General features: G+C 36.8%; 3 protein-coding genes across 4 annotated transcripts; 2 read left to right on the top strand and 1 right to left on the bottom strand.

Annotated features, from left to right (window-relative positions):
- The first annotated feature begins 3,142 nt into the window (after positions 1–3,142).
- Positions 3,143–18,834, top strand: LOC132119092 (kelch domain-containing protein 8A-like). The gene is made up of 6 exons (XM_059528840.1): positions 3,143–3,321; positions 12,550–12,962; positions 13,678–13,842; positions 14,630–14,848; positions 18,357–18,458; positions 18,546–18,834. The coding sequence occupies exons 2-6, from the start codon at positions 12,587–12,589 to the stop codon at positions 18,746–18,748; spliced, it is 1,065 nt and encodes a 354-aa protein (XP_059384823.1). The 5' UTR covers positions 3,143–3,321; positions 12,550–12,586; the 3' UTR covers positions 18,749–18,834.
- A 15,510-nt stretch (positions 18,835–34,344) lies between these two features.
- LOC132119660 (solute carrier family 41 member 1) lies at positions 34,345–58,017 on the top strand. 2 transcript variants are annotated; one of them, XM_059529814.1, is made up of 12 exons: positions 34,345–34,541; positions 35,753–35,915; positions 35,992–36,458; positions 40,795–40,902; positions 48,260–48,331; positions 49,239–49,383; positions 53,107–53,253; positions 54,719–54,866; positions 55,005–55,084; positions 55,188–55,322; positions 55,449–55,597; positions 56,604–58,017. In XM_059529814.1, the coding sequence occupies exons 3-12, from the start codon at positions 36,000–36,002 to the stop codon at positions 56,787–56,789; spliced, it is 1,629 nt and encodes a 542-aa protein (XP_059385797.1). In that variant the 5' UTR covers positions 34,345–34,541; positions 35,753–35,915; positions 35,992–35,999; the 3' UTR covers positions 56,790–58,017. The 2 variants fall into 2 exon arrangements, with proteins under 2 accessions (XP_059385797.1, XP_059385796.1); XM_059529813.1 differs by having other exon boundaries at positions 35,753–36,458.
- A 4,110-nt stretch (positions 58,018–62,127) lies between these two features.
- LOC132119661 (EF-hand and coiled-coil domain-containing protein 1-like) lies at positions 62,128–70,065 on the bottom strand. The gene is made up of 9 exons (XM_059529815.1): positions 69,929–70,065; positions 69,254–69,823; positions 67,430–67,949; positions 65,492–65,598; positions 64,417–64,552; positions 64,214–64,331; positions 64,028–64,126; positions 62,389–62,458; positions 62,128–62,307 (listed from the first exon to the last, which is right to left on the bottom strand). Exons 2-9 carry the CDS (start codon positions 69,819–69,821, stop codon positions 62,153–62,155), a joined length of 1,773 nt encoding a protein of 590 aa, XP_059385798.1. The 5' UTR covers positions 69,822–69,823; positions 69,929–70,065; the 3' UTR covers positions 62,128–62,152.
- Positions 70,066–72,089: the final 2,024 nt, after the last annotated feature.

The following is a 72,089-nucleotide window of genomic DNA, read 5'->3' as shown; positions in this document are numbered from 1 at the left end:
TTAAATATGAATTACCCTTAAACATTTTATCATACACAACATATGTGCTATTTCTAGAGATATTTAATGATAATAATGTCAGTGTTAGAAACTAATCAATTTTTTCATTTTAAATAGTAGAATTTATTTTATTTTGAATTATATATATTTTCTAAAGTTAAATGAAAACAATGTAACGATGTGGTAAATATTTTGCAGTGTGATATGACAAAAATCTATGATTAAATTAATTAATTTTAGGCAATACTGAACTGGAAAATATCAAATAAATTCTAATGTATTCTATGTTTAGAAGGCATAATTACATAATTAATCCAAATTAATTACTGCCCTTAAATATTTTACCATACCCACAACATATGTCAAGTCAAGTCAAGTCACCTTTATTTATATAGCGCTTTAAACAAAATACATTGCGTTAAAGCAACTGAACAACATTCATTAGGAAAACAGTGTGTCAATAATGCAAAATGATAGTTAAAGGCAGTTCATCATTGAATTCAGTGATGTCATCTCTGTTCAGTTAAATAGTGTCTGTGCATTTATTTGCAATCAAGTCAACGATATCGCTGTAGATGAAGTGACCCCAACTAAGCAAGCCAGAGGCTACAGCACCAAGGAACCAAAACTCCATCGGTGACAGAATGGAGAAAAAAACCTTGGGAGAAACCAGGCTCAGTTGGGGGGCCAGTTCTCCTCTGACCAGACGAAATCAGTAGTTCAATTCCAGGCTGCAGCAAAGTCAGATTGTGCAGAAGAATCATCTGTTTCCTGTGGTCTTGTCCTGGTGCTCCGCTGAGACAAGGTCTTTACAGGGGATCTGTATCTGGGGCTCTAGTTGTCCTGGTCTCCGCTGTCTTTCAGGGCTGTAAAGGTCCTTTCTAGGTGCTGATCCACCATCTGGTCTGGATACGTACTGGATCCGGGTGACTGCAGTGACCCTCTGATCTGGATACAGACTGGATCTGGTGGCTACGGTGACCTCGGAATAAGAGAGAAACAGACTAATATTAGCGTAGATGCCTTTCTTCTAATGGTGTAGCAAGTACATAGGGTGTTATGGGAAGTGTTCCCGGTTCTGGTTTACCTAATTAATGCAGCCTAAAAATCCTTTAACGGATTTGGATATTAAAAGCATATTAGTATGTTATGTGTAAGCCAGGTTAAAGAGATGGGTCTTTAATCTAGATTTAAACTGCAAGAGTGTGTCTGCCTCCCGAACAATGTTAGGTAGGTTATTCCAGAGTTTGGGTGCCAAATAGGAAAAGGATCTGCCGCCGGCAGTTGATTTTGATATTCTAGGTATTATCAAATTGCCTGAGTTTTGAGAACGTAGCGGACGTAGAGGATTATAATGTAAAAGGAGCTCATTCAAATACTGAGGTGCTAAACCATTCAGGGCTTTATAAGTAATAAGCAATATTTTAAAATCTATACGATGTTTGATAGGGAGCCAGTGCAGAAGAACTCTTGCTGCTGCATTTTGACTAGCTGTAGTTTGTTTACTAAGCGTGCAGAAGAACCACCCAATAAAGCATTACAATAATCTAACCTTGAGGTCATAAATGCATGGATGAAAATTTCTGCATTTGACATTGAGAGCATAGGCCGTAATTTAGATATATTTTTGAGATGGAAAAAATGCAGTTTTACAAATGCTAGAAAAATTTTAGTTTATTACAAGCAAGTTTTTAGGTCCTATAATTAACACCTAAATTTATATCGACTATGCATTCCAATAGTTTTTCAAATTGGTGTGTTTCACCGGGCCGTGAAGAAATATAGAGCTGAGTATCATCAGCATAACAGTGAAAGCTAACACCATGTTTCCTGATGAGATCTCCCAAGGGTAACATATAAAGTGTGAAGAGTAGCGGCCCTAGTACTGAGCCTTGAGGTACTCCATACTGCACTTGTGATCGATATGATACATCTTCATTCACTGCTAACTGATGGTGGTCATATAAATACGATTTAAACCATGCTAATGCACTTCCATTAATGCCAACAAAGTATTCAAGTCTATGCAAAAGAATGTTGTGGTCAATTGTGTCAAACGCAGCACTAAGATCCAATAAAACTAATAGAGAGATACACCCACGATCATGGGTGTATCTCATGGGTATATGTGCTATATAATATAAAAAATATATTTTTTGTGTGTGTGTGTGTTTGCTACCTAATAAGTATATCTAATTAAATTCATTTTCATTTATTTTTTATACATTATAATATATATAATTAAAATGTTACATTATATATATATATATATATATATATATATATATATTATGAATTTGATTAAATTGTCAATAAATGACAATATTTACATCTATATTTCATATAACTATATAAATATATATATTTTAAATGTTATATGAAAACATGTAATGATGTGCTGGAAATTTGTGGTGTGATATGACAAAATTAAAGTCTATTTTGATGGCTGTGTTCATTTCAGGCAATTAATTTTAGGCAATATTGAGCTGAAAAATATCTAATCAATTATGTATTCAATGGTTTGAGTGCACAATTGCATAATTAGTATAAATTAATTATGTAAATAAAAATAAAATGTATGCATTTAGCAGACGCTTTTATCCAAAGCGGCTTACAGTGCATTCAGGCTAACATTTTTGTACCCTAGGAATCAAACCCATAACCTTGTGCTGCTAACGCAATGCTCTACCACTTGAGCCACAGGAACATACATTACATACATACATACATACATACATACATATTTCTTTAGTAAATAGATACAAATCATCTTCCTATCATTCCATCTCATCTTCTTATGGGGCGTGGCCAATTTGGTTCAAAGTCACGCTCTTGAATCGAAAGGGATCCAGTTCTTAAATTAGAAATTTTCTTTCACTTTTATGGTGATAACGATAAACAACACAAACCCCAAGAAAAATGACTCCTGCAACTTCTCATTTCATCACAGGGAGCGACATTTGAGTAGACGTTACAATGAGATGGCCTTATGTAGGTTATCAGATGCACTGGAGCCCCCTTGAGTATGTCTGAAATTAATGTCAGAATGACGGATATGGTGAAGAGCTGCGATGAATATTTCATGCATGACCCATATGAGGGAAAGAGAGAGGGAGAGAGCGGGAGGTATTGCTGAGAGACGCTGTGCGCGGTTCGGCGGAGCCTGAGCTGCTGCTGCTGATGCTGATGCTGGGAGGCTGACTGACATACATAGAGGGAGGGACTATTCCACGCGAGGATTATTATTGCTCTGCTTCGCGCTTTATCCATAAGGGAAGCACCCGAGGAGAATCGGAAGAAACCGAAGCCCAGACCCGAAAAGTAAGTGATTCATTTCTAAAACGCTGTCCTTTGATGCTTTGATGCGATGCATGTATAGCAAGATGATCAGTGTCTTCAACTGTTTACACATGACAGCCTTGAAACATTTCACTCACACTTTATATCGCGGTAATACTGTGTATTTAATGTACATGCATGACAATTCCAACTTCTTTCTGTGATTATTTTGTGAAACTGCTTGGTATCCATTCTGTCTGTTTTTCTGCCATTAATGCAGCTTAAACTGTTTACAGAAATTCAAACTTTATTCTGTGGACAACGTGTTATGGTTTTTAAACTTTAGGCTCTTTAGAGAAATGTATAGGATAAAAGTTTGAAAATCTGACGTTGACTTTTACTTTGTTTGAATGTTCCCGTTGTGATTGCATCATCGTTATAGTTGCATACTAAATCGCCATTGGTCTTCTTTCATGCATTTATTTGCATGAAGCATTTTTTTAAATAAATCTAATGTGAAATGTTTATTTCTGTGCCACAATTGACAACAAACATAATTGAAAAAAAAATATTTTGCATACTTATGCACTATTTTCTGCAGTTGTTTAGTATGAATTGTGTAAGTAGTGAATTGACAGTGAAAATTACAAACAGAAAAAGTTCAGTTTAAATTCCTGGATAATGCACTTAATTCAGTTCCATTTATTTGTATAGTGCTTAACACATCTTCACAAAGCAGCTTCACAGAAAATGTTTGTTTCTACATTACAATTAAAGGATTTGTTCACTTCCAGAGTAAAACATTCCTGATAATTTACTCACCCCTGTGTCATCCAAGATGTTCATGTCTTTCTGTCTTCAGTCACAAAGACATTAAGGTTTTTGAGGATTTTTCTTTATATAATGGACTTTGGACTAATGGTGGCCAACGGGCCGAAGGTCTGAACTGCAGATTCAGTGCAGCTTCAAAGGGCACATAATCTAGAGAAACAATCTGTCATTTATTTATATATATATATTTATATATATATATATATATATATATATATATATATATATATATATATTAACCACAAATGCACATCTTGCACTAGCTCCACGATGTGCGTCCAAATTCAAGCATGACGCAATCACGCGAGGTTAGCTCTTCATATTTTATCTCATTTTCTCATCCATTTTCGAAATCGTCTGGCATTGTTTTTTTTATTTTATTAAATTTTTTGCATTTCTGGAAAGGGCATTTGACTTTCTTTGCACATTTCCTTTGTAAACACTTGGTCGGTTCTTCCACCTAAGTCACGCGTGACCTTTCCAACATGACTTCACTAATCCGTGAAGTTGAGCTAGTGCTAGATGAGCATTTGTGGTTAAAATTTTATTGATTCCACAATTACATATTATTCACACAATAACAATAATATTTAATCATGTAATCAAAAACTTAATTAATCAGAAAATAAAGTTTGTAATGTTGCACACTTCATGCACTGGCGCAGCTTTAGTTGCATGTGTATTGGAGAGGAAGAGGTTATTAGACTCCGATACTAAATGAAAAAATAGCTTTATGAAGTTCATACACTACACAGCTGAGTACTTATTAGATAGTACATAGAGTATAAGTGCATAGTTTATAATGCATAATTTGAGACACAATTTACAGTATGTTCTAGTCTAAATGCAATACTCAGTTCAGTTGTGTCGCTTCACTCCTCTATCATGGCTTCATGGGATAGTAAGTTTCGATTAGATTTGCACTTCTGAATCTTGCCAGAAGCAGTAGGTCATCCTTCTACTGTTTTACTATTTAGGAGGGAAGCATGCATGATGACTTTTCAAACTGACAGGCCCAACCCAGACTTTTTGTGCTAATGATGTATTTATTAAATAAACATGTTTTGAAAACGTGAGTAGAATTGTATTTATAAATTAGCATAATGTTACTTAATTTTACTTAATGTGTCATTTTGCTTAATGCTTCTACATCTACAGAAATCTAAAATAAAGCAAGAACATATTTTTTAATTGAAATGGTGCTATCAAAATAAGGATGTTCTGTTGGAGCGTTCCCTGTAAGGTGGGTATTCTGACCACATTTGAAGTTTTTTTTTTTTTTTTTTTTTTTTTGCATACTCTTATACTCTTTGCACACAATTCATAAAAGATGTGCACAATTATACCAAGAACGTGCATTTCGAAAGTAAATAGGATTCATGTTAATTTTATGTTGACCATAAGGTAACTTTTGACAGCTTACATAACTGAATAAGATGTAGTAGGTCAAATTTAAAATATAGCAGTACTAGTACTTTTGCTTAAGATAACTCACCCTTTGGTAAAGATGTCACACCTTCATCCCAGATGACAAGACTTTACGTATGGATTGCATCTGCCTACCTTAAAGGTCACAGCCTTTTCGAGCAGTCAGTCAACCTTCTCATTTGAATGCAGCAGATAATTTGTATTAAAGGTTAGCATACTTTGACTCGCAGCTCTCTCGCAGTGCATTTTCAAAAAGGGGAATATTTGCTATACAAGCTTTCCCCCAAAGGCTCAGACTAGCCAATTTCTGAAGACTGTTTTAGCCTGCTTTAAACAGCGACTGCATAATGTCCACCCGCTCCAAATATTAACTGTCTGCAGCAGTGACAGCCTGCCAAGTTTGCCAAGTCGAGCTTCAGTGATTTCTCGCCGTACTGGTGTCTTTAAACACCGCAGGGGAATAGCTGGTCTGCTGATTAAGGATCCGAGGCCTTGGACTAATTCATATTGTGGGAAGGTATTTCCATAGCAATTAGCTATGAGACCTTTTGGCTCTCGCTTTAGAGAAATACATCCCCAGCTCCCAGTTGTAATCTTCCTGCCGAATCCTCATTCGGACCAGTCACATATGCATTATTATCCCACTGCATTTATATTCAAATGGCACGTCGAAGCCCTTCGTAATTGAATCTAATCCACTCGGTTTGATCAAAGGCCTTTTACAGGAGTCATAGTTTAATTTGTTGAATCAATAGAGCAGCTATGGTTTTGTCCATGGCTGACCTAGATGTTGCTGGGTTTTATTTAGTCTGCTTTTTTGGGAAAGCGTGTTGCAGGGAGTTTTGAATATAAAATCATCAAGGAAAGACAAATGCATTTTATGTAATCCTCCAGGAAATGGCAACGGAGGAATTGCATTATGCTCTGGATGGTGCGCTCATGCGCTGAATTCAGGGTTGCTATGGAAATGTTAGGCTCTGCTACAGTTGACATTGGCCAGACAATGAGCACTAAGAATTAAGAATGCAGCAGATGAATAAAGTAGAGGTCAGATATAGTATTCTCCCATTTAGCTCTGTTATATCATGATCCTTTGATTCTATGTGTAGGTAGGAGCAAAATAATATTGCAGGATGATACATTTCATACCAGGATTTTATTTATTTATGTATATTTGCTGGATATTTTATGAAAAAGGTTTATATGGTAATATTTCTTTTCTTTTCATTTGGAAAGTGAAAGGACTCACATTATGTAATGTTTGAATTTACAGATTTTTTAAATTGAGGTTTCTATAATATCACTTTATAATAGTGATGTCATTCTGACAAATTTATGATGCACTTTCTAAAATAAAGTCTAATAAAGTATGACAAATTGGACAGGTTCCACACTACACAACACACTACTACACTAATATAATCAAATGCATAGTTCCAACTCCAAGTTCCAGTTAAGGATGAAACCGTTACTGGTTTAATGGTAAGCGACAATAAAAAGTGCAGACAGTAAATATTATTATTTCATATTTTATTTATCATTAAAAGTATACTTGATTATCATAGTTGGGAAAACTTTGAAAAGGTCTCATGCAGACAACATGCAACAATGGTTTGGTTTTGAGTGAAAACATGACAGAAGGCTGAAAGTATGTCTGAATGAATTTCAGCAAGTTTTGATGGGATTTACTTTTCATTTTCCCTCCATGTTATCCCTAATAAAGTATTGTTTATCAGTGCAATAATGCTTTGTTTACAGAGGTAACCAGAAACAGCTCTATTTCTATTTCGACGTAAAACTTGATAAAATGATTTCAGAGTGTGATTAAGTACTATTTGAACATTTCCAGCATGTTTTAACAATACCCTGAAATGTTCATACCGTTCCATCTCTAATCCCATTTTAATATGGTAAAAATGGTGTTATTCCTATGAGTTACAAGCACTCACATAACTTTAGCCAATGTTGTTTGAGCGTTCCATGTGAGGTGGGAATTTTTACCACATTTGAAGGCACATTATTTTTGCCATACTTCACTTAGCTTTGATAGCATTTCTTTCCACTGAAAGCTGTGCAGATACACTGTATGTGGGCTACTGCAGTATATGCACTCAGTGGTGGCATCAGTGGTTCCATGAAGAACCTTTAACATCCATGAAATCTTCCCATTGTGGAAAAATTCCACAAATTATTACAAATGTACTTTACACTACAAAAGAAATGTTTCTTCTAAAAACTGTTAAGGTTCGTTGAGGAAGGTAAAATGGATCTTATGTGGCATGGCATCACTTTGAAAACCCCTTCTTGGAATTTTTATTTTTAAGAGTGTAGCAATTTTTCCAACCGCTGACACATTTCTGTCCTGGCACGGTGTGGTATATTGTCAAAACGCTCTGCCTTATTTGCTAATAATTTGATGTGCAAATGTAAATTTAAATGAAGAGAATCTCCTGCAGAACTATAACCTCCCAGGATCATTTTTTTCTGATTAAGAACCGCACTTTTGTGGACTTTAGAGATGGCGCTGTTTGAATTCAGGGAGGCTAATTAAATAGAAGGCGATAAACGCTTACCTGCTGGGGCCTTATGGATTCACCGGAGGAGAGAATGACAAGAGGACATTAAATGGATCATTTGCGTAAAGTCTATTGAATCATACTCGCAACTAATAGCTAAGGTTTAGGATACAATGAGGCCCAGGATTAAGCCTAAGTTATGTATTGGGGATGGGAGACTAACTAATTAAAAGTTTAAATAGGATCCACACTGATTGTAAATGACTTCAGTGGCGGCTCGTAGGCATACTGTTGATCTCAAGCTGTTCGAGCTGTTAATTAACCAAAAGCAGATGAGGTTGCAGAGTAAATCATTACAGATTGCAATTAATGCAATTTGCAAGGCATGCTAAGAGTGCGCAATCTCGCTTAGTTAACAAGAGAACCTCAGCTCGGGTCAAAGGTTTAAATCTCCGTGATTTTTGTTTGTTTGTTAATGCATTATTAAAAGTGAAGAAGGCTTCGGCACAGAACCCCAAGTTCCTACATCTTGAGATCGTCTCATTGTTTCTATGGCAACCCATCTCTGCATACTGAGTCAAGGGGGTGGGGGAGAGGAAAACGAGACATGAGAGATGTGTCTTTCCTTGAGCTTTCATTTAAGTTTTTGTCTTCTCTTGGATGAGTCGTATGACAGCTTGGCCTGTAAATGATGGTAGAGATAGTCGAAACCCCAGGTGAAAGACTGCGATTGGAAAACAAAGGCAGGGGGTTGGAGGGAAAAAAACCCTTCTCATCTCAGCTCGCCTTTGACAGTCAATTTACATCTGAGAGTATCTCCCCAAGTTACAGCTCGCCCAGCTCAGCTTCGTGTCTCTTTGTAATTGTTACCCCTTAATATTTATTTCAATCTGAACCGATCATCTACACTACAAATGCTTTTCATAGTACAATGTTTTTGTAGCTGACTGAGCATCTAACAGCTAACTGGAAACGTCCATTTTTTTTCAAATTGGAAAGGGATTTTATTGTAGATTAGCATGGCCTGTCATTTTTCAGATTGTTCTTCAAAGGCTTTCAGGGGGATTGAATTTGTAAAAGCATAAAAAGGCTGGTTGGCCATGAGTGGGTTGCTGGTAAGTCTAGTTAAAAAGCCTTTAGATCCTTATCTATTAGTGTGTTTTTTCTTTTATTGTGATGAGTTTACTTTGCCGGTCAACTTCATGTGTTTCGTAAAAAAATGTTTTCCAGTTGTAAAGATCTGTGGGAAGGGCATATAATAGATTGAACTTTTTCCTATAATTTTTTTTTTTAATTACACATAATTTTATACATTTTAAAATAAATGTATAATTTTCATATTTAAAAATAAAAGGTGAAAATTTAAAAAGTCTAAAAAAAATTTTAATTTATATATATATATATATATATATATATATTATATATATATATATATATATATATATATATATATATATATATATATATATATATATATATATATATATATATATATGTGTGTATGTATGTATGTTTGTTTTTGGAGAATACTATTTAAGACTTTTACTCAGCTAAGATGCATTAAATTGGTCATAAGTGACAATTAAGATGTATAATGTTACATTTATTTCAAATAAACACTGTTCTTTTAAACTCAAACAGTTCTTAAGAAATGTGTCACAGTTTCGACAAAAATACTAAGCGAACAGTGATTTTTAAAAATGCTAAATGATTCTTGTGCAGCAAATCAGCATATTAGAATGACCACGTGATATTGAAGACTGGAGTAATTATACTGAAAAATCAGGCATAAATTACATTTCATAATATATTTAAACAGTTACTTTAAATGTTATCAATATTTCTGTATTTTCGTTCAAATAAATGCAGCCTTGGTGACACAAGAGACTGTGTTGGGTTTGTAGAGCTTGAGGGATTTGTCATAAATGATGTTTCTCAATCTCAATCTTTTACAAATCGATTGCTACTCATCGTTCATGTTTGATGTTTAATATACTTGAGGAACGGGATTTTGGTACTGTGAGCACCCTGTGTTTAAAGAAAATGAGAAAGTCTGACAGAGTGATATTCTGAACTTGTGTGAGAGCATGAGAGAGAGACACACTGAAAGATCAGCTCGTTTTAAACTGTGATTGGACTTGATGAAGTGTTCACCCCTCTCAGGGGTCTCTATGTAGTTAACACAATCGCTAGAGGCCCAGAGCTCTCAACCTGTAATAACCCAGTTTAATCGTTATTAAAGTACTATCTGATGGCTTGCAATGAGAGCAGAGCAGCCAAACACTTCTAGTTGGTGATCAAGGGACTCATCATCCACCTGACCGGCTGTAAATGGCATTGAGATGGAAACATTTCTGAATGAAGATCCTGTGTGTGTCCTGTGGGATTTTCACACTTTCTGATGACTAGCATTATAGACTAATTACAGTAGCAGAACTGTACTAACTTTGCCACAGTTTCAGTTATGTGGCAGCAGCTCAAGTGATTTAATAATAACGTAGTTTTAGCAGTTCAGTGTGTTCCTACTTTTTTTTAGCAGCACAGAGACACAGCGATGAGCTTCAGTGGTTTCATCCATGTGTGAACACCTTTCATTTGTTGAGCAGGAAAATCTCAATTGAATCAGCTGGTCCGTCCAGTTTTTGCAAATGAATGGTTTTCAAAATGAAAAAAAGTTTCAGGTTTCAAAAATTCAAATATTCGGGTCCCTTTTATTTTAGGTTTTGTTTAACCACATCAACTCTGGGGACCCACCGGTGGGTCCAATATTGCATATGCCTAATTCTCAAAAAATCAAAATAACAGCTGAAGTGGTTAAAAATACTTCATTTTTGTATGATTATTATTTCATGTCATTATATTTATTACATTAGGTTGTTTTGTAGTTTTTTGTTTTAGGCTATGTATAGCGTAAAGAAATCATGAATAAATTAAAAAATACAGTAAACCACTATATTTTAAAATATTATTACTATTTAAAATAACTGTTTTCTACTTTCTTTACTATATATATATATATATATATATATATATATATATATATATATATATATATATAGATATATTAAATTAAAATAAAATTTATGCATTTAGCAGACGTTTTTATCCAAAACGACTTACAGTGCATTCAGGCTATCAATTTTTACCTATCATGTGTTCCCGGATTTATATATATATAATAAATATATAAAATATATAAAATGGTTGCCATACAAATCAATTAAAAACAGTTAAGCTAAGTTCTTATGTACATGTCAGTTACTCAGTAGAGTTTACCTACATGTGGAAAAAGGATTTCTTTCGAATTTAGAAGTGTCCTTTCACATAATGAAGCACCTTTGTTGTGTGGATTTAAAAACAAGCAGGTTGTTCAGTAATAATTGGATCTGCTTTGAAGCTAATGTGTGGTTTGTTGACATATCTCCAATACTTCTCATTTTCTCCCATCATATTCATTCTTTGGGAAAGTCTTGTGCTCAGCTAGGGTTGTAAATTAAGGTGAGCTGTTGTACGGGAAGCATGGGAACGGTTCCCCGAGGAAAGATAGAGACTGAGGGAGATATAGTGAGTTGAAGAGCATGGTTGCCTGGATACTGCTGGATGCTATAAGCCGTGGTACAACAGCTCACTTCAAGCTCATTGTGTACACAGCTGAGGAGAGAAGAACAGTTGTGTGAAATTGGCTGCGTCAATTGAATCAAGTGTTGATGCTATTCTGGGCCGTCTTCCATATCTCTGCCTCCACTTGGATGAAAATAGAAAATAAAAAAGTGTTTGCAGAACTTAAGCCGTAGACTTCACAGCCATAAATAACACAAATTCTGTCTTTCTGCATGTTTGCTGGGATACATATCTTAAAAACTGTGAGCTTTTCTTTCTTGGTCGAAGTATTTGATATGCGTTAGCTTCCTGTAATTAGTTCCCATATATTATTTGTCTTAATATGATTACACTTCTGGCCATTTAATCTGTTATGTTGCTAGTTATATCGTTTAATCTGTATTTTATACAGTAAAATTATATTTGAAAAATTGAGCATATAACAGTGAACTTGCACATTTTTTGAAGGAAAGCATGTGGCTGTTAACTGATTCATCTAATACTTTTTGCCCAGTTTGCCCTATAGCAATTTCTAAGAGTAGCTAAGAATACACAACAATCAAAATATCAAAAAAAAAAAAAATAACTACTCAAATATTAGGCTAAATGCATGTGGAAGATACAGATGGAACAGACTGGCAAAGTGAGAAAGTGACGCCTCATATATATTCAGAGATGTAATGAGATGAGTCAAGTATAATATTGCACTAATTGTAGGCAGCAGCTTGAGAATATATGGACATTGCAAATGTTGTAATCACTGATTACATTGTCATAACTGCTGTATGAATTGCACACAGTGGATAAAGCAGTGACTACTAAACATCAAAGCTATTATAGATGTGGGCTGAATGTAGAGTTTGCCGTGTAAACAACTTCCTCTGATGCTTTACAGGAGCTGTTGTGAGGGACCACAGCGATCACTCAGGGTGATGACGGTGCCCTCGGCCCATGAGTTTCATTGGCAGAGCCTGGCGTGTCTTTCCAGTGGCCGCGTGTATCACTCATTGGCTGATGTCGGGGGGCAGCTGTATATGGTGGGGGGTTGCGATGCCTCAGGTCGACCCACCAGCGCTCTTGATCTCTACTCCCCTGAGGTGGACCGCTGGCTCAGTCTTCCTCCGATGCCCACACCGAGAGCCGGTGCGGCGGTGGCTGTCTTAGGTAAGCAGCTGCTGGTGGTCGGGGGAATGGGGAAGGACCAGCGCCCCCTGAAGGCCGTGGAGGTATACAACACAGAAGAAGGCAAGTGGAGGAAGAGGTGCTCACTCAGAGAGGCGTCCATGGGGCTTTCTGTCACTGTTAAAGGTAGAAAACCTTCTTTTATAATCCATTTTATATTCGGTACAAATATAGTTTGATGCATTTGTACATTACATATACAATAATTTGTATATGTAAGTATATTAAATAAGTATATTAGATATACTATATACAAAATATATTTAACAATATATTTATCAGCTGTGTTCATGTAAATTGAAAAATAAAATCACTTTATATATGTATATAATTTGTATATAATTATATGTATATAATTTAAATTGTGCAAAATAAAGACAATTAAAGACTGAAATGAACAGTTTATGAATTCTTTGAATAGTGTAAAGTGTCTATATTACAGGTTGATGAGAAAGAACTGAAAACATTATGAAATATGTTTTCATCTGATGAAATATTATGAAGATAAATCTTGATATTACAATAATACATATGAAATGTTGTATATACACTACCAGTCAAAGGTTTGGAATAATTAAGATTTTTGTCCAAGTAAATTGATGGAAAATAATAATTGATGAAAAATACAATAAAAACAGTTATATTGTGAATTATTATTAAAACTCTCTATTTTAATATAACTTAAATTGTAATTTATTCCTGTTCCGGCAAAATGAACATAAGTGCATACGGGACTTCTTTAAAAAAAAAAAATTGACAGTGTAGGGTGAGACACTGTTTTGTTCAAGAGTTATTTGTTCAAAATAAAGACCATCATTTGACTCTCTTCACCTCTGTTCAGACGGCAGAGCTCTTGCTGTTGGGGGAATGGGAGCAGACCTCCTGCCTAGAAGTGTTCTCCAGCAGTACGACCTTCGCAAGGACATGTGGGCGCTCCTTCCGCCCATGCCCACCCCGCGCTACCATACCAGCATCTGCCTACTGGGCTCCAAAATCTACGTGGCAGGTTTGCTGAGCAGAGAGAGTCCTTGTGTATTTGTAATCTCCTTGTGCATTAAATACTTTGTGTGTATGTGTGTTCCTGACCTTGCTGTACTTTTGGGGACACAATTGCTGAAAAAAAGGTCCCATGAGGTTAGCTAAATCTGAAAAAATAAATAAATAACAGGGTTTCTGCAGGTCTTTAACAGGTTTTCAGAAGTCTTAATTGACCATTTTACAAAATAAGGCCTTAAAACGGTCTTAAATTGGTGCAGAAAGTCTTAAAGTTAATTAAAGAATCTCACTCTGCATTTTTGTCTTGTTTTTCAGTACAGAAATCTACATCAGTAAATTAAGATGCATTTACTTGAGAAAATGAAGATATTAGGTCTTGTTTTCTGAGAAACTGAACAAAATTATGTGAGTTTATACTTCAAACAAATATCTGCCAATTGAGTACAAAAACTTTTTTTTTTTAATCACTGGCAGATGTTTGTTTTTGTATTAATGTAGAATTAGCAACTATATATATATATATATATATATATATATATATATATATATATACATATATATATATATACATATATATATATATACATATATATATATATATATATATATATATATATACATATATATATATATACATATATATATATATATATATATATATATATATATATATATATATATATATATATATATATACATATATATTTATTTATATATATATATATAATGCTTTAAATAATATTTGTTGCTTCCCATGCAAATATGACCAATCACCATCAATATCTCTTTTTCATCAGGTGGACGTCAGTGTAAGCGTTTGGTGAAGGCATTTGAAGTCTTTGACATGGAAAGCCGCACCTGGTCCTCTCTACCCAGCCTGCCCTGCAAGAGATCTTATTCTGGGGTCTCATGGGACAGCGCCGGGCATCTCTGCTGGTTAGGAGGGCTCAGACAAGGAGGAATACACCAAAGTTCAAAGTTTACCAAGAATGTTAACATCTTTGATACCAACCAAGGTAAATTAGCTAGACACCCCAACAGTATGAAAGCACATCTCTCATATTTACATCCAAATGGCAATGAATTCACATAGAAAAGAACCCCTTTAAACTGAAATAAGATGCTTAAATCGTCTGTTTTCAAGCAGGTTTGGGGTTAGTAATATTTTATTTTAATAAATATTTTCATTCAGCAGGGATGAATTAAATTGATCAAAAGTAATAGTAAAGACATTTATAATGTGATAAAAGTTTTCTATTTCAAATAAATGCTATTCTTTTAAACTTTAAATTCATCAAAGAACCTGAAAACAAATGCAGCACATTTTCAATAAAAATATTAAGCAGCTCAACTGTTTTCATCATTGATAATAATATGAAATGTTTCTTGAGTAGCAAATCAGCATATTAGAATGCTTTCTGAAGGATCATGTGACACTGAAGAGTGAAGACTGGAGTAATGATGCTGAAAATTCAGCTTTGCATCCCAGGAATAAATTACTTCAATGCATTGCAAAAATAGACTTAGTGCTGAAACTCTGTGAATACTGTAACCTGTGAATATCAAATTTAATAAGCACTGCTTGTGCATGTGGCATGAAACAACCCTTAGTTTTAATCTGTGAAATCTCCAAGAAAAATAGTTTAAGATGTTGAATGCGTATCAGCAAAAATGTTTCAACACACAAATATATTAGTAATCTCTGTAATTGTTCCCTTTTTTATTAGATTTTTTTTCTTTCTCGGATTAACCCAAAAAAGGGGACGGAAAGATACAAGGTGTGACAAAACGTAAGAGCCGCTGAAATGAGTTATTGATTTCTCTTCCAGCTTCTCACGCTTTTTCTTCCACTACATCGTTTCCGCTCAAATCTGATCTTTTCTAATCAGATTCAGGAGATGGGAAAATGCGACTTTTCTTGGCCCCAAGGGCGATAAGAAAAGTTCCTATCGTAAGTGGGCAGCGAGGAGGTCATCTTGAGCAACTGAAATGTGCACGCTGCCGTATGAATCATTTCTCTCTTTTTTAATTATTAGTCAGTCAACAGGTGCTTGAGCCGCCATTCACAGAGCAGCACGAGGGATTAAGCCTCGCTATCTAATTTCCTTCTGCCCGAATCTGCCACCGGCAATAAAAGCCCTCGCATACAAGTCTCACAATCTAATATAACTAGGCGATAAGATCGTGGGATAGGAGGGGGGTGTTAAATGATGCTATTCAGAAACACATTGTCATCCCTTATCCATAGCTCATCCAGATAGATAGTTGAGCTCATCTGCTCTTTTGTCTTAATGCAAGCTGCTGCAGAGAGGGTTATATACACCAAGAAAATCCCAGTTAGTAGGCAAGATGGATGTGTTCTTTATTAAAGATCCATCTGTAAAGATCCACTGTGTACTTGCTAATTGAGCAGCGTTAGACCCAGAACAGCATGCTTTCATAACTTTAGGCCAAATGAACAGGCATCAGGACAGACCACACCACCAGTTTGAAGGGACTATGATTTTGCATCTGAAAAAAGTGATAGTGAAGTGACATTCAGCCAAGTATGGTGACCCATACTCAGAATTTGTGCTCTGCATTTAACCCATCCGAAATGCACACACACAGAGCAGTGAACACACACACACACTGTGAACACACACCCAGAGCAGTGGGCAGCCATTTATGCTGCGGCGCCCGGGGAGCAGTTGGGGGTTCGATGCCTTGCTCAAGGGCACCTAAGTCGTGGTATTGAAGGTGGAGAGAGAACTGTACATGCACTCTCCCCACCCACAATTCCTGCCGGCCCGGGACTCAAACTCACAACCTTTCGATTGGGAGTCCGACTCTCTAACCATTAGGCCACGACTTCCCGTGCTTGGCGTTAGAAAAAGCAAAAGGGCATCAGCGATTAGCAGAAAAAGCATCAGTTTTTCAGCCAACAACAGAGCGAGCATTGCCCGCCAAGGGCCAAAGTCAATATCCTGTCAAGTTCATTGCTTATTCAAGTCAGACACTTTGATCCGGATCTAAATTGCTAAATTTGCAGCAAAATATCAATAAATTATATAACTAAAATCACCAGAGAAAAACAAATTCACAAAACAAAGCCTTGTTGTCCACTGACTACATACTGTAGGCTGCTACCTTTTAAAGCAGCTTCTAAATATTGCATAAGGCCTTTGAATACCATAAAGTCAACATTGCTGTTCATTTTGGCCAAGAACCACACACTTAGACCAGAAGAGATCACCTGACTGACATGTTAAGCAAACAAACACAGTTTGTGAACTTTACATTTACATTAAATAATGTTTTTAAAAGCAATGTCAGCATGATGCTAAATGAATGATGTTAAAAATAGGATATTTTTAAAATATTTATTCCTGTATTAAAAACTGAACAGACCCACACACATATATGTATATATTCTTTTGATGCAAAGCTGAATTTCCATCAGCCAATGATTTCTGAAGACTGGAGTAATGACTGATGAAAACGGAGTTTTGCCATCACCGGAATAAATTACATTTTAAAATATATTAAAATGCAAAAGCATTGTTTTAAATTGCAATATTTCACAGTATTACAGTTTTTAATTAAATAAATGCAGCCTTAATGAGCAGAAGAGACTTATTTAAAGAAACATTAAACATTATTACTAACTGTAACAATAATAATAAAAAGAAAATGCATATTAGGGTTGCCTGATCTGTGAAAAATGCCTGCAATGGAAAAGAACATGTTGTGTTAATCTTCCATTTTGATATGGTTTTGATCTGTTATAGATACATAAGTGCTGTGAGCTTCTGCATACGTGTCTTTGCAATCAAAACCTCATCACATTTTTCAACAGTATTTCAACAAGCATGACAGAAGGAGCTGCCATCTCTCAAACAACCATCATTATTTAATGCCGTTTGTATGTTGTTGGCTGTGATTGTGCTTTTGGCCAATTAGGTTGACTGAGAAATGTAAATACTGTGCCACATTAACGTTCTGTGAAACACAGCAAGCTGCACAGCTCCAACTTCCTTTTCAAAGCAATTAAAGTGTTCTAGCTCAGTAATTTTTGTTTTTTGTTTTGGTTTTTTTTTTGGAGGAAAAGGCCCTTGAATTTATTACAGCAAGCCACTGGCTTAGTTTTTAGACAGATATTAGGTCCTGCAAATGGAAAGTCTGTCAGCTTTAATCGACAAGCTTGCAGGCTCTAATCTGCAGGAAAGTCCTTTATTTTATTATTTTTAGGAAAACCTGTCAAACAAAACCAATAAATCACATATAATCCAGTTAATTTTCTTTCACTCATTGTATTAATCTGATTTATTGTGTCAGATTTTATATTACACAGTGTTAACATTGAATAGTGTGTAATTTATTCAAAGATAAAACAGTCTCCTGCATCCCATTTTAATGTACAAACTATATGTAAGCTATTGTTAAAATGACATCTTTTAAATTGCTGCTAGTGGTGGAGAACTTACATACTTCAACTTTAGCATTTTATTATTGTTATTTGTTTGTGTCCATTTTGATTCATAGGAACTTGGTTAAAATCGGAGGACACTGTACCCTTGAAGACCAAGCGAGCAGACTTTGCCGCAGCCATAGTGCGAGGCAGAATGATCGTGGCGGGAGGTCTAGGTATTGAAGTTGCATCATGATATATTTATCTACTGCACAGTTGCTGTCACAGTTGGTGTCATCCAAACATCTGCTCTCTTCATACAGGCCATCAGCCATCAGTGCTGGACACTGTTGAAGCCTTCCATCCCGAAAAAAGAAAATGGGAGAGGCTTTCACCTATGGCCTCGCCGCGTTGCTCTGCCACCAGCATCGTGATCCGTGATCGCTTACTGGTAGTAGGAGGCGTCAATCAAGTCCCAAGCTCTGCCCACGAGATTCTATATGTAAAAGAGGAGGAGATTCTTTAACCATAAAACTTTAGGTTTACACATCAGAAAAAGTTGCCTTCCGTGATCAAGTAAAACACAAATTTTCACATTAAAGGTGCGGTCACGTTTAGCGTTGCTTTGGGAAATTTTGCAGGCAAAATCCAGTCTGTGCGATTGAGAGTTTTCACATGAGAGGCAAAAACATTCTCAATTCAGTTGTCTCTCTTGGTTGGACATGCAATTCTGCCATGCTGAGCAATAGAAATCTGCTTGGTTTGAAAGTGATTCTGTGTGAGCTGTGCTTCATACAGTACATATCTACGCTATTAACAGTTGACCTTTTTTTTTTTGCTAAATTTTGCAGACAAAATCCAGATCTGCACAATGGGGACTTTTGCATGAGGGTGAAACATTTTCCAGCACAGTTTTTCCTCTTATTTGAGTAAATTCGCCAAGCTGACCAACAGAAAACTGCTTGATTTCATGTGGCGAATTCTTGTTGTGACCAACCTGAATATGAGCGAAAACTGAGTGACGAACTTTATCGTAACCAAGCAGCTTTCTGTTGGTCAGCTTGGCGAATTCACATGACCAACTTGAACAGCGAAAATGCTGCGATGACCGTAAATTAGCGGAAACTGAAGAATGACAAGACAACGTTTACAGTGATGCTTACTATACTGCCCCTTGTGCTATTTCTGACATATTTCATACAGTGATGGATAAAATCACTTACATAATCTACTTACGTAGATAATGTTTTGAACTTAATTCCCAAGTGTCTAAGTAGGCGGTTCTTGCCCAAAATTAAATACAATGTTGACTTTATTATATTCAAAGACCTTATGCAGTCTTTGCTCATTCACATTGGTCACACAAATTCGTCAAGCTGACTAACGAAAGCTGCATGATTCATGTGGTGAATTCTCATGACCACACAGAGAACTTTATTATAATTAAGCAGGATTCTGTTGGTCAGCTCGGTGAATTCATGTGACCAACTTGAACAGCAGCAAATCTGCGCAGGGAACTCATGCGAATCTCCCAGGCCCACGAACTGGATTTCACCAGCAAAATTTTGCTAATGTGACCACACCTTAAAGCCTGAAATACACTCTACAGTACTCAAAAATGCAAATGTGAGTGCATTGCAAATGCAATAAGGGCGGCCGTAGTTTCCTTCAAACATTTGTCTTAAACCGAATTCAGGTAGCTAGCTACAAAAATGGCAACAGTTCAAATGTAAAATTTGTCATTTTTTGCACCCCAGTGCAAGATTTTCTTCAGACTGTTGCTCCGCCATGACAGTAGTTTAGCTGAAACAGAGCAATGACAGTAGAAGACAATGTTTACATTTATTGCCTACTATAGTGCCCCTTGTGGCAATGCTGACATATTTCATAATGTGATGATGCATGAAATCAAACTAGAGCTGCTGTTTATGTACTTATGTAGAGTATGTTTTGGGCTTAATGTCAGTACAACAAGGTTTTTGAATGCTAGACTGTACAAATAAATAAGATACACTATGTGACGAGGAATAACTAAAGCACATTGTATGGAACAACATGTATTTTAGTTCCACAAAGCTTGCTGTAAATGCCATTAATACAAAATGTACAGCAATGACAATCTGCCTTTTAAAGCCAACAGCACCAAACACCCGCTGAATGATCTAAGCCAACAACATATGCACAAATACAGCTTCCGAAACACAATAAATAAGTGTTTGAAATAGATGCAGATTTAGCAGTCTCCCTGTAAGTGTATTGAGATATTTTAGGGTATTTACAGGGTTGCTAAGTAATCTACTGCTGCTTTTAGCATGATCATTAAGTAATACAGCAGGTCGTATTAATAAAGTGAAGTTTTAGGATATTAATTGTGCATACCTCACTGCATTAGTTGTATAGGAGGTGTTGTGTGAACAGATTTTGTTGGTTCGTATGGTGAATATTGATAAATATTCACTCATTCTGGTCAGTTTCATCCTTGTCAAAGGTAACTTGCACTGCTGTAGCACATACTACATGCAATCCTTTTTCTAAATGTTTACAGGGTCTTCAGCGATTTACAGTAGCATCAAGTACTTTGTCTTTAAAAAAACCTCTGAAATCAGTAATTGGGAGTTTTGTGGAATTTTTTTTTAAAGACAAGCCTTTCACAATGTCCTACCCTATCTAACTTTTTCAAGAGGAAATACATCAAAACAGGACTTAAAACTACACGCAGGATTTCATGGGGTTTTTAATACTACACTAATAAGATACTGAGTGTGTTTACATGCACAATTCAGCTCATTCTCAAATCCCAGGAATGCAAGAAACACATGAGATTTTAAATTATCGGTTCACATAGTATGCACACACGAAATAAACCACCAGGATTGTGGCTTCAAAAGTTTATGAGCTGATAAAAGAAAACGTCTCAAGGTTACGTATGTAACCCTAGTTCCTTGAAGGAACGAGACGCTGCGTCGAAACGCTTTTGGGGAACGTCCCTGACGAGACCGACTCTGAATATCGTGTGCAATCAGTCCATCGGAAAGGCGTGACGTCACGGCGGGGTGACGTAGCGACCAGGAAGCTATAAAAGCACGTGCCGTGCAGCTGGCTTCAGCTTCGAGTAGGGAAGCAAGCGCCGGCAGGGGTGCCGGGAGTATGGCTCTGCGACGCAGCGTCTCGTTCCTTCAAGGAACTAGGGTTACATACGTAACCTTGAGACGTTCCTTTTCAGGAACTCGAGCTGCGTCGAAACGCTTTTGGGGAACGATGTGCCCACGCTGCCAGACTTCCAAATCCCTGCCTAGTGTGTAGTCAAAAGAGCACAGCTAAGACGAGAGAACAGAAGAGCCCGGCGTGGCTCGCATGTCAAGATCGTAAAATCGGACAAATGTGGAGGGCGTGGACCACCCCGCAGCGTTGCAGATGTCCAAGAGGGACACACCTGCTGAGAAGGCCTTGGAGGCCGCCATACTCCGAGTAGAGTGAGCCTTGGCCCCCAAAGGAGGGGGAAGACCAGAGGACTCATAGGAGACGTTGATAGCCTCGACTATCCAACGACTAAGGGTCTGCTTGGTGGCAGGAGAACCCTTGTTAGAAGGACCGTAGCAAACAAGTAATTGGTCTGATTTTCTCCACAGGGCAGCTCTGTGGACGTATGCGTCCAGTGCTCGCACTGGACACATACAGTTTAGCTTCTCTTGGTCTGGCTCCCGAAAGGGAGGAGGACAGAAGGCCTGCAGTACGATAGGTTGTGGTGTAACAGAGGGAACCTTCGGAACGTAACCCGCTCGAGGGTATAAGAATGCTTTGGCCATACCAGGGGCAAAGTCTAAGTAGGTAGGGGCCACCGAAAGGGCCTGAAGATCTCCAACTCTCTTTAGTGAGGTGATTGCCAGTAACAGGGCAGTTTTAAGTGTCAGATGTCTATCTGAGATATCTTGTATTGGCTCGAATGGAGCTTTACAAAGAGCCTCTAGAACCACAACCAAATCCCAGGGGGGAACACGGGATCGTACTGGAGGTCTCAGCCTCAGCGCACCGCGTAGGAAACGTGTAACTAGGGGGTGTCTACCCACTGACTGACCATTGAAAGGGACGTGGAAAGCAGCTATGGCCGCCACGAAAACCTTTAAGGTGGAGTGGGATAACCCCGCAGAGAGCCTGGCTTGTAAAAACTCCAGAACTGTACCAACTGGGCAGTCTGCTGGGTCAAGCTGGCGGTCTCTGCACCATGAAGTGAAGAGCTTCCACTTCAGGGCGTACAGTTTCCTCGTAGAGGGAGCTCTGGATTGGAGTAGGGTCTCAACAACCTCGGTTGAGAGACCAGCTGCTAATAGCTGTGCCCCCTCAGGGGCCACACCCACAGCTTCCACAACTCCGGGCGAGGGTGAATTATCGTGCCCTGCGCCTGTGAGAGTAGGTCTGTCCTGATCGGTATCTCCCACGGAGAGCCGTCGAGGAGCGAGACTAGATCCGAGAACCATACTCGGCCCGGCCAGAACGGGGCTACTAGTAGTAGACGGACCCCGTCCCGGCGTACTCTCGCCAGAACTCCCGGGAGCAGAGCGATAGGGGGAAAAGCGTACAGACGAAGCCTCGGCCAGGTCTGTACCATAGCGTCCAGTCCCAGAGGAGCTGGATGAACTAGAGAGAACCAGAGGGGACATTGCGATGTCTCCTGAGTCGCAAAGAGGTCCACCTGGGCTGTACCAAATACTCTCCATATGTGCTTCACCACCTCGGGGTGGTCCATTCCCCGGGCCTCGGCCCCTGTCTCGACAGTATGTCTGCTCCCACATTCAATCTCCCAGGAATATACGCTGCTCTGATCGAGAGGAGCTTGCCCTGGGACCACAGAAGGATCTGGTGTGCCAGCTTGTACAAGGGGCGCGAACGCAGACCCCCCTGGTGATTGATATAAGAGACCACTGATGTGTTGTCGGTGCGCACCAACACATGGTGACCTCTCAGGTCTGGGAGGAAATATTTCAATGCTCGATAGACCGCTAGTATCTCTAGGCAATTGATGTGCCATGTTAGATGGCGACCACTCCACAGACCGCGGGCAGGGTGGCCGCTCATGACCGCACCCCAACCGGTGAGGGACGCATCTGTCGCTAGCGTTACACGGCGACAAGGAACTCCCAGCACCGGGCCCTGATTCAAGAACCAAGGTTCCCTCCACATGTCTAAGGCACGAAGGCACCGCCGCGTGACCTTGATAACTCGACGTGGATTTCCCCTCGGGGAAAGCCCTTGGACTTGAGCCACCACTGTAGGGGTCTCATGTACAGCAGGCCAAAAGGTATCACGTTGGACGCAGCTGCCATCAGCCCTAACAATCTCTGGAATTGTTTGACAGTGAGTGACTGGCCTTCTTTGACTCTCTCGACTGATGTGAGGATCGACTCGATCCGAGCAGGAGACAAGCGTGCCTGCATCGTGGTCGAATTCCACACTACGCCTAGATAGGTGGTTCTCTGAACTGGAGAAAGTACACTCTTCTTGGCGTTTAGTCTCAAACCCAGCTCCCCCATGTGTGCGAGAGCCGCATCCGCGCGGGCAGGGTGGCCACTCATGACCGCACCCCGACCGGTGAGGGACGCATCTGTCGCTAGCGTTACACGGCGACAAGGAACTCCCAGCACCGGGCCCTGATTCAAGAACCAAGGTTTCCTCCACATGTCTAAGGCACGAACGCACCGCCGCGTGACCTTGATAACTCGAAGTGGATTTCCCCTCGGGGAAAAGCCCTTGGACTTGAGCCACCACTGTAGGGGTCTCATGTGCAGCAGGCCAAAAGGTATCACGTTGGACGCAGCTGCCATCAGCCCTAACAATCGCTGAAATTGTTTGACAGTGAGTGACTGGCCTTCTTTGACTCTCTCGACTGATGTGAGGATCGACTCGATCCGAGCAGGAGACAAGCGTGCCTGCATCGTGGTCGAATTCCACACTACGCCTAGATAGGTGGTTCTCTGAACTGGAGAAAGTACACTCTTCTTGGCGTTTAGTCTCAAACCCAGCTCCCCCAAGTGTGCGAGGACGACATCTCGATGTCGAACCGCCATCTGCTCTGATTGAGCTAGAATCAACCAATCGTCGATATAGTTCAGAATGCGGATGCCCTGCATACGGAGGGATACCAGAGCCGCATCTACACATTTCGTGAACGTGCGGGGTGAGAGTGCGAGGCCAAAGGGAAGTACTCAGTATTGGTAGGCTTTGCCCCCAAAAGCGAACCTCAGAAACTTCCTGTGTTGTGGAAGGATGGATATGGAAGTATGCGTCTTGAGATCTATTGTGACAAACCAGTCCTCGGATCTGATTTGAGCTACAATCTGTTTGACAGTGAGCATTTTGAACTTCAGTGACATTACTGAGAGGTTTAGATGACATAAGTCTAAGATCGAACGCAACTCCCCATCCTTCTTTGGAACTATGAAATACCGGCTATAAAACCCGGACTCCCTGACTAGAGGAGGGACCACCTCGATGGCCTCCTTCCTAAAAAGGGTATTCACTTTTTTGTTCCATAACCAGAGCCTGCAGGAGGCCGACTATTGTCTTTCCACTGTGCGCAGGACCCATTGAGATACATTGGCAGTAGTTTCCACGCTGCTAGCTAATGTACTAAGGGAATCAGTCTCTCGAGACTGATCTCTGGAGTAAGAGGCCCCCGAAGGGGAGGCGAGCATCCCAGCTCCGCTACGCTCACGGGCGGAAATAACTGAGTAGTGCTCGCTGGAGGCCGCTGCACCCTGAAACTCCGGCAGGGTTGGCAGACCCACCTCCCGAGGGCACTGAGGTGAGCCGGGCACCGTGTAATGAGGTGGACACCGCTCTACCCCAGTAGGGGCTGCCCTCTGTAGTCGTGACTGTTTGTACGCGGAGGGGGCTGCTCCCGCCAGCAGTCCCTCCAGTACATCTAACTTCATGAGTCAAATAACTGTCATTATATTCCTCAGAATTTAATGAAATCAAGCAATCAGACAAGTAAATACGGTCTGGATTGTGATACAATACACATTGAAGTGATATATTGAACTTCTCGAAGTTAGATAACAGTCGTTAGATTCCTCAGAATCTAATGCAATCCAAATTCCTCAGAATTTAGTGAAATCAAACAATCAGACAAGTAAACACGGTCTAGATTGTAATAAGGTACACATATAGTGATATATTGACTTCTCAGAGTCATATTCCTCAGAATTTAAAAATAATCAAACAATCAGACAAGTAAACACGGTCTAGATTGTGATAAAGTACACATTGAAGTGCTAGAACCAACTCCTGCTTATTAAATGGAGTTAAAATAACCAGACACGCGGTCGGGTATGGAAAAATTCACATCAAAACTGAAAATGATGTAATACACGCGTTGCCTCGACAGCGCGTGAATAGCTTAGTCACACAAACAATATTAATCCCCTCGGAGATTAAATAGCTGCTCACTAACGCTGCCCGTATAATGACACTGTTTGTTTTATACTGTGCTTATGCAACTTTGTTTGTGCAACTACAAGCTCGCCGACGCTCTCCGTGTCAATCTCCTCGGAGAAAGAAAGGCAGAGCGTCAAGCCCGACGCTCGGGGGGAAGAGCCGAAGCTCGGGCTTCCAAACCCCGGAATCAGGCAGACCTGGTGGAAACGTAGGAGATAAGGACGTGCCCGTCTCCATACCTTCCAGCAGATTGATCTGCGAACCCAACGAATGCCGGCGCGGCTTCGCCTCGGCGAAAGCGGAACCGGCATCGCGAGGAACGCTTGCGAAGGCTCACTTCTCGAAGAGAGCCCTGCGGGATCGCCCTTCATATGTTAGGTCTTTTTGCTTTTGTTTTGGCATATTAAGCTGTTTTAGCGATCTTTTAATGGCTAAGGGACAGACAACAATAAATAGGACCAACAGGACAGACTTTGACATGCACACACAGAGCGCTTGCTGACAGATTCGAAGCTGAAGCCAGCTGCACGGCACGTGCTTTTATAGCTTCCTGGTCGCTACGTCACCCCGCCGTGACGTCACGCCTTTCCGATGGACTGATTGCACACGATATTCAGAGTCGGTCTCGTCAGGGACGTTCCCCAAAAGCGTTTCGACGCAGCTCGAGTTCCTGAAAAGGAACCTCTTGTGTGTTCTACATGACCTTATTAAACATAATCAGAGTAAGACCATGCAAGTTAACACACTCATTGTCAGTACAGAGTTCAGAAATGCAGTATTTTGAATAGAAATAAAGTTGAATGTCATCATAGCTATGGCCAACATCATTAAATGGTGTTTACTCTTTTCTATTCTGATGTTTTCACTTGGCCATTTGCTCTCATTTTGTTAGGATAATGTGTCTTGGATGCACATAGCAATAAAATGAAGCACTGTAATAAATGGTTTTCTACAATGCTTGTACGTTTGTGGTTTTGCCATTAAATTGACTTTATCTCCTGCTCCAGTCTTTTTGCGTCCACATTTCTCAGTTCAAATGATCTACGTTACTTTTATCTGGGAGGCGGTTGATTTTCTTTTTCCTTTATATTTAATAATGTCAAATAGCAACTCACTTACTCGAGACTTGGGCAGGATGGTGGTTGACACAGAATGAGGAGCGACTCTAACTGTGTGGACTCCTGGTCTGAGGTTTATTTGTCTCTATTGATTTCTCTCACCTCTGCAGAGGTGAAATGTGTCTCGCGGTCCTGTCGGTCCTGTCCTCTCAGACCTGCTGAAGCACACTGCAGAGATGCAGTTAAAAAATGCTGCAGTGGTTCTACACTAAATGAGGCTAGTGCTGATGTTTTACTTTGTCTTAGGGTGCTTTGAGGACTCTTGGCCGGATTTTCAGGAAGTAGTAAAGCAGTCTTGGCTGTTAGTTTAATCAGGTATAATTTAAAAAAATGCAAGTAGGCTACAGGTTTCATAATTATCTGTGGATGAGAAATGAGATGATAAGATCATCTCAATAGGCTACAGTACAAACATACATAGGCCTGTTTTAACTTGCATGCTAAAATGATAGTTGTAAGAGAAAAAAATAAACATCTTAAATATCATAAACAAATAACAATAATAGTATAAATATAGTTTGAAATTTGTATTTGTCCATCCATTGGCTGGCTGGGGCGCTGTCCGATTCATGAATCATGCATTTGAGTCGATTCTTTAATGATTTGGTCGAACCAATTTGTGTGCAAATTAATGATGGGTCGGTGGAAAGGTCGGATCATTTTAATGACATGATCTTGAAATTTCTTTAACAAAAAAAAAATTATTATTATTATTCATGTCATTTCTTCAATTTCTTCATTTAAACAGCATATTTTCAATACCAGAATTCCCTTAGCTCGTCCACATATTCCAAACAGAAAATCATTAGCCTATAATAGGCCTACAGCCAAAGATATAAAATCATTACTCTGCCTGTCGAGTATCTAGTCGTTCATTACGTGAGAACTGCACAACGAATTATTCATGGAAAATATTGAAATATTGAAATATAGACTGGGAGTAAAAATGTTAAGTATTTGCTTATTGAATCTAGGGCTGGTGTGTCATTTGGAGCTTTGCATTTTTTTAAGTTGATTTTCCTCGAAGTCTTGATTGTGAAATGTTGGACCGATTGCTGGTGATGGTGACCAAACAAAGCAAGAATGTTTATCTGACACAAAACACGAGAGATTCAGGAACACATAAACCTGTTGATCCCGTTTAAATCAGCTTGACCAGCAGGTGTTTACCTGGTGGTTTCGACGAGCTGTTTTTCCGGCCTGGCTAGTTGAAAAGTGCCTGAAACCTTTCTAAAAGACGAGACCAGCCCTACCGTGCTGGAAAACCAGCTAAGACCAGTGTAGGTTTATGGCTTGTGCGCCTTTTGTTTTATTTTAGAAGGTAGTGAACACATTAAGCGATGGAAAGAATCAATGAATTTGAACTGGTTCATTGGAACGAACCGTCCGGAGCGATTCACTCAAGTGAATCGGACTGTTAACGCTAGTGACTGGTTGGTAAGGCTGCACTTATACTGTTTACCACTTGGTGACACTGTTAATCAGTTTATGTATGCTTGAAGTCACTGAATAGTCTTGTCATACTAAGCCTTCTACAAATACCCATTTTGTTTGGCTTTGTATTTCCTAATGGGTTAAAGTTATGACATAATCTCTAGAAGGTCAAGGAATAACAGGAACATCCGGAATTCCGCATTGCATTAGATTTTATAAGCAAACTTGCATTATTCTTTAACAGGCACATGCTTTTTTTGTCTTAAGGAGAAACAAATCTCTACATTCATATGTGAATCACTTTCTATTTTGGACATGAAGGCACCCTGAGGCAACAGAAGGTGAAAAGTTCTGGGGCTGAAGTACCTTTTTAAGATGTGATACATGCAGTCAGGCTACTCTGCAACCAATCCTTCCTGTGTGAGGTGCCTCCTGCAGCTTCATCAACCTGGTCAGTATTCTCATCACGTGACTTTGGCAAGCTCAGCACCACCGGGTGACCGTCAGGGGCGACTTTTTCACCCCAGTGGAGAATTTTCCACATTAGTTGTGTTAAGCTATCTGCAGCACGACTCTGAATGTATTAAAGCAGAGCTTTTATGATGTTTAGGTGCAAGAACAATGGGGTAAAATTTAGCAAAGTCTGTCTAAAGTGGAAAATGCTTACACTCTGCTTTAAGCTAGCATGCTTATGACTCAGAATGGGGGAAAAATTATACAATTTTCTGCTATTTCAGAGAACATGATTGCAACCAGCAGGGTTTGAAATAATGTTCTAACAGATCGAGCAGTCTTATATAACACAGTTTTCAGTCTTCATATTGAAACAAATAGAACGCATGCGGCTACATGCTGAAGCTCAGTAAAGTCACATAATGGGATTTGTGAGCTTGAATCAGATTTGTAACTCTTGCTGAATTTGGAGGTGGAAAGGGTAGCAGGAAGAAAAATTCAAGCGAATGTCTTTATCTAACTAGGTGTTTGTCATAATCATGATACAGGGCTAAATTTGTGAGTTGTAACCACCTGGGATTATCTTTAAATCTGGACAGATTTGAGAGTTTGTGTTTGAAAATAGAATGTAGTATTATCATTAGCGGTGCTTGCTATAGGGTTACACATTTGAAGTTTGTATTAAACTCTGCACCTCATGAAGTATAATGCTTCAAATTGAATGGATGCTTGACGTGTCCTATTACTTTTCTAAACCATGGGACATATCATTTAAGTTTGGCAGATGGTAAAATGGGAAAAAAATGCACTAAATTACATTGCAGGATAGACACAAACCATCACATACTGTAGCAACAAATCAGAACACCCTAGAAGTCACATAGAATCATGCTTAAGATAACCACTAAACAACCACCTGGCTTTTTTTTTCATAAACAAGCATATAAATGTGTGTGTGTGTGTGTGTGTGTGTGTGCGCGCGCGTGTGTGTGTGTGTGTGTGTGTGTTTAATAATTAAAATATTACATTTAATATTTATTTACATAATGTATTTAATATATGATACTTTACACAAACAGAGGTGTGAGATATTTCTCTCATATTCTCTTTTTTGTTTAAATAATATCTGTGTGTTGTTTATATTTATTTTGTATATAAAAATACACATACAAGCATGTATATATTTCAGAAATATATGTTGTTTATATATGAAACATATTTATTTATAATATAAATTTTATGAATATATAAATGTAAATATTTTCAAAATATATACTGTATTTGTGTGTATTTATATACATAATAAATATACACAGAACACACATATTATGCAAATAAAAACTTTTATTACTGTATATATATATATATATATATATATATATATATATATAAAATATATATTAAACATACACATTAACCTAGTGAAAATGTCAGCTGTACCTTTGTCATGCTGATAAGTTTGGAGTTTAAGGACATTTCTATTTGCGTAGCCTACACACTGAGGTAGATCCTTGCATGTTCTTTGTCGGCTGGGTAATGACCGAGGGTTTTATTCATGCTGACATGTTCTTAGACTGAACTTGATGACCGCAAGGTGACCATGCATATCCTCAAATTGCTCAAATGTAAAATTAAATCTGACACTTCTTCAAACTAGAGTCAATAGGAACCAAATGGTAATTTACCAGATTGATTATTCCAAATGCTGAAATATTATTATTTTTTTTTTAATGTGGTGTTTCAAGGTAAACAAGGTCAGAATGTATGTTTCTGGACATGTGTAGTAAGACACAGAGGTCCCCACGATCAGATAATACCAGCAAAAATATGGGAAATGACTCTCTTTGTTGGCAGGTAAGCAAACTTAACTGTTCATGTTTCCAGTAAGACATGTCAACAAAGCTGAAAGCAGGGCATGTCAGGAAGGCCAGTGGTGGTTTATTATACATCAAAGACTATTATATATTCAGAATAATCGCCATATAACTCGTAGAACTGAAGTAATGGCAAATATAACCTAATTCCAAATAATTAATAAAAACTTAATAGTATCTCGGTTAATATATGAGGTATGCAGTTATGAAAGTTTTAACATAGAGTAAACAGCTGTATTTTTACTATGTAATTTTCTGTCTCTCATTTGATCTTAAGTTGGTGTGTGAAGTATAACCCAGAATAAACAGATGTAATCTCTAAAATCAATTCTTTCTGTTCTTCATTCATTTGAAATGTGTGGGGTTTTGCAGTGTGTGGCATTGGACCTTGCACCAAATGTCATGTCAAATGTGAGCTGTGTTCACTCTGTTCTAAAATAGAGAAACCCCTTTACGTAATCATACTATTTAACATTTGGCAAACTTTTTTTTGTTGCTCACAGTGCATCCAAGGTTTACTGTTTTGTAGTTCTGTCCCCAATTACATATTCCTTGCCATGATATAATTTTAAGGGATCGTTCACCCAAAAATGTTAATGTTGTAGTCATTTACTCACCCTCATGTTGTTCCAAACCTGTATGAGTTTCTTTCATCTGTTGGCTACAAAAGAAGACATTCTGAAGAATGCTAACAGTTGACGGTAGCCATTGAGTTCAATAATATGGCTACCGTCAACTATTTGGTTTTCAACATTCTTCAAGAAAGTCATATGGGTTTCAAACAAGTGGAGGTTAATTAAATGATGACAGAATTTTTATTTTGGGGTGAACTATCCCTTTAAGAGGCAATTTACACTGTTAGCTGCTTTAATATACAGTTATACACTTTAGTAATGGATTGTCCAAATCCAAGTGAACATTCCTGAGAGGGAAACAAAAAACAAGGCACAGCGGACCGATCTGGCAGAGATATCCGGAGGGTTGCCAGGGGAGAGTGGTTGTCATGATGCTGTAGCTATGGATAGATTTGTTTTGTTGGCTCATCTCTACCTCAGCAAGGAGTGAAAACACTTCAACACTTCAACAAACGCTTGTTTTTAGATTTACATGCACAGGGTTATCGCTCGACAAGCACTGCCAGTTCTAATATCAAACCTAGTGAGATAAAAATGAGTTATGAATCCTAAATACTGCATAAAGTTCTGGATTGTGAGCACAGTTACAAATGTAGAGAGGTGTTGGGGATGCATTGAGTGTCCAAACAACAAAATATGTTGTGTTAAAAATATTAAACTTCTAAAAATGGTGTTCTGAAAATAGTTGTTCTGAAAAAAATATTGCTTTTGTGCCAAGTGATAGTATATTTCTGCCAAATGGTTTGTGGCCAACGTAAAACAAGAACATTTTATAAACTGATAAATAAACAACAAAGATCTGTATGGATAATCAATCCATGTGTGAAATTACTTGAACTACAGAGTAAAAATTTGGGGTCAGTAAGATTTTTTTTTTTATTTTTTTTATATAAATGAATAATTTTATTTAGCAAGCATGCATTAAATTGTCATAAGGAGCAATAAAAAACATTTACCAATAATAATGATAATAATGATAATAAAGTTGTTCTTTTGTATTTTCTAAGGCTGAAAGTTCTTAGAAAGTTGAGCTATTCATCAAAGAGTCTCAGGAAAAATGTATTGTGGTTTCCATAAACATATTAAGCAATACAATTGTGTTCAATACTGATAATAATAAGAAATGTTTCTTCAGCAGCAAATCAGCATATCAGAATGATTTCTGAAGGATCATGTGACACTGAAGACTGGAGTTATGATGCTGAAAATTCAGCTTTGTATCACAGGAATAAATTATATTTTAAATATATTAAAAGTTATTTTGAATATTAATAATATTTCACAATGTAATTGTTATTACTGTATTTTTTATCAAATAAATGCAACCATGGTGAGCATGACCTTTGAACGGTAGTTCTATTCTATTCATTTTTATTCTCTTCTACTGGAAATGCACTGACAGTGATGTTTAACTTTTACATTTTCTAGTCACATTTCGTAATCTAGAAGGATCTTGTTGAAATTAGTCAGTGACCTTTACATTCCATTAATTTAGTGCAGTTCAACAAACTCTCACGTTCTATCAGCTGTTGTGGACTTACTAAACTTCATGTGACTGAACTAAATTCCAAACCCCGCCTGGTTCTTCTGATGAATTTACTAGTTTATCTGCGTGCTTTGGTTGGTTCTCATAAGAATGGCATGTAAAGCTGTCATCAGCACACTGTTGTTCTGCTCTTCGTAATTATATAGCATGATTCCTGTTAAACAAATGGTGACAAAATCCAGTCTCTTTTTTTATAGTTAATCTGCTGTACACATCTACAGTCAATGTGTCATTCATGGTCTACAACCACCTACAATAAATGACATCACAAGTCAGAGAATGCCGTCTGACAATACAAAGGTTATCTGTGAGTGCACGTTGGTCCTTTGAAAGTGTCTTAAAAATAAATACATGCTACAAAATACAGGTCCAGAAGGTCACTAAAGACAACAGGCCTGCATTAAGTAGCACAGGGCAGTAAACACATTCAATTTTGTAATTTTGAGACAAAAACACAAAGGATTTGATTTCTTATAATCTGATTTTAGATCCTAAGGCTATAAGCTTTATAAGTTCAGGTTTTCAGAAACAGCTTCGGAATTTATGCTAAGCATTCTTAGACCTTTTATTCTTGTTGGCAGGCAGAATAATAACACTCAAAGCAACTTTTTTTTTTTTTTACCAAAAGTCCCCTGAGAAGCACTACTGAGCACAGAGCGCCAGGGGATCTTGTTAGGGGTCAGTTTGTGGATCGTGTTGATGCCTTGGGGTGTAAGCATGTTGTGGTGTCCCGGTTGGCCAGCTGAGAGCGGTTTTCCATCATCCTGATAGCTCTCAGAATAAAGCCATGCCTTGTCAGTGCTGAGGCTTATACTGCATGTACTGGAAGGAAAAATAAAGTTTCAATTTAGTTTTCTTTATGCAGGTCTTCTACCATTTAAAAAACAAAGAAACAAAGAAACAATAAAGCTTTGTTAAATGCCCTTTTAAATCATATACTCTTTTTTTTCTGAGCTCTTCTTTTAAAATATATAGGCCAACAGAATACACACACACACACACACACACACACACACACACACATAGGCCTATATTTTATTTTCCTTCAACTGAATAGAAAAATTCATTGCTCTCTGTAATTTAATAATGGATCAAATACAACCTTCCACAAAGAGATTGTTTCTAAATGTATCTACATTTATTTCTTGCAATTTAACTGTAGTTACTAAATAGTTTCCTGCTGTAGATGAAGAATAATTCGTATTAATTAATTTTGTATGGTTGCACAGCCTTCGGAAGCGGTTTCAGGAAGATAAACATTTACTTTCAATGATTATCCAGGGTATTGTTCAAAGTAAAATCAACAGCGTTTCCTGATGCTTGTAATTGAACACATATTACTTTAGCAAAAGCTTACGTGAATGTTAATTATATGCCGTGACGCTCGGCTTTCTGATTGGCTGAAAAGTACTGGGTAAGAGTGCGCTAGTCAGTTCGCGAAGGAACGGATCCTACTACATCGAAGGTTGTGGGTTCATGAATATTAATTACGTTGCGTGGCTGTCACTTGATGCTCCGGAATGGTTACCAAGCAACGCCTGTGCCAGCTCTTTTAATATTCATGAGCTAAGCGTTCTTCATAGTAGGATTCGTAATTTTCGTCAGCACTGCCCTCCTAACGACTTCCTCCTGTAATATAGAAGCGCAGGATCGAGCGCGTGTCAAATGGAACAATGTAACGGATCGGAGTTGACAGCCTCAGTCGAGAGGTTACTGATTAATCACGGTCCGTCTCCATAACCATAGATAAGGGCACGAGATCCGCATGAATGACAGGAGAATGACAGCAGGTCCGCATTCAGCATTTTAGTGTCTTCTTTACAAGGTAGGCACAAGAGGTGACTAATTTACCTGGGTCATGTATCTTACTACTTAAGTAGCCTACCTTATGCATCCGAAATGGTTTTCGGAAGGTTCTTGGTGAACCCAAAGTGCTTGACAGAACCACTGAAGAACCTTGATTTTTAAAGTGAACGTACTTTAAAGTTTGTACTGTTTTGCCACTATGTTCATTTGGCATGAAGTTTTAAATTAGTCTTAAATGAACGGAATAAACTTTCTTTACTGAAGGATGTACGAGCGAGGTGTTGGTGAAGCGAAGCGGCACCGAGCCGTGTTAATTTACGTCGTCCCATGCTGCGCTGGTTTTGATCGGACTACTAAGTAGGGATTTTGTTTCAGTGTGGAGGTAATGAGCAAATTGTTGTTGGCTCGTATGCTCTCTTCCTTCTGCCGTTCCGAGAAGACGTTTGTGGGGGGTTCGTTTCTCTGAAGAATCGCCCGGAAAGATCGCTCTATCTATCTATCTATTTATCTATCTATCTATCTATCTATCTATCTATCTATCTATCTATCTATCTATCTATCTATCTATCTACAGTTGTTTTCATTATGTTATAATTTAGAAATTTCATAATTTGTTTCCATCCATTGAATTTATAATCTATGAGCTCGTTATAATTTCCAGTCATGTTTAGGAGTTTTCAGAGTTTTAGCACGATTATCCTATTAAGCCATTACATAAAATGAACTTATCACTCTGCATATTTCATTTAAATTAAGGCAATAATTAAACCTAAGTTTTCAGTTTGAAATGGATGCATTATATCAATGACTTTTGAACGAAGTTGAAGAATAAGAGCTAGAATAATTTAAGAACTTATAATATATGTCGTTCCCTTTGGCAGGTGACAAGTCGACCTTATCAGACTCAGGCGTTTCAGTGAGTTGAAACATTACCCTGGCTCCAAAGACCTTTAAATAAATTTCAAAAACCAATTTACCACGTGGTGTAAAGTGAGATGTCTCCAGCCCTCCAACTGCCCAGAGCTGGTTAGAAAGTTTTAGTTAAATGCCTCCCAGAGCCTCCAGCAGTGGATGTTCATTAGGACCCTCAAAACCTATTTTTTTCTTATTCTTTTAGTGACATTTTGTGCGTGCGAGACATTAGCCTGTCAATTTTATGAAGAATATTTCACTTGGATTTCTTTTTTGCACACAGACTAATATGTGGCTTTCTGTTGTTATGTCTTAAAGGATAATTAGCTTTGAATGGGGAACATAATTTGCATGCTACCCAAGTTCAGGCAGGATCTTACACAAGCCTGGAGTCGGGGAACGCACCTGCCTCTCTTCCTCGACCTGTAGACTCATTCATCAGCACCAGCCGTCTTTAATGGGATTAAACTCCAGAGATCAGGTGAACAGCTGATCTAAACTCATGTAAGACCCTCCAGCTTCTTAATTTCTTCTTGATTGACATTTTACATCCTAAGGCCTCCGCATGGTACTCTGGTCGAAAGATCAAGACAAACTGTCCGACATGTCCACCGGGACAGAAAGGATAGAGATGAAGAAGGAGGGGGCTCCGCCAGCGTTCCACCACTCCAATGGGTCGGTCCATCCGGTTATATTACCTGACAGCCCCGAGGAGGTGCCCCAGACCCCTGGGGAGTACGAACTCACAGAAATGACCTCCATACACAGTGATCAAGAGAATGAACGGCCGGACATGGTGGTCCTCGACTGTCGGGCCAACGCAAAGGGCCAGAGGGAAGAGGACGCGCTCCTGGAGAATGCCAGCCAAAGCAACGAGAGTGATGACACTAGTACGGACCAAAGCCCGGTGCCGCCGGCTCCTCTAAAGGAAACATCCTTTTCTATTGGACTCCAGGTTTTGATCCCTTTCCTGCTGGCAGGGTTTGGGACAGTTGCAGCTGGCATGGTTCTGGACATTGTACAGGTAAGTGAAAACCAATTCCTTGGTGTTAATTTGGATTATAGAGTTAAATCAATACATTAAAAAAAATCATAATATTGAAATATATGTAAATAAGTTCTTAAGTACAGTTCAATTTTATCTAAAGAGAGTTCAGTACACTCAAAAAATAAAGGTTACAAAAGGGGGTTTTCACATTTCGGTTTACAACGTTTCAGTAAACAGAAACATTTTTAAGTGTGAAGAGCATTTTAATAATTCCTAGAACCTTTTTCCTCTATTAAGAACATTTTGTGTAATGAAAAGGTTCGATGGATGTTAAAGGTTCTTCATAGATGCCAATAAAGAACCTTTATTTTTATGAGCATATTTTTTCATCAAATTTTTTAAAAATGCACTCTGTTAAAGGATAACCCATATAAATGTCAAAATGCTGTAGTAAAACTCATTGTGACCAAGAGGTTTTGCATGCTTGTGATGCCGTTTACAGAAAGCCATCAGTCGAGTTTTTCAGAGGATACCTGATACTAAGAGCAGCAGAGCATGTCTGACGGTGTTCAGATGGTAGATGTTCAGATAACAGGTTCTTTCCAAACACATGCTGTTCCATGCTAAGGGTTTCCTTTGCCCCTAAGAGCATGTGAAAGAGTGTAATGGTGTTGATTTTCATGTAGAGGAAATCTACAGATTTGTGAACTAATAGGGTCTATTTTCAACCAGTGACAAATTGACACTGAAATGAGAGATAGATTGATAGAGAGAAAGTGAGAGAGAGACAGAGAGAGAGAGAGAGAGACTTCCAGTGTACTAAATCCTGCATGTGTGTGTATGTTTTACGGTAGGCCTGTTTAAAAATAAGGTGCACATCCCAGCTGACTGGTAGTATATTTTTTTCAGTCACTAATGTTATAGAAGACCCAATTTAGGTTCCCCAAATAAATTTCAGTGAATATTTTTTTTAAAAAGAACCATTTTAATTAGTGTGAAGAAGATTTGAATCATCTAAAGAACCTTTATCTTTAAGAGTGTAGGTGTATAATCTGCGCTACCTTCTGAAAAAGTCTTATTCTACAGATGGACATACCGCATGACTTCCCGTTGTACCCTGGTAGACACCAACAGGTAACCAAAATTGGTTAACCGCTTGGATTTTAGCAAAAACATTGGTGGTCTAGAGTCTCCGAGGTGGCGTTTTGTTTCGTGTAATACTTACCTCACTTCCTCAATTTCCTCTGTGTATAATAGAAATTAGGTTTACAATCCAAAGACAGATTGTTTATTACTTGTTATGGTTGTTTTTTGAGGAAAGGGTGTAGACCTATGGACTGGCATAGGGACATTTTATAACCAGTTGTGAAAGAGAATTCACTAGTTGTTATTCAGCATTGTAAAACCACGAGGTTTTACGTCACTACATAGTACAGAGCTCCACACCCTTTGTAGTCTTAACCGGCATGGAAACTTGTTTTTCAGCCGACTTGGTGATTTTGCCTTTTACCCAGCTGATGTGGAATGCATTGTGCTAGAAAACCTCTAGTCAGACCTATTTGCGCTAAAGTCTGAATGTGTGCTAAACTATTTTTACCACAAGGACAACAGACTAAACATTAAGACCTGACAGGAAGCCAGTTAGGGTCTACCACATCCACCGTCATCTCATTTGGATAGTATTCGATGCAGACAAGCATAACCTGTCCTGTACTAACCTTCTATGAGCTGAGATCTTATAATATATTTCTGTGTAGTTCCATTTAATATTTGACCATATCATTGGCTTCTATTACTCACCAGTGCAGCTGACTGATTTCAAGATTTGTGTCAGATGTCCTGTAGAGTAACTTGGGCAGGAACAGGTGCCGAAATTGTGCTTTTGTCTCCTAGTGTCAAACTAATGACTCGTTCTGTTTTCCGAACAGACGTAAATCATCTACTTTCCTTGATGAATGATTATTTAATTGCACTGAAATGATTATTTAGCCTGCCAAGGCTAATGTCAGTATTAATTATTTAGGGCAGGAATGCCCTGTCCTGTTCCTGGAGATCTACCATCCTTTATTTCGGTTTTTAATAGTTTTTGTTAACAGTAACAGCACTGTTTGTCCAACAGGCAAACTGTAAATGGTGCCTCAAGTTTATGTGGCTTGTTGTTTTTACTATTTAAATGAGAAGAATAACAATATATGCCCCACAGACTTAAATTGAAGAACCTTAACCATATCTAGATCTATGTTGTAGTTTTTTTTGTTTTCAGCCAATAAGCAACCACCCGCAATACCCTAGCAACCAATAGGAATTTACTAGCAACCACATAGAAATAAAATTGGTTGAGTGATGGGTTAGCACTTATCTCATTTTCCAGACAGTTTACAGATTATCAAAGGTATAGTTTACGCAAAAATTAAAATCATCATTAATATTTAATCTCTCACATGTTTCTTTCTTCTGCAGAATATGAAGGAAGGTATTTACAAAATGTCAATAAAAGTAAATGATCCATAATCTTCTTCAAAATATATTATTTTGTATTCCACAGAGGAAAATAAAGTCATATACTGTACACTCTTTAAAATAAAGGTTCTTTATTGACATAGATGGTTCCATGAAAAACCATTAACATCCATGGAACCACTAAAGGTTCTTTATAGTGGAAAAGGGTCCTTTAAGATTTTTAAAATGTACTTCACACTAAAAAAAACAATGGTTCTTTCAAGAAGTGTCCACTGGAAGGCTCATTGGGAAACCATCGCCATCGCTACAAAATCACCCTTTTGGAATCTAATTTTAAAGAGTGTAGATTTGGAACAACATGAGGGTAAGTGATCAATACGTTTATCTAGAAACTCTTAGCATTCACATAGACCACTGTAGGTTCACCGGTGTAAAGCACAACCCAGGTTGGTAGAGCGTCCTCAGAATTCCTCTGTGAACTTATATGCTGAGCCTTGGAGACCAAGGTGCTGGAACCGAGGAGCGTTGCCAGCCAACATTACACAATCCTGCAATCCGAGCCTCCCTCCCTCCGCGTGCATGCCTGCACTGCTGTGTGTCAAGTTCGCAGAACCCTTAGAGCCAGGACTGTGCTGTTCCCTGAAGACAACATCGTACTGGGGGAGGGACATGGACAGAGTAGAGGAGGTTCAGTCAAAGGGAACCGAAGACAAAGTGGCTGGGTGCCAGCTCCCAATTGATGTTCGTCCTTTTTTAAAAGTGGCCCCTGCACTGCCAAAGACTCAAGGAAAAAGAAACGGCCATTGAAGCCCGCCCACTGGAAGCTGCACCGCTCAAACTCCTTAACTAGTGCTTTTTGCTGCTATTTGTAGAAGATTTAGTGTTTTTGTGTTATGTTTACCATTCGCTTTTACTTCAGCGTTATGTTAGCGGTGCCCGCCGTGCTTTCTCGCTCTCTCTTGTGGTGACAAGATGCTAGAATTGATTTAGCTAGTCAGTGTCTGGCCTGTAATTGCTGTGCACCAGTGGGAATGAGTCTAAAGATAAGCACACCTTCTATGTATTGATCTATACTGCCTGCTGCTGCATCGCATCTAAGGCACTGCAGCCTAATGGAAAAAAACAGCCTGCCAGCTACCAGAGTCATCAACTTCAGACATCTAAAGTCAGACGCTTGGAAAAGGTTCAAATGGACGAGGGCATCAATAGATCTAAAACTGGCCTGAATTTAACATTGGCAGATGATAAGTTCAATGTTATCAGAGATGTTGCTCCTTCATAGCTGAGGAGATATAATTTGAGGTGTTATATATCAACTTTGTCTCAAAAATTCTCTTAAAATTCCTTAGAATAGAAATGACACAAACAAGTCAATTGTTGACTCAGTAAGACTGCAGTGCTATTAAATGAAAGTGAATTTATAATAGGTGTCAAAATATAACAATTGTTTTCAGGCAAAATCATAATCCACAATCTTAACACAATTCATTTTCATGTTGTTTTTAAAGGGATAGTTTACTCACAAATTAAAATTCTCTCATTAATTACTCACCCTCATGTCATTCCGTCGGTCATCTGTGGAACACAAATTAAGATATTTTTAATGAAGTCCAAGAGCTTTCTGACCCTGTATAGACAGCAAGGTAACTTTCACATACAAGGTCCAGAAAGGTAGTACGGATATTGTTAAAATAGTCTATTTGACATCAGTGGTTCAACCTTAATTTTATGAAGCTATGAGAATACTTTTTAGTATGCAAATAATTTTTATTTGTTTTTATTTAACATGGTTTTCTCAGTTTTTTAAGTTTTAGTAACTTTTACAGATGAGGCTTACAGATGAGCTCTAGATTGTTGTCTGGCTTTAATGTTTCATTGGGGTTTGTATTAAAAAGTGTCTCTTTCTCAATAGCACTGGACGGTATTCACAGAGGTGACTGAAGTCTTTATCCTGGTGCCTGCTCTCCTGGGCCTGAAAGGGAACTTGGAGATGACCCTCGCATCCAGACTGTCTACTGCAGTAAGTCCTTTAGTATAATATCAAACACATGAGCTTTCCAATGGACATGATTGAAGGTACAGATAAATCTTGATAAAACGGGACCTTTAAAAAAAATGTAGGAATACTGAACAAACAACTATGTACACCAGCATGTTTTTACGCTATATCACTGAGACGTTAAAATCATCATCTGAATGTCATGACGCAATTTCGATTGCATTGTTTTCTTTCTTTTGTGTGGATGGTGACGGATGTTTGCTTTGTGCAGTGTGGTGAGGTGTGTTTGAGTTTTATGTTACTCCCGCTGGAAATATGAGTCATGAATCATTCCTCCTGTCGAAACTAATGCACTAATATTCTTATTTGAAGGAAAATATTGGTATATCAGGGGTTAGAATATATTGATGAGCTGTCTGTGTGGTGTGTATGAGAGGTGTGCTACAATTTTTAACAGACAGATGTTAAAATTGTCAAAAAAAAAAAAAAAAAAAAGACCAACACATCATGGCGATGAGTTTTTTACAGGCAATCACCACTTACATTTTACACTTAGACTACTGTTCAAGAGATTAGGGTTAGTAAGATCTTTAAGTTATTTTAAGAAACTAAAACTTTTATTCATCAAGGATGCATTAAATGGAATTCAATTAAAGTGACATATTACAAGAGTTTTCTATTTCGAATAAATGCTGTACTTTCTGTTCAACAAAAAAATCCTGACGAAAAAAAAAACATGAAAAATATGAAGCAGCGCAACTGTTTTCCACACTGATAATAATAAGAAATGAGAATCAGCATATTAGAATCATTTCTGAAGACTAAATGCTGATAATTCAGCTTTGCATCACAGGGAAAAATTACATTTTAAAATACATTAAAATAGAAAATGTGTATTTTAAACTGAAATACAGTTTTACAAAAATTACTGTTTTACTGCATTTTGGATCAAATAAATGCAGCCTCGGTGAGCAGAAGAGACTGACTGACAAAAAAAAACATTAAAATATAACCAAACCTAAGATTTTGAAGTGTACATGTTCTTCAAAACATGTAAAAAATGATGTTTGTTTTTAACTGTATGTCTCTAAATACCTACATAAAAGGTTAATAGTAGTTGTCTGCTATTAAACATTTTCACAACACTTCATTGTCCTTCGCTGTAGTTATGTTAAAAGTAGGAAAATAACTTGGGCCATGTGTCCATTCTCTGAGATCTTAATAGGACATCATGTAGGACACTATGGTCAAATTAACATTATTTTAATCCTGTTAAGCACATGACCGTACACTCGATGTAGTGTCTCGGCTAGACATGGATGTGCCAGTTCTGTGGCAAAGCCAGACATTCTTCTGGGCTGTGGCTCTCTGAGCTCCCACCACAAGATTATATGTTTAATCATAAAACATCCTTCAGCAGCCCACGTTAGCTGGTTAAATCTGGGAGCAATGCTGTCAGATGGCATTGATTTTCATTAAATTTGAGTGCAGTGATTTAAAGTAACCATAATTAGTCATTCCAAAGTTTAATTTTGTCATCATCATTTTGTCAGTATTGTTGAAACTGCCGCCACCATGTCGTGGAGAAGCTGTGTGTTTCGTTGTGAAAACGAAACTACCTTTGTTTGGTCTTCAAAAAAGAGGACACAACTAGAAATCAGTGGTTAAGTTATATTAACATACAGTTTCTTTAAAGTGGGTCAATTCCAACTTTGCAAGGGCATCACAGCATGGTAAGGGGCGTAACATTTCCGTCACATGCTTGAGGTATCCAGCCAATCACAACACACTGGACAGTTGACCAATCAGAGCACACCTCGCATTTTTTAGAACGATGACTTTGTAAAAATCGATGCATTTCAGAAAGCTGGGGCATAGAGGAGCAACAATAATGTACAGTATGTGGAATATAATGTGTTTTTTAAACACATTTCATTACACCAAATACACAAAATAATATTCTTTTTAGTAACGTCATATGACCCCTTTAACAAAAGAATGTAGTCAACCCATCTGAATAGCCCATCATATGGTTTGACAAATTTTCTGTCTGGGTCAGTAAGAGTTATTATTATTTTTATTTTTATTTATTTATTTATTTTTCAGCAAGAATGCATTAAATCGACCAAAAGTCATTTTTAAAATTAAATGCTGTTTTTTTTTTTTTTTTACTTTGTATGCTTAAAACATGTACCACAGCTTCCAACAAATATTAAGCAGCACCACTTTATTGTTATTATTAGTTATGTTTTCATCATTGATAAAATAAGAAAGGTTTCTTGAGCAGAAAAAAAAATATTTCAAAATGATTTCTGAAGGATCTGTAGTAATGATGCTGAAAATTCAGCTTTTTACCAATAACTTACATTGTAAAATATATTGAAATAGTAAACAGTCATTTTAAATTGTAACAATATGTCACAATATCACTGTATTATAGTATTTTTGATCAAATAAATGCAGCCATGTTGAACAGAAAAAACTTTCAAAAACATTAAAAACTCTTACCAAAACCAAGTTTTTGTATAGTTCATTTTAAGCATTAAATTAAAGATCTTTGCTTATTTAATTCAAATATTTCCTTCGGTGGAAATAACCTTTTCCTTTATATGCTGTAAAATAAGATGTAAACATTGAATGTTACATTTTTTTTTTATTAATCTGATTTCTTTTCAGACTCTAGCTATTTTAAAACATTATGTCGTTAATTATGAAATGATAGTGTTGTTGTCTTGTGTCATTCCACAATTCCAGGAAGGTGACTAACCACCTGCTATTCAGTGTTCCAGTAATATTAAGAGGGTGTTAGCTCTTGATCCTATTAAGAACTTGTTTGTCAAAATGTTAATGGTCACATAAACGTGTATCATGTTTCTACAGCACAAAGCGCCTAATCTGGCTTTTTGCCATGCATAGTTTGTGGACTAAAAGTTAGACTAAAGCTACGTGGCTCCAGCCGCTGCCTCTGCCAGAGGTTCCTCCCATCTCTGCTTCAGAAACGCACGGTTTGTAGAAGTGTTGTGTGCGTGACCACCGTTGTGTTTTGCATAGATCGATTTGCGTAGAGCTTATCAACATTGCTCGGACCCCCACTTATCAGTAAGTGACAGCCTGCTGAGGGAATAGTTCACTCAAAAATGAAAAAATAAAATAAAATGTAATTTACTTATAGTATCCACATATATTTCCAGTAAAGGCTGATACTGAGCAAAAAAAAAAAAAGCAAAAGCAAAAGCACCACGACTACTTTTCTGTTGCTTTTTGTCACCTGAGCTGGGCGTACTTATTTATTTTTGACATCAAAAAAACATCATTTTTTTATTTTTGGCAACTGTAAAGACCCAAAGTGCCTTTGCCTTGCACCTCACTCCCAATATCTCTCAACGCAGGGGCAGGAGAGGCATCAGTGAATAAATGGGAAAACTTGCGTAACTTTTTATTGTAAATTTATGTAAATTTACTAGTTATTTTAAAAAGTAATCTAATTACGTATATATCTCACATGACTTGTAATACATTACCCCAATGCTATTCACTATTCTTCTTTCCCTCTGACAAAGCCTATTAATCATATCTCATTTGTGAACAAATAATAGTTAGACTAAAAAAAATAAAATAAAAAAAACTTTGGGGCAAAAAGAAAAAGGATATAGTAAAACTGCAGAAATACATTATTTTGTCTTGTTTTTCAGTAAATAATATCTAAACATCCTTCAAACAAGATGAAGCAACAAAAAAAAAATGATGTATATTTACTGAACTATATGCAAAAAACAAAACAAAAACAAGCACACTTTGCCAGAAAAAAAATGCACCATTTAAATAGTGAAAAGTTTCTCAAGTTCAACTCACTGACTCAAATTCTGATGCTACTCATTGTAATTCTCTGGAAAGGAGTGACCGTCCCATTACTTTGTGTTCAGTGGAAGAAATTAAGCCATGAGGGTGAGTAAACAATGAGAGTATTCTGAATTATTTTTTGAATCTTACACGAGCAGTGGAAGTAGCCCAGCCAGCTCAGTTTCCCTCTCACGCCATGTGTGTGAGAGAGCTACACAAGGCAGGACACAGTGCGGAAGAGTCACTGTGACCGCCGGAGTGGGGTCACCTCAGCGAGCAGCAGGCAGTTGGCACTGACTCAAGAGCTCTTTCCTTTTGCCTCATGAAGGCCCTGTGTGCACATACACACACATACATTTACTTCACTTAAACATAGGCAATGACTGCCCCACTAACGGCCTATCCTGCCGGCTTTTTCCTTCATCCTGTTGCACAGGATATTTGTAACATAGTAGCGTTGCTAATTTGCTGTTATTGTAGTTTGAGTCAGAACAGAAATTAGATTGCAGGAAAAAAGACAGAAGTGTTGTTTTTCCTCCTGCATGGTGAACACTGAATGGACTACAAGGATTTGTAGACACGCAGAATCCAGTTTTTTTTTTTTTTGTGATTAACTTTTTATTGTTATATTAATAAAATAACATCCATTCAAACAAACAAACATGGAAGTGGGAGCAACAGACATATTATCAATAATTTACAATCTAAAATGCAGAATCAGTTATTAAGGCTTTAATTGGCTGTTTTATCACTAGTGTTATTGCAAACTTCAGCATGTTATGCATCCTGCCCGAAATTGTGCAGCTTATTGAGTTATACTCTTTTATAAGTGATCAGATAAACCATAAACATCCCATAAAATAGTTATACTGCACCAAATTTCAGTGTTTTGTCAGTGTTTTCCTGTAAAAATATCTAAAACATTCTTTAAACATGATGCATTTACTTGAGAAGCACTTTTGTTCATTATTAATATTTTTTATAATATTTTTATATTAAAATAAAACACTGTGTGTGTGTGTGTGTGTGTGTGTGTGTGTGTGTGTGTGTGTGTGTGTGTGTGTGTGTGTGTGTGTGTGTGTGTGTGTGTGTGATTATTGTAATATTTAAATATATTATGAATTATAATATGAATTAAATTAAGTTTTAAAAAAAAAGAACTGGCTATAGGAAAATAAAACATCGCAAAAATTATTTACAGTGCAGAAAATGCTGTGTTTTGTCTTGGTTTTTCAGTAAAAATTCCTCAAACTCCTTCAAACAAGAGTAATTTACCCGTGAGGCTAATATTTAATTATTCATTCATTTAATGATTGATTGATTGATTGATTAAACAGTTTTGTGAGATTTATGCAAACAAACAGTGTGGTGACAGTGTGGTAAGAAAATGTATTATTTAAACTAAATTTAAAATGTGTCTCTAAATTGTAAATGTGTCTAGAATTCTAATAGAAAAGAATAAAATACTGATTATAAAAGAGGTTGCAATGTAACTTTAAATGAAAGAAATTAGTACAGCTTTGGGCTGTTTTCAGCCAAGAAGTAACCACCTAGCGCCCATCCAGAACAGCATAGCAACTGCATAGAAATGTGTGAAAACCACCCAGAACACCTTAGCAATAGAAAAAGAAACATCCGACAACACTCTTGCATTGTGGCAGCGACTTTTGTGCCAGTAAGTAGAGCTCACATTTTCTTCAGAATATGTAAAAAATCTGGTTTATTTTGTCATGCAGTGTGTAATTGAGTTTTTTAGAGCAGTGAAGTGTTGAGTTCACAGGAAGCTCAGAAGTGCTGCAGCTCTTTTGAAACATAATGAAAGGCTACAGTGAGGTGCACTGAATGTCTAAAAGAGACTGCTGGGCTGTCAGCCTCTGTGAAATGCATTCTGTACACGTAAACTCAGGCTATTCTGTTTCCTGTCTCATTTAGGACAGAGCACTGGTTCCTTCACTTTTGTGTGTTGAGCTGCTGTACTAGATTTGCATTTAAGAAACTGTCAGCCAAAGTGTACATTTTCAGACATCATACACATCATACATTGATATATTTCAATGAATAAGGACATTTTTGCACTGTTTATTTTTAAATATCATTTTAAACCATATCTGCAATACTTATTTTGTTCACAAAATGCATTTTTTTTCTGCATACATGAAATTCCCAGCTAAAATATACTGTATATACACTGCATGCATATATATATATATATATATATATATATATATATATATATATATATATATATGGGATTGGTGTCTCATCTGCTCAGCAAAGATACATTTATTTGATCAAAGATACAGTAAAAATTATTAATATAATTTTTCGACATTTATCACAGGATTAAATTGCATTTTACACTATATACACATAAAAAACTATTTTAAAATTTAATAATAATTTTAAATTGTTACTGTAGTTTTGATAGAATAAATGCATCCTTGGTGAACAGAAGAGAAATTCAAATCCATTAAAAAAAAAAATTATTTCAGTTTTAGTTTCTTTCGTACATCAAGTAAAGCTAAGTGAAAATGGAAAATGTTGCTTTGGCAACTAGCTGAAATATATATATATATTTTTTTAAATTATTTTATTTAACATTCGGTTTACATTTTAGGGTTAGTTAACTATAACAACCCTTCAGTAAAGTATTCAGTTGGTAGTTTGCTAGTATTCATTGCAGTAACTCATAATCTGTTGTATGCTTTTTTTACATCAAATTTTATAAGAATGCTACAATATTGATGACCTCAGAGCTAAAAGCCAAAAAAAAAAACTTTTGTTTTCATAGGAGTTTTATGTTTTGTAACAGACGAATATTCAGGTAGTTTTGGTCCATCTGAGTGTGTCCAGGTCAGGACAGGCCTTGTCCCATGATACAGAGAGCCTCTGTAGAGCTGGAGCCACTTGACATTAGTGTCTGTACTGAGAGAGATGAGATAAGTAGGGAGAGGAAGATAAGATGCATCTGTCCAGCTAATCAAACCCTCTTTTGTCTTGTAAACTGACCACTGTTTGTTCTAGTGAAAGCTGGACCGAAGGCGCCTGAGCACCAGCAAAATGTATGTTTCCTGCCATATATGTTTCATTATTTCCTTTTCATAGAAAGATCACAGTTTAATGATGGTCCTATTAGCACTATTAGATGTTATGTGGTTCTTAATGGCTCTTGCAGTGTGCTTCGTGTAGTTCAGCGTGAAACAGAATATCCAGTGGGAAATAATGTAGGAAGGAGCTTTGTTTTATCCATTGAGATTTGATTGGATCATGAAATGTTGAACTATGATATTATTAGGCTTTTGTCTGCTTAAAGTATTGAGCTTTAGCACGCAACCCTTCCTGCTCCAGTCGCACTGTGAATGACTCCTCGAATCATGCAGCTTTCTGAGCGATCAGAAATACCATAACAAGTAAAACCGCATCTGAACTCTTAAGCGAGATCAGTGTTGTTCACTCTTAGGAAAGTGTTCAGTGGTCAGTCTATAATGGGAGCATTTGTAAATGGACTTCCTGTGTTCTCTCCTCCCCCTCTCACCAGGCTAATATTGGACAAATGGATACGGCGAAGGATATGTGGAAAATGATCATGGGAAACCTCGCACTAATTCAGGTTGGAGACCTCCTAAAAATATCAATCCTGTTTGTCTAATGTACATGCCAACTCTTCAGTTCACAAAGGCTTTGTTCCGACAAGCAGTGGATTTTTTGGCCAATCTGACTGCGAATCAAGTTAATAAGCATATGAAATATGATGCTTACATACCGGATCCAGACCCATATGTGATCAAATCGGAATAAATACATTTTTATTTAACATCTTAGTCTGAAATTCAGACACGTGACGTCATCAGTGTTATTCCGTGTTATTTGTAACACATTTATTAAGACTTTGAATTAGATTTGTTCTGTTTTCATTTAAATTTTAGTTTACTTTTTAAGTCATTAGTCATTAATTATATATATATTTTTTTATATATCTCTTTCAGACAGATTTCAAGGCAACATTCATTTTAATATTGAAGTTAAATATTTTCTAATATTTACATTTTATTTATTTTCATCTTTGTTTAATTTACAGAAATAGATCTTTAATAGTTTACGCCATATGCAGTGTGTAGTTTTGACTGAAGCTGTTCAAATGCATATTTTTCCTAATCTTTCCTCATGTAGTGAGATGTATATAACATTGACTATGTAGTGAATATTGAATTAATGAACGAGTCAGCAGTTTCAGAAGAAACAGATCAGATTTCATATCCTAAAGATTTGTCAGATTTGTGTGCAGTGTGAACAAAGTCATTGCCACAGTGTCACATATCATGTGAGGTTTGACATTTCCAGATTGCATGCTTGACTAAACAGTTATGTAATGATTGGGTGATCTGTTTCTTGGAAATGACCCCAAAACCCAATAATAACACTAATGATGGAAGAGAACAAAGTAAACTTGACATGAAGACTTTGAACTTCAGGAAGGTGAGAGGTGTCTGAGTTCATCGTGTCCCTCCTGATTTCAGGTTCAGGCCACAGTAGTCGGCTTCCTGGCTTCCATCGCTGCAGTCATTTTTGGCTGGATTCCAGAGGGTAATTTTAAGATGAGCCATGCCGTCCTGCTCTGTGCCAGCAGCGTGGCCACCGCATTCATCGCTTCTTTGCTGCTAGGTGAGTAAAGAATAAAGGTCAAAAATAAAGGTTCTTAATTGCCATTGATGGTTCCATAAAGAATCTTTCACAAAATCTTACACAAAAGGTTCTTAACCATCAAAAAGGTTATTTAGATGTGTGTATACGTTTAGGGATATTCTGTAGTGTTGCTCCTCATTCCGAAGTACAGACAAAAGCTTAAATCCGTTAAGAAAACATCCAAATCTGTCAGGTCCTGGTCCATAGATGCCATTGAAACACTTCAAGGGTGTTTCGAATGCACAAATTGGGACATATTCAGTGCAGCCTGTGACTCCCTCGACGAACTCACTGATACTGTGACGTCATACGTAAAGTTCTGCGAGGAAATATGCATCCCCACCAAGACAGTGACATTCTATGGCAATAAAAAACCATGGTTCTCCAAAGACTTACATCTCTTACGCAAAGAAAAGAACTGTGCATACAAAAGTGGAGACAAGAGTCAATACAGAATTGCCAAATATAAACTACGAGCCGCTATAAGGAGAGCAAAGCAGAGTTATGGAACAAAACTGGAACAACAATTTTCATCAAGCAGCTCAAGATCAATATGGAAAAATCTCAAGGACATGACAGACTACAAAAAATGCCCCATCTCGCCCCTTAACAGTGATCCAAGTCTCCCAGACATATTAAATAACTTTTATGCAAGATTTGAAAAACCTACCTCACCAGTCATTCCCCCGACCCCATATCAACACCACCCTTCTGCATCCAGGAGGATGAGGTGAGAATTACATTTAAGAGGCTTAAGATCAGGAAAGCAGCAGGACCGGATGGGATCAGTCCTGTTTTGCTTAGCCATTGTGCAGCTCAATTGGCGCCTGTTTTTTCCACCATTTTTAACATCTCATTAAGCAAATGTACAGTCCCACAATGCTTTAAATGCTCCATCATTATTCCTGTGCCAAAGTCCTCAAAGATCACCTGCTTCAATGACTTCAGACCAGTTGCCCTAACATCTGTGGTAATGAAAGCATTTGAACAGATTATTCTGGCATACCTGAAATCCTGCACTTCCTTGAAGATGGACTCATATCAATTCGCCTACCAACACTATTAACCCATTTAAACTCTTTACCACACTCTTGGACATGAACATTGACCCAGCCATATGCCACTGGATAAGGAGCTTCCTGTGGAATAGATCACAGAGGGTGAAAGTTAATAACATAACCTCAGACCCTCTCACCCTCAGTACAGGAGCTCCTCAGGGCTGTGTTCTCTCCCCTTGGCTCTTTTCCCTTTATACATCATACTTTAGATCCATGGACACTTCAGTGAAAATAATAAAGTATGCGGATGACACAACCATTGTAGGCCTCATCTCAGACAATGATGAAACACAGTACCGCATGGTGGTGGACCAAGCTGTAAATTGGTGTTCGAACAATGACCTCCAGCTCAACACAGCCAAAACCCAGGAACTCATTGTTGACTTTAGACATAGGCCATTTCCTAAAACACCAATACAAATAAATGGCAATTCAATCACCATCACTGACTCCTTTAAATTCCTAGGAACACATATTAGCAATAACCTGAAGTGGACAGCTAACACTAATCAAATCATTGCAAAGGCTCAACAAAGACTTTACTTCCTCAGACAGCTTAAAAAATACTGGATCAGACATCAGCTCCTTGTTCTGTTCTATTCCACTATCATTGAGTCCATCATTACATCATCAATAACAGTATGGTATGGTAGCACAGACAGCCAAACAAAGAAAAAACTACAGCAGGCTGTCAACAAAGCATCCAAGATCATAGGTAAATCACTGCCTTCAGTCGATTCCCTTTATACATATCAGACTGTAAAGCGGGCAAAGAAAATCATCTCTGACCCCTCACATCCAGCGAACCACCTTTTTCAGCTCCTTCCCTCAGGGAGGCGCTACAGGTCACTCTCTACCAAGACCAAACGCTTCACAAACAGCTTTTTCCCCATAGCCATCAGGACTCTGAACTCCTCTCTTTAGTTTAGTTTTTCCTCTCATACACTACGCATGCATGTACCCACTGTATCTTGTATTGTTACATGTTGTGAAGTGTATTGTCTATTTGTTGTTTGTAATGTATGATGATGTAGAGCTTAAACATACTGTACCGAAAACAAATTCCACCGGCATTGTCATGTGGCTAAATAAACAATCTATCTATCTATCTATCTATCTATCTATCTATCTATCTATATAGGCATACAACAATATAGTTAGCCCATGGTTCAATACATTCCTCGATTTTTTTTTAAACTGCTGTACACTAATGTATACTGGAGAAAAAAACTTATATTATTTTATGTCTACTTAAAATTTATTTTGAAATAAGTATTATTTTTCCTATTTTTACCCAAATTAGGATGAATTGATGAGATGAAACATCTAAAATAAATAAAGAAAATAGGATGAAACAATGTTTGTATCATTTATAGTGGACACCAGAGGGCACCCTCGTGCAGAAACTTCACATATGCATCACAGAAGTAATAGAACAGCAATAGCAATCCCTTTGCCCATATTAAGGATTTCCTGAAGATGTTGTAACTAGAAGGGATATAGCTATGGCTGGAAGTGACACAAAATCTCACCGGATGGACGGGAAAAAAGTGAAAGAGAAAATAAAATAACAATAAATTAAATGAACAGTAAAGAAGACAACTAGCGAGTCTATGTTGTAGCAAATTCTTTTGCACCAAAATCTTTTAAAAAAGAAGACAACTAGAGAACTAGATTTAGCTAAACTTGCCTCACTTCTGGCCGTAGCTGTATCCCTTCTAGCCACAAATGCTTCAGGAAATCCTTAATATGGACAAAGGCATCGCTATCGCTCTGACTAAATAAAAAAAGAAGAGAGATTGATGAAACATGAAGACAATAAACACTTGACTGTGACAATATATGGATTTATAGTGTTTTTCAAGCCATCTCTGGTATATTTTTTATAATAATTAAGTATCTTTATAATCCATTGCCAATAGACATTGCCTTTTTTACAGTATAGAATTTATTTCTGCCCCATTCGGTGACAAGAAGCCACATCGGATCACGTTCGACTGATGTTGTGGAGTAAAAGCATGTTATGATGTTCTCTTTTGTTGGACAACAGGTTTTAGAAATGCTTCTCATTGCAAGTTATTACAAGGCAAGATGTTTGGCGTGTGGTGCTTTTTCAGATGTGCGTTATAAGCAGGAAGACGTTTGCTCACCCCAAACCATAGCAGACTCACAGGAACACAAACAGAGCCCGTTTGGAGAAGAAAAAAATGCACAGAAATTATTTATACGGCAAACCGGAGAAAAAACACAATTCACAAGCACGTATTGAACCGTGGATGTCATAACAAAGAGTTCAATATTATATTGAGAACTGTGGCATCTCCAGTTTCTACAGTGTGTACTCGCAATATGTATTGTGTTATAGTGTTACTTTTAAAAAGTTATCTGTTGAATAAAGCAGAAATGTACCTAAAAAACCTAAAAAGAAATGTACTAGCTGAGGCGAGTAGCAGCTAATGCTTGTTTTTTAACCTGGAAAGACAAAGCAGCTCTGAAGTCTCATTTCAACACTAGAGTGGAAATATATCCTCCAAACAGGAGGTATCAAAACAGAAGAATGTCTATTCACAACTCACAATCTCCTGTGTTAATTCCACCATTTCATCACTAACTTGACAAATCTTTCCTCTTCTCTTCCGCCCAGGTCTTATCATGATTGGGGTCATCATTGCATCCAGGAAGGTTGGCATCAACCCAGACAATGTGGCCACCCCCATTGCAGCCAGCCTCGGTGACCTGATCACCCTGGCGCTGTTGGCTGGCATCAGTACGGGCCTGTATAAGGAACTCGGTGAGTGGCTTCAGTTTTATGACTGAGCTCTCAGGGAACACTGGCGTAATCGGATATCTACTGTCAGGCAGATATATGAGCAGGCACAAAAATTTTGTAGATTCACATACATTTTAGCCGATAACTTGTGAACTTGTGTTTGTATTTCCTAACTGAAGATATCAGAAGTCATCATCTTCTTTAAATAGCCAGGTTATGCCACCTTCTGTATCAGAAAACTTCCTCTGCAGAGGAACAGTCAGGGAGAAAATAAATGGCATCTCAACACTTGCTTGATAATCCAGAAATAACAGCAGCAAATCAACATGATTTCTGAAGGATCGTGTGAAACCGAAGACTGGAGTAATGATGCTGAAAATTCTTCTTTGCATCACAGGAATAAATTACATGTTAAAATGTATTCAAATAGAAAAACTGAACAGTTAAACTTTTTTTTTTCTTCCGGTTATCGTGGTTTTTGTATACTTTTGATTTTCATGAGTAATACATTCAGTCAGATTTCCATAAGTCATTGTGCTGAGTCACGTTAGAGCGTAGTGGAGCTTGTTGGGGCATGTCGGGGCTTGTGGACGCCACCTGCTTTGTGAGTTTCTTTGGTGCACCTGTCTTTCCCTTTAGACCACATAAAGTAACAACATAAAGTTGGAGTTTAGATATTCTAGTTTAGATTGCAATTCTGGTTGAGCGTTCAGTAACACCTTGGTGTTTTGATGTGTGGTGAACAGTACTGAAGTGAGAGTGTGCATAAGGAAACATTTATGGGAAAGACTGATTGCATGATTATGTCTTATCAAACCTCACAGACCAAACCGTCTGGATGTAAACATGTAAAACGGCCAAAGTGAAAATAGTAGGTTAACCAAGCTTTCATCTTAGCCAACTTCTCCAGGATCTGGGTATAAAATTGCATCTAATTTTATAATATAGTGTGTAATTGTTATTTCTCGGCCAGCTTTGGTTTTGAAACTAACTGAACTTGTGTTGAATTCCACAAGTCTTGCATTAAACATGTTATTCATGACAATTCAATCTTGAGTAGAGTAGAGATTCATATTTTATGACCATTATTTTACAATGACTTCAGAGTTATAGTGTGTTATTTTTCCTGTCTTACTTTTTTTAAGTGTAATAATAATAATATTTCCTTTCAAAAGTTTTAAAAAGCATTCAATAAAAAAAAATGTATATCTATCTACATATGTATATATAACTGTGTGTGTGTGCGTGCGTGCGTGCGTGTGTGTAAACCATTATAAATCATGTGTGTATGTATATGTATGTGGATGATGATTTTACAGTAATATAAATTTATATATTATATCCATATTTATAATACATATTACATATGTTAATTTCTTATACATTACGTATATTTATAACATAAAGGTGTATATGTATCATTTATAAACATATGGAGATGTGAACATTTATTGAATTTGTCAAAAAATGTAATTTTTCTTTACAGAATACAATGACTATGCCAACCCGTTGGTTTGTGCCTTCTTTGTCGCCCTGACACCCATCTGGGTACTCATCGCCCGGCGGACACCTTCCACCCGGGAAGTGCTCTACTCAGGGTGGGAGCCAGTCATTATCGCCATGGCGATCAGCAGGTAGGACGTGTCCTCATTCCTCTTTATGACGGATGGATTACTCACTTGGGCTGACAGTGATATGTCAATCATTTATCTGACACCACAGATGCAGTATCTTTGTGTGGTTAAAATGAGATTGAACTTCTTTTGAAACAGTGTTGGAGGCCTTATTCTGGATAAGACAGTATCTAACCCTAACTTTGCTGGAATGGCGGTGTTCACTCCTGTTATAAACGGTGAGACTTCTTATCACCTTGTGTTTTATCGGTTGTGTTTACTAGCCCTTACTATGACACACCAGAGATCATTGCATGAATTGTTTGCTTTGCCCTGCTGCAGGTGTGGGCGGCAATTTGGTGGCGGTTCAAGCCAGTCGAATCTCCACCTACCTGCACATGAACGCCTTGCCCATAGCAGAGCCCAGCCCAGCCCCGCAGAAATGTCCAACTCCCTGGAGCTCGTTCTTTGGCTCAGGTGAGTGATATGAACAACCAGCTGCCCAAGGTTTTGCACTAAATATTGCTAGTAGCGTATTTGCCTGCATTGTGTCTTAATGACTTCAGTTATACTTCTGTAACAGTACATTTACTCTCTCCTCAGCTCTCAACTCACGTTCTGCCAGAGTGCTCTTCCTCCTGGTCGCTCCTGGTCATCTGGTCTTCCTGTACACTATTAACTCTATGCAGGGTGGACACACCACTCTCACCTCCCTCTTCATTGCATTTTATCTGGCCGCAGCTCTGCTTCAGGTATACTTCAGAATCTGTTTCTCATTACAAGGAAATGTTAGGTTTAAAATAAATGTTTAATAGTGTTTCTGGCCTTCATGTGGGATGTTTGAGTGAATGCTATGGAAAAAATATCTGGGTCATGTTTCACAAAATCAAAAGGAAAATATATATATATTTCTTTTTGCATTGGAACATTACTTTCTCATTGCTATAATGCAAAATGTTTATACGCTTTACAAATACATCATTGTTCAAACGTTTGGGGTCAGAAAAATGTTAAAATTATATAGTTTTATTCAGCTAGGACAGAAAAAAAATCACATATGTTACAAAATATATTTATTTGAAATATATTCTGTTCTTTAAAAAAAAAAACATTCAAAGAATTCTGGGAAAAATAACAGTTTCCTAAAAAAAAATTAAGCAGCACAACTTGTTTTCAACACTTAAAAGAAATGTTTCTTGAGCAGCAAATCAGCATATTAGAATGATTTATGAAGATCATGTCACACTAAAGACTCTAGTAATGATGCTGAAAATCACAGGAATAAATGAAAAATATTTTATTATAGAAAACAGTTATTTAAATTTTAATGCCAGTATTAATGTTTTTATTGTATTTGTGGTCAAATAAATGCAAAAACCTTCAAAAAAACCCCTGCAAAAATCACCTTTAAAGTTGTCCAAATTAAGTTCTTAGCAATGCATATTACTAATCAAAAATTAAGTTTTAATATATTTACAGTAGGAAATGTACAAAATATCTTCATGGAATATAATCCCTACTTAATATCCTAATGAATTTTGGCATAAAAGAAAAATCTGTAATTCTGACCCATACAATGTATATTTGGCTATGGCTACAAATATACCCCATTGACTTTAGACTGATTTTGTGCTCCAGGGTCACATATAATACTCGCATATGTGCACACATATACACAAAATATCATAACTTTCTATTTTTTCATCCTGGTGATTTCCATCCAGTTCCATCATGTTGACACATTCTCTTTCGGTCTAGGTTGTGATCCTGCTGTACCTTGCAGACTGGATGGTTAACTGGATGTGGCATCGAGGGATGAATCCTGACAACTTCTCCATTCCCTACTTGACTGCCCTGGGAGACCTGCTGGGGACGGGCTTCCTGGCTCTGTGTTTCCACATCCTGTGGCTAATTGGAGATAGGGACACAGATGTGGGTGATTGATCGACGCTGCTTCCTTTGACTCTGTCCAAGCAACACAAATGTCTTTATTTATAATGCCACATAGATAAATATTATCTATATTGTTATGGCTGCATATGCTACCATGATTATATGGATGACATTATTGCTTTGGTATTGATATGTAATTTCATGGTTGTTTAGCTACAGGGAGAACAACAATCCTCATTATTTTTCAATGGGGATGTTCAGCCTGATTTTATGGCCAGTCGCATTGGCTGCATGTAAAGATGACATCAACCTAAACTTGAAATATTTCACGAGAGGCAAAGGAACATAGAATGCTACATCAGCAAGTGCTAGAAAATAGTGATATAAATGATGTGTTTTGAGGGCGGTACTCACAGCCTTTGCCAACTAAAAACAAAATAACATATTTGGACCATCACTGAGTGACCTAAATAAGATTTCAGGCTAAAGATTAAAAGAGTCACTTATGTCTTAATAGTAGAGACTGAATCTCAAAGGGGACCTTTTGATGATAAAACATGCATATACAGTAGAGATCGCCTAATTTAACAAGCAATGCTATGTTTTCAGGATCTAAATTTGCTTTAATAGCTGTGCTTATGGTTACAGAGAGGGATAGTAACCCAAAATGCTTTACTGTTTCATTGAAATTCTCAAATTGTGCAATGCGATGAAAAGGGCTCATGGGTTGTTTACGCTCGGCACCTAAAGGGTAAAATATCAGACTTTGCCTCATTTGCGTAGGTACATTTCTGATACGTAAGCAAAAGTCTCACCCAGTCAAAGGCCTGTAATATTGCACATGAGGCCGTCCACGTCTATTAATCTCCAAAATCTCTTCAGTGGACTCACAATGCAGTTAATGGATTTGTAGTGATGGTCAACAAAGTGGTTATTTTAAAAGGGCTGTGAGTTCTAAAAAAAATTGGCTGTCAGAACCTTGTAATCAAAACAGAAATCATATTTGACAATGCACTTTAAAGGCTTAAAGGCTTTCCAAATCCCAATGAATATATTATTCTATTATATAGAGTATTTATACAGTTGACCCTTTGCTAAGCTCTGCCTCCCTTGGTTACTGTTGCTAAACCTGATAAAAGTTTTACAGAGCACTTCAAGGGACAGAACTGGAGTTTCTATGATTTTTTAGTTAAAAGTGCTCACAAAGTGTCCAAAATAAATGGGAAATTATTCTCATGTGAGTTGAAGGAAGCATGCATTGCAAAGCATTTTATCTGCCGTTTTCCTTGAAATTGTTAAATTAACCAGCAGTGTGATAAAATAAAAATACATACACTGCAAACTCAAGGCAAAAAAATACTTATCACAATCAATTAAAAAGAGAAAATGCCCCTTTTCACAGCTCAGTTAACTTATGGATATACGTTTGCACAATACACTGTAAAATGATTTTTCACTGTAAATGAAGTTGTAAAATAAAAGATTACTGGAGCACATTTGACCAGAAAATACTATTTCAGTCTTTTGACCTTACAAAACTTTACTAGCCGTTTCTGAGTGAAAATTGTTTCAAAGTAAACCCTCACCAAATTATCCAAGTTTGTTTGTTCAGGAATGTTTTTAATGCAAAGCTTAGCGAATGGTCAATTGGTGATATCAATTAGATCAAACAAAAGAAACATGAAACGCTCTGCCTCAAAAGCATTTTAATAAAAGGACTGAAGAATATCTGTAGAATGATGCAAAAAAATTAAAAAAACTTAAAAAAAAATAATAATAATTGAAAAAAGGGCTATTTTGACATCTACACCTCTGCATGCTATAGCAAAAAAAAGTTGAACCAGCTCTCTGAATGATTTGAAGCCATGCTTGATTTTAAATGTAGTTTCTTTCCTACTGGAAGAGGAGAGAAATGGTTTCCTTTTGAATGTTTTCATGAGATTAATGCCACTCAGAAACACTTGAAGGGCTAACAGGATGGCTAGCAGCTAGTCTGTAGCTACCTCAGTTCTCAGCCATTAAAAAAATCTCTAATCAGTGGCTGTCAGTAAACTAATTTTAATGCCATGGCCTTATAAAGCAACTGACCTCTAGTTATCGACATGGTAGCATGCAACTGCTAAAGGGCTGTTTAGAAACACCGCTCCATTCGCGCACATCTCTCATTATCAGCAGAGTAGTGGAATTTGTGCGAGGCACATAACATAAAAAAATTCACACCCCTTTATTTTTACTGTAAACTTTGTTTTCTGTTCTTAAATGTCTGTTGTTGTTGTTGTTGTTGTTTTTAACTGTGCAAGTGTGTTAAGGTGAGTTCTAGTGTCATATGTTGCAAGCACATTTCATGTCACAATAGATCACTGTGCACAAGATGTACTGTAATGTCAGACTTTACCACAAGAGTTCGCACTTGTGCAAGGAGAGCATGCAGCTCCAATGTGTTTTACGCACACGCAGATATGTTTATACCACAATTATGCATTCAACCATCACGAATATTACTGTGCAGCTGACCGGTGCTGCCATTGTACCATGACAGCTCTCTATAGGTGTGAATATTTCTTCAGGGGACGGGAGGCTTTGTTTATTTATTTCTATAGATGCGACAAAGCTATTTGTAAATAATATATTTATTCTATAAATGTTTATTTTTAATTTTGTTGCATTTTTTTTCTTCTTTGCATTGGACCAGTAGCGATGTTTACTGTACGTTTATTAGTCATTTTTTTCTTTCTTAACAAATATATGAAAGTTTTTTGGTGCCTAATATCCAGCAAAACCTCACATCGATCTGGTTCGTTGAATTGAGCATATAATATGCCTTAACAAATCACAAGCAAGGCTCAACACATAGGTTTATAGGTCTTCTGATCAGATTTTTTAAAATTAATTTTCATATTGTATTTGATTGATTTGTGTACACAAATCATCCCATCCGTTGTTCTTCCAGGGCAGATGTATCGTGGTAAAGTCATCCAAAGCAAAGCCACCGAGATCCCCATGAGTTTTAGAATAAATTAATATTTACTTGTGGGTTGTGTAGTCTGTCACATGTTCCCTCTAATCTGTAATCTGTGTATAACTTCCTACAAGCAAACGTAACCTTCCCTGAGTTAAATTGGCCATGAGGGTCAGATCCCACAGCCTCTTAAGCAAGACTAAAACAAATTTACCAGATTACCCAAATGTGTACAGCTAGTAATGGTAAGTGGTTATCTGAGTGCTTTGATTTGTTCCCCATCAGTTTCTGCCCTGCCACTGCGTCAGTCTGACACTGTTATGGGGACCTAACAGAAATACTTGTAAATTGCTGGAAATAAAAGATTATATTATTTTATGACTGTCCTGTGCTTTTCTGTTTTCATTCCATTTGACACAGAATTAAATCTTTTGAAATTCTAATCAAATCAACATAACGCAATATGTATATGCATAATGTAACATAACATAATGTTTTATATTGTTAGGAATATTTCAACATGAACATCTTACTTTTTGGCCATATAAATATATGCAACTGCACCAAATTGCATAATTTTTCTCCATTTGGGCCTAAAATTAAGGTGTTTTTTTTAATGTATGATACTATATGCTCATAAACAGCTTAATGTATCAAATGTCAAAAAAAAAAAAAAAAAAAATCAGATATACATGAACATGCACAAAAATATAAATGCTTTCTATTTTTTCATCTTGATAAATATACAGATAGTATTTTATAGCATAAATGTAATTGTTAAACATGATTTTGTAAAAAGGTCATATGAGAGTATAACATTTCTCACACAAATTGAGTGCTTAGCGGAGGAATATGCAGCTCTAAAGCGTCTTATAATGTGAACCTAAAGGTAAACACATGGAAAGATTTCAGCAGACTATGTAATATGTGATTGAACAGATATAAGAAAACATGGCTTACAGTTTAAGACACTTCATAAATAGGGTAAAAAAAAAAATAAGGCTACAAACCTTTACATTAAATTGTTTTGTAGAAAGTGATGTTTGTCCACCTCAAGAGGTCAAACTAACTATTGTAGGAAAAGATTATTTATTATATATGACTTTTGACATTTCTTACCACAATTTGGAACATGTAAATACAAGCAACTGACCATAACTTTGTTCATTTTATTGTGACTTAGGAGACCCTACAGTGAAGTAAGTGGAATTAACTGTCATAATTACAGTGGATAGCTGTATTAAAGTCCCTTTCAATGAAAGTCAGTTATTTAAAAGTCTGATACATATAAAGTCTTCAGTTGTACATGACCATTTGTTGCTGCTGTAAATCAGTCCACCATTTTCACCTAATATCATACCTGTTCACCAAACTTACATACTACATACTTATATGTGATGGGAGAAACAAGCCTTTTCGAACCTTTGAATCATCTGAATCAATTGCTTTGCAAAATGATTCACTGTTTCGAAGTGTTCAAGACGCCACACTGGTGACGCCTGCTGGTGAGAACATGTAAATGCAGCAAAAACCCAGGCCAAAACAGCTTTTACAAATTCGCTGCAAATACATTGTTGAATATGAAACATTAAGTTTCTTATATAATATGTGTTCTTTTATCAATTCAGGGCTTGTTTTGTTTGTTTTATGGAGGGCTTGGCTAAACAGCCCAATAATAGTCTGTTAACTACTACCACTGTTCCTTTTAATTATACATTTGCATTTATGCATTTGGCAGATGCTTTTATCCAAAGCAACTTACAGTACATTCAGGCTAAACATTTTTTTATCAGTATGTATGTTCCCTTGGAATTGGACCCACAACCTTTTGCGCTGCTAACACAATGCTCTACCACTGAGCCACACGAACACTATACACGTTTTATACACGTTTTCATATAAAAAATGTCTACAAATGTGTAAAACTGATCTGAGATCAGGTAAAAACTAGATAATGGTTCACCTGTGGGGGTGGGGGTGGGGGGGGGGGGGTTGTAAAGTTGCTTAGAATAAAAGTGTCTGCTAAATGAATAAATGTAAATGTAAATGTCATCCGAAGCCTTGTTTACTGACGTTACGTGACTTGGGCAGTTTGACATTCGCTCAAAATTATGGGTTCAAACAAATGATTCACAACGCATTCAAAGCAGTGTTTCAAAAGCATCCATCACTTAAAAAAAAAAAAAGTTTACATACAGTTGCTTTAAAACCCTGAGTTGTGGTGTGTTTAATATTTTTTGCAATAATTATAAATAATTACAAATAAACATAAAAATAATTAAGTAACCCAGAATGGGTAACAGGGCTGCAGATTTATTTTAAATTAAGAAAGAGTTGGTCAGGCACCAAATGTGGTATTGTTTTACTAGTGCTCATTTATTTCTTATAAATTAATGAAAAATAATAAAAAATATTTGTTCGCTAAAAGTGTCTTAAGTGGGGCATCAGTGAGGTCTCAGCAGGACATCAGAAGGGGTTTGGACGTGTTCTGGTGACCTGAGGTCACAGAAGGTCGTGACCCAACGCTGACCTCCTCTCCTCCATCCAGGAGGTCACTGGAGAGAAGCTGCCCACACAGTGTGTCCACCACCTGAACCACCAGAGTGCAGTCTGAAGGACCAGACAGGAGGTTATCCAGCAGTTTTGCATGAAAGAAACAATGTGAGTAAAACACAGAAAAGCAGAGCTTACCGTGGCTTTTTCTAGTACACAGATCTAGTGTGTTGACCAGTATTTTTCCCAAGATCCTGCGAGAGACTCTCTATCACACACAGGTTAGAGATTTTCAGACTGACAAGTGCATTACAGAGATTAATCACTAGGTGGCAGTGTGGGCTTTTGCAGTGCAGTTTAGCACAGGCTATTCAGAAACACACACTACTATACTATTTCTGCACTATATTGTATGCATATGGTCAACAGTTTTGTAGGCATAGAATAAAGTGCACTAAATATGCCCAAATGTGCAGTAAAAACCAAAGCACACTGCAAGGAACACTATATCCCACAATGCAATTATGCACATGATTTGATCTTCCATTTCCAGAGTGCTGAATAAACAGGAAGTCATATTAACCAGGTCATTATAAACTCTTTAAACCTCTTTCTTGACTGTGAAAAGCTGAGACACAAACTGGATTACAAGTGTTAATTAACCAGAAAATGATATGTGAACTTAGTGAGGGCATGTGATATCAGCATTGCATACTACTGTTTAAAATGTTGTATATTGTGTAAAAATGTTTGTAAAAGAAATTGCAGGCAGTATATATTGTATAGCATACACATATTTTGAAGATTATAATTAGGCTCAGCGAACAGTGATGTTTGCTGATGAGTATTACATCCATGTGATAGTTCATGTGTATACTGAACTATTTGCATTTTATAAACTATGTTAATAATATATATTTATGTTCATATGTTAATATTGTATTTCTTTCAAAAGACTTAAGGCCTTCAGCTGAGCACAAGAAGTAGCTTCAGTAGATTCTCCTCAATGCATTAAATCAAGGATTTTCCAAATTGGAGATGGCAGGCAAGCTGCAGTGGTTTTGTGAGTTGATGAAAAGCCAATAATTAATTAAATATATTTAAATTAATTTAATGATTGAATTAAATTAATGATTGAATTAATGAGTGAATTAAATAAATAATAAAATGAAAAGGAGGAAATGTTTTATTTGCATGTTAGGTTACCATTAACCAACATCAGAGAACTGTCAGGAAGCAAATGTGTTCATTATTATTATTATTATTATTATTATTATTATTATTTTATGTGTGAACTTATTGAAATATTTACTGAAAATCTCAGTGGATACATATTTTTGGCCAAAGTATTTCAGATAAATCCCTGCATTAAAAAATAAAAGCTTTCTTTATGACTTAAACCTTAAATTTAAATACAGTTTAAGTAAATAATTTAATATAAATATAAAATTTAAATGAACATTTTTATATAGTTAAAACATTTAAATCTGATCAAATATAAAATGCAAAATATTTATGTTAAGTAATGACTTTAAAACACTGTGTGTGTGTGTGTGTGTGTGTGTGTGTGTGTGTGTGTGTGTGTGTGTGTGTGTGTGTGTGTGTGTGTGTGTGTGTGTGTGTGTGTGTGTGTGTGTGTGTGTGTGTGTGATTTAATACATAATTTAGATTTATTATTTTTTTTAATGAAGGGATAAAAGAGGGACCCAAGCCATATATCATATCATATTATATCATTTCATATCATATCATATATCCTTGACTTCAGTAATCAATCACTCAGAACACAGTTTTTACACAGAAAGAGTAAAAATCTAGTTTTGAATTGAATTCTCACTTTATGTGGGATCTGCAGCAGTAATGTGAGCGTGTCAGTCAGTCTCTCCTCCAGCGGTGAAGGATAAACTTTCAAACTCTCTACCTCTTTCTGCTTCATCTGCAGGATATGACAGAAGGCAGGTGTTCATTAGAGATGATGTGGTGTATGAGTATCCATTATTATAGTTTCCTCTTTAACTCTCACATTTCCTGCTTCATTTCTCCTATCATCCACTTGAGGAATCCACACACGTGCTTTAGGTTCTTTGCTGTGAGCGGAGCTCTGAGAGACAAGCCAGTTACAGATAGCAGCTTTCTGACACCTGGAAAAGAACATGTCAAATTAACGCATACCTGTGTTGTGGCCAAAATGCAGAAAAGCATGTTTTATATTTAAGTTTTATTCACCCTTTGGCACAGTAGTGTAATCGGTTGATTAGCTGTTTCACCTGCAGGTGGCAGCATTGTCCTTCATCCATGCCCCTCTCCTCCTCTTCCTCATCGGATGCTGCACAACCCTCTACTGACCTCTGCAGGTCTTCTTCTGCACAGAGATGTCACATGACCACTACTGCCTTTAATGCACTGCATGCATGCAACTATTTTTGCAGTATGTATACTTTACACAAAATTTGTGGAATACTTTGATTTGCCAAAATGTGAAGTACACAGCAGGGCAAACTGCTAGAAAAGCTGTATCATCGGCTTGATCGCCCACTTCTACTGTGACGAATGAACTTAAAGTAACATCAGTCTTTAATTTGACTAACAATTTTATTGGATCATCAAAAAAAAAAAAAAATTCAACACAAATATATATAGAAACATTTAGAGAGAAACCTGTGTAAAAACTGTAATTATTTTTGTTTGGTTCGCATTAGCACTCAAATGTATTTATTAGATTTTTTAAAATATAATGTAAATTATATTGTGAAACTACTTTTGAAGTGAATAAATTTATAATTTGAAAGATCTCAAGTAAATATAAAATGTAGTTATTAATTTATTATTTAAATGATTACATTTTTTATATTTATTATTCATATTATATGTATTTGTTTAAAAAATGTAAGCCATACATTGTAAATATTGTTGGTTTCTGGCAATGTAAAATCATGTAAATGTTTATTTTAGATGACTTTTTTTTTTTTACATCTTTAAAATTAGGTTACAATATGAATACTTTTGTTAATGTTTTAGTTTACTATTATTATTAATAAAATATATTTGTATGTTTATTTCTGCGTTTATTTCTGCACAGCACTTGTAAAATTAAACATGCAATTAGATGAGTTCACATAACAAAATTAGGCATGATACAGTTTAATAATTTTTAATGCATGATGCATTTTTTTAAAAGAAAAAGTGCACATCCTATGCAGTATGCAGTATGCTAGTATTCCATTTAGATCACATCCTATTGTGATTTCTTACAGTCTGAATGAGAAATTGATTTGTTTATGGTGTTTTCTGATCCTCTTACCTCTTCTGCCATCATCATGACTGGTTGGGGAGGGGAATCCAGACCCATATGGTTCAGCTAGTATTTCGGTTTTGTTCATATTTAGCTTTGCACAGGTGCACTGGGCCCTAAGAATAAGTCATAAAGCACTGTAAATATGATTAAATAACCTTCTGTGCAGGTGAGTCAAGACGTTTGGAATTAAAATGTTTAATGTCACATGACTTTAAAGAGAAAGTTCTGCACGCTGCATTTCTTGTGCTGCTGATGCATTAACAAGTTGATTATTGTCCCTGCAGAGCGTGTGGATCTTCTGAGAGAGGAACCTGGCAGGTTTGGACCTGATTTTCCAGGTGAGGAATGAGCATTACATCACTGCGCGCTCTGTCTTGTAAATAATGCAATATTATTACATTTCTTACTGAATTGCAGTTAGAGCAGTGTTCCAGAAACCTGTGTAAAAAAATGGTTTGGTGATGCTAGTGGCGCTGAAATTACACATTTCCTGTTTAAGTTGTATAATTTATACAGTAAAATTAAAGATATTCTCTGAATCATCTCATATAATTTAAAATGATTCAGTTATAAATTAGATAGATAGATAGATAGATAGATAGATAGATAGATAGATAGATAGATAGATAGATAGATAGATAGATAGATAGATAGATAGATAGATAGATAGATAGACTGTATATACTGTAGATACGTCTTTGATGTCTGATTGTCCAGGCAGCATACTGTACCTGCATAAACATGGGTCTGGACCTTACATCCTTCCTCACAGGATATAATAATAAGACATCTATAGTTAGATGCTGTAATAGGGCTTTGTATGATTTGCTTTAATACTCATACTTGAAAGCGAATGACTAATAACTGTTTGCAGGAAACTGTGCCGTCCTGTGTTATTAAAGCAGGTCATTACTATCTGTCAAGGAAAAATCAAGCATGCCCTGCAACTCTGCTCTTGTCTTATCTGTTTCATAACCAACTGCTGCTTCTTGATTCACTAACACAAACTGAAACATCAGTCCAGGTCATAATCGTACAGTTATGCAAGATTTTGTGTTGAATATGTCTTCTCGTCTCGAGTCTCAGAGAAGACCTGTGAGCAGGGCTGGCCTGTCCTATAGGCGCTATACATGGACGACTAGATCCTGAAGGGAAATGGTTCTTGTATTATTTTGATAAATGTAATTAATTTCACTTCATTTGCAATTCCAGATTAAAAAGGCGACAACCAATTAAACCATAGGTAAAATCTTCTTATTAAAAAAAATAATTTCTTCCTTGTGGAGCACAGGAGTCTTTGTTTTTTATTCTTTCCATACAATGAAAATAAATGTGTTTTAGTGTTTATTTGGAAAACCCCGCTGACTTTTATTTTATGAACAAAAACAGTTAAACACTGGTCAAAAGTTTGGGGTTTGTATGATTTTTTATGTTTTTGAACACTGAAATCTCGTCTGTGAGGCTGCATTTATTTGATGATAAATACAGTAATGCTGTGAAATATTATTAAAATTTCAAACAACTGTTTTACATTTGAATATATTTTCAATTCTAATTTATTCCTTTGATGCAAAGCTGAATTTTCAGCATCATTACTCTTCTTCAGTGTCACATGATCCTTCAGAAATCATTCTAATTTGCTGCTCAAGAAGTGTTTCTTATTATTATCAATGTTGAAAACAATATTTTGCATGAAATATTTATCTTCAAGGATCTGTCATGAATAGAAAGCCCTTCATTATTTCATTATTTGAAAATCATTTGAAACCTAAATGTCTGTACTGACACTTTTGATTGATTTAATGCATCCTTGATAAATATTCATTTCTTTAAAAAAAAATTATAATAAAAACATTACTGCCCCCAAACCTCTTTATTAACTGTAGTGTAGTCATGCATGTGTGTGACTGAAATTATAGCATTAGATAAATCAAAGAAATCTACCTGAACTTCTCCAGCTGGCTCTCCAGACTCTGAGCTCGTTGAGCCTGCTCTTCTAAGGCCCTCACCCCCTGCAGCCCTGCGGCCAGTGACTCTCTGACCTCTTCAGTCCTCTTCTTAATCCGTGTGTTTTCAGTCCGGACGCTGTCCAGCATCTCCTGCATCCTGCTAATCTCTCCATAAGCCGCCATCAGCTCTTCCTCTAACCTCTGGTTAAACCTCATGGCTTCCTCTAGCTGTCCATCACGTGAAGCACGGATCAGTTCCAGCTCTCGTAGAAGGTCTTTAGTGCTTCTTCTGGAGTCCCATTCCATGTGTTTGGACTGCTGTGTTTTTGTTTTGCAGTTTTGGGTTTCAGCAGTATTTTGGGACGGCATGTCTCTTCGGCGTAACGCGACCTCCAGTGCCAAGCACCGCGCGTCGCTGCTCTGGAGGGCTGAACGCAGATCCTCCACCAGCTCCCTCAGACTGGCGTTCTCCAGCACTAGTTGATCCTGCCATCTTCTCTGAGGGTTAATATCCACTGCCACAAATATAGTACAATTAGGCCTTCAGTAATGCCTAAACATAACAAAAAACAGCCTTTTGCTTTTAAATTAATGAATAAAAATATATAAATGTTTTATTAATCAACTATTTTAATAAAAACTGTGTAATCTAAATAAATTATAATATTATTATCATAATAAATTATAAATTATTTCAGATTATTTTGGTAACACTTTACAATAAGGTTCCATTTGCCAACATAGTTAACTACATTAGTTAACATAAACTAACACTCAAAAATTTCTTAGTTAATTAAAGTTACATGATTCAAATCAAAAGATGTATGTTCATATTATTTAATGGACCTGAGCTAACATGGACTAACAAAGAACAGTTGTATTTTTATTAACTAACCTTAACAAACTAAATGAATCTGGTATACTAATAATTACTGTAGCAAGTATTGCTCATTAATGTTAGTTAATGCATTAAATATAGTTAACAAATGGAAACTTGTTGTAAAGTGTTACCATTATTTTAATAAATATGATAAATGTTTTTTTTTATTATTATAATGTAATGACAATGTAATTCAGATATTCTGGGTTATGAAATATAAATATTTTTATTATAATGTAATAATAATATAATTTGGATATTTTATGTTATGAAATATGTTAACATATATTTTATGCTTGTGTATGTGACGAATAAAAAATCTTGAATCTATGAGATAAGCAAAGTCATTTGAATTACAATTACATAAATGCTTTTAATTATGGATATTTTTATTTTTCTATTATTCTTTAATGTTAGCTTACTATTTTGTAAGTTTTTCTTTATCATTTTAAAACACTCTTTTGATTTTAAATTTATTCAGAGAAATTATAAATTATTTATTTCATTTTAAATGTTTATTATAATTGTGTAAATATAAATTAATAAATAAATATTACATATATATATATATATATATATATATATATATATATATATATATATATATATATATATATATATATATATATATACTAAATCGTAGTATATTCCTATAAATTCATTTTCTAGCTACTAGTTTTTTTTTCAGTTTAGATTTAATTTTGTATGAAATATGATCAGTAAATAAATCAGTCAAGTTTATTTGGATTACTATCATTAAGAAAATGCATTTTTATGGCACAGTCAAACACTCATAAATCTCCCTTTAATAAATATTCTTTGTTAATCATTAAAAGCTAAAACAAAAATTCCCCGAAGGCTCGAGTTTTTGAATTGAAAAATACAGGTATTAAATTATTCCAGCTGTCCTGACAGCTCAGGTGTGTATGAATTTCTTACCTGTGTTTTTCTTGGCTTCCGCAGCAGAACTCTGCAGAGGATCCGGATTCTGAGATGCTGCTGGACTCCTCACTGACCCCTTCCGGATCTGTTGGTCGGCAGACAGATCAAAACTGACGCACTTTCTCCTCCGGACGCGGGGACACCGGAGTCTGATCTCGCGCTCGATGTGCTCGGTCTCCTCACTGACCGGAAGTCGAACTCCCTTCTGCCCTTCCTGCGCTTTTAGCGAGAAAAATCCACATAGTCGTGCGTGGAATTCTTTAAAGTTAAGCAGACGAGGAAGTCCATCGCAAATGTCCCGGTGCTCTGAGGTGACGTTCTCAGTCTCCGCGCTCGCGGGGAATCCCAAAATCAAACACAGACTCCTAAAGTCCTCATTCGAAACGATATCGCCGTTGTAAAAGGCGAGGTGATGAAACACCTCCTGGAGGTACTGGTCCAAACCGGTGGCCAAAACCACGATCTCGTTTTCCACGTAGGGATCTGATTCTGGGCTGAAGTAGTGCGCGAGCGCGCATTTGAGCCACTCGCTTTTACGCGCCGCGCGGATCCGCGAGACCTGCATGACTGAAAAGACATCCACAAAACACTGGATTCTTTTACATTTCTTTCTTAAAACAACTTACATCATTGAATAATTGCAACATGTGCTCTAAATGACTGGAAACTTACCCGATATGAGTCTAAAAAGGTAATTTCTTTACATTACAGTGTCAATTTAACATTTAGCCTAAAATTAACTTAATTTAAACTGCATTGCTGACTTCAAATCCTTTCGTCAACCTATTCCTTCGGGGATTGTGGTTGTGTGCGTCTTCAAAAGACCCACTCCACCCTTTGGGTTGACAGAGGTGTGTGTGTGTGTGTGTGTGTGTGTGTTTCCCAGGGCACGTGAAAGCTTTCAGATCTGTCCAATCACTGCTCACTTCAGGCTGAGGATTTTTGGACCTCGACCAAGAAAGTGATCTTGTCTGGAGCTTAAAAACACTTCATACAGGTAATGTGGACTCTTTTAAATGGAAGCTTTTATCTAAGTTTACAGATCACTTTGAGGAGTTTTCAAGCATGACTCACTGACTTACAAGAGACTAAAATGAAGCAGGTAACACCCATGCAGATGTAGCCCTGAGAAATTATTTTCTTAGCAAAAACATACATATAAAAATCCATAAATGGCAAAAAGTAATCAGAATAATATATGTATATATCATCATCACATCATCACAGAAATAAATTATATTTTAAAGTATATGAAAAAGAAAACCACTATATTAAATGGTAATAATATTTTACAATATTAATGTTTTTTTATTTATTTATTTATTTTTAATTTTTTGGTCAAATAAATGCAGCCATGATACACAGAAGAGACTTCTTTAAAACACATTGAAAAATGTTATTGATCCCAAAATTTGGAACAGGAGTGTATACATACACATATGTATACATATAATATAATATATATCAATTATAATATATAAAATAATGTATAAAATATTTTTATATCTGTGTCTATGTATATATATATATATATATATATATATATATATACTGTATATAGGCAGTCTCTAATAGTCTATAAATAAAAATAGCCACCATTTAATTTGTGAATGTGTCTGATTCTGCTACATATCAGTTTATCTATGACCATAAATACGTATTTATGTAACGACAGTAAAAAAAAAAAAAAAAGGCCTACAGCTTTAGTCACAAGCCTTTGATTCTTGACTGGAACTTACAGTAGGTTGATATGGGATGACTTCCCAAAAAAAGACCCTAGCAGACATGCGATACAAACGTCCTGTGTTAGTGTCTCTCAGATACCACTCCGGATATAACTGTCCTCACCTTAATAGCCTATCATCTTAGGTCATGACAAATACTGTCATCCCACAGGAAATACTCCCACAAATACACCTGATAGCTCATGCTGTCATGTGTCATGTTGTATTTACCCACCAAATCTTAATTTTTTTCGAGGTGTAGTGACTCAGAGAAAAGTGCTCTTGTTGAAAGGTGAGTATAAGCACTGAGGTTACGTAGACCATCATTTTTTAGGTGTTTTTTGCATTTTCTGGAAGGTGAATCACCAGTCAATCTTTGTCCTACTTTTGTTGTTATGTCTTAAATCGTGTTGCATCTCTTTGTGGAGTGCCAGATTGTCCATAGATGTCAGATATCATGCTATCATACGTTTGCTGGTTTTTGTCAGGCCTTGATGGGACAAGTCAAGACTTCACAGACGTGACCTATTGTACAGAAAAGCAGACATAATTTTGTCAATCATGGATCGCAGACGTGTTCGTGTTCATCCAGGGTCCATTAATCTCATAAAACACTTTTTGCTCATAAATTACAACGTTTTAGTATCATCTTGTAAAAACATAACAGTAAATTGTTATGTTAAATTGAATGTTATGTGACTGCTAAGGTGTTTTAAGGAATTTGGCTTATCAAACACCATAAAAAAACATAATATTGATTATAGTGTACATTATTTATCCACTATTCATTGACTTTCATATTTGACTTTTTAATGACTTTTATAATTGCTAAGTTGTTTTAAAGGGTTTTTATGCATTGTCAAACATAGTTTTTATAGTTTTATAAAATAAGTACTAAAGATAATTATCTGCTGTCTATTAAAAATATATGATTAGGAGCATACATTTTTCATTATCTGTAATTAAACTACTAATTTTATAACCACACACATACACACACACAAATATATATATATATATATATATATATATATATATATATATATATATATATATATATACATACATACATAGTTTATATTGTATATTTTAATATTATAATATTGTTT

This window comes from Carassius carassius, chromosome 38 (assembly GCF_963082965.1).
Source record: "Carassius carassius chromosome 38, fCarCar2.1, whole genome shotgun sequence".
Taxonomy (NCBI): Eukaryota; Metazoa; Chordata; class Actinopteri; order Cypriniformes; family Cyprinidae; genus Carassius; species Carassius carassius.
This window is presented reverse-complemented; position numbering and strand designations above follow the sequence as displayed.

Bases quoted from the DNA above. Each gene is read 5' to 3' on its own strand.
- LOC132119092 (XM_059528840.1), top strand. From the start codon at position 12,587: ATGACGGTGCCCTCGGCCCATGAGTTTCATTGGCAGAGCCTGGCGTGT. The intron at 12,963-13,677 runs GTAGAAAACCTT...ACCTCTGTTCAG, and splicing joins GCTTTCTGTCACTGTTAAAG to ACGGCAGAGCTCTTGCTGTT. The intron at 18,459-18,545 runs GTATTGAAGTTG...CTCTTCATACAG, and splicing joins GATCGTGGCGGGAGGTCTAG to GCCATCAGCCATCAGTGCTG.
- LOC132119660 (XM_059529814.1), top strand. From the start codon at position 36,000: ATGGTACTCTGGTCGAAAGATCAAGACAAACTGTCCGACATGTCCACC. The intron at 49,384-53,106 runs GTGAGTAAAGAA...TCTTCCGCCCAG, and splicing joins CATCGCTTCTTTGCTGCTAG to GTCTTATCATGATTGGGGTC. The intron at 53,254-54,718 runs GTGAGTGGCTTC...TTTTCTTTACAG, and splicing joins GGGCCTGTATAAGGAACTCG to AATACAATGACTATGCCAAC.
- LOC132119661 (XM_059529815.1), bottom strand. From the start codon at position 69,821: ATGCAGGTCTCGCGGATCCGCGCGGCGCGTAAAAGCGAGTGGCTCAAA. The intron at 67,950-69,253 runs GTAAGAAATTCA...TATTTGTGGCAG, and splicing joins GGAAGCCAAGAAAAACACAG to TGGATATTAACCCTCAGAGA. The intron at 62,308-62,388 runs GTAAGCTCTGCT...CTGGTCCTTCAG, and splicing joins GTGTACTAGAAAAAGCCACG to ACTGCACTCTGGTGGTTCAG.